Below are 70,689 nucleotides of genomic sequence, written 5' to 3'. Positions count from 1 at the left end.
CTTCATCACGAGCTTAAATGGTTTCCTTGATTTTCTGACTGAGGGGGAGAAACAGGTGGGAGGAAAGAAAACAGCGCCGAGGAGTCCAAAGTAATAAAAAAAAAGGAAAAAAAGAACCAAAACAACCAAAAAAAGGATGACACACAGAAGAAATACTGGGCTGCAAGGAGAAATAAAACATTAGGTATTAAATTGGGAGGGGGAAAGGGAGAATTCAGATGTAGTTGAAGGAAAATAAGAGCAGCACAGGCCAAAAACCACTAGGAATCAAAGACAATATATCCCTGTCTTAAACATGAATTAATATTCTGGTGAGTGAGGAGAAGTTATTTGTACTCCACAGCCCATTTCATGTTTTCCTGATATGCACCCGGAATGCTTCTGATTGTTATTGTTATTATTGCTTTAGTTCCGAGGAGTCGCTGCTTTCTGGGGGAGGACTGACACAGCAGAGCCGTCCTGTCCCTTTCTCCTCCGTGCTGTGCCTCTGCAGGATGAACGGGAATGAAACCAGAGCCTGGATTTCAGCCCCAGTGCTCTCACCCCAGCCCCAGGGCTCTCACCCCAGCCCCAGGGCTCTCATTTCAGCCTCACTGCTCTCACCCCAGCCCCAGGGCTCTCATTTCAGCCTCACTGCTCTCACCCCAGCCCCAGGGCTCTCATTTCAGCCTCACGGCTCTCACCCCAGCCCCAGGGCTCTCATTTCAGCCCCAGGGCTCTCATTTCAGCCCCAGTGCTCTCACCCCAGCCCCAGTGCTCTCACCCCAGCCCCAGGGCTCTCATTTCAGCCCCAGTGCTCTCATTTCAGCCCCAGGGCTCTCACCCCAGCCCTGGGAGGTGCGGAGTCCCCCAGGTGTGGTACGAGAGGTGCCAGGGCTCTGGTGCCTTTCCGATGCTGCTCCTGCCAGTGCCACTGTTGTCACCTAACCCGAGGTGGATGTCACAGCCCTGTCTGAGAGCAGGATGAGCTGCAGTTTGCTGCTCTGTTCTGCAGGGCAGCAGCAGCAGCAGCGAATGTCACCTGTGCAAGCCCCACGAGCAGGAGCAGCAAACGCAGGAGCAGAGCTCTGGTGCCTTCTGTTCCCACACATTCCCAGGGCAGCACATGCTGTGGGGTGGTGGAAGTGGCACAGATGGGGTGTCCAGGGCTGTAGCAAGGGAGGAGGAGAGAAAACACCTGGTGAGGGAATCATTATACGAGTGCAGAGTGGTTTGGGTTGGAAGGGACCTTAAAGATCTTCTCATTCCATCCCCTGCCATGGGCAGGGACACCTTCCACCAGCCCAGGTGGCTCAGAGCTCCATCCAGCCTGGCCTTGGACACTTCCAGGGATGGGGCAGCCACAGCTTCTCTGGGCACCCTGTGCCACGGCCCCTGCACCCTCACAGGGAAGAATTTCTTCCCAAAATCCCATCTATCCCTGCCCTCTGGCACTGGGAAGCCGTTCCCCCTTGTCCTGTTGCTCCAGGCCCTTGTAAAGTCTCTCTCCATGTTTCCTGTAGCTCCCTCAGTCCCTGCAAGGCCACAGTGAGGTCACCTCAAAGCTTCTCCTCTCCAGGCTGAACAATCCCAGCTCTCGCAGCCTTTCCTCCCAGCAGAGCTGCTCCATCCCTCGGATCATCCTGCAGCCTCCTCTGGACTCTCTCCAGCAGCTCCAGCTCCTTCCTGTGCTGGGGACAGCAGGTCCCTGCTCCCAGAGCAAGGACAAGGGGCTGTGGGAGCTGCTGAGGAGCAGAGGGGATGTGCAAGCTCCAGATGGGAGAGCAGAGCTCATTTTGGGAGCTGAGAAGCGGAGCAGGGCCCGGGGCAGCAGCACAGGGGGGTGAGTGGGGGCAGTGCCCTGTGGAAGGAGGGGTTTTGTGATCCTCCCATTCCCAGGCTGGAAGCTGGGGGATCCAGGTGGTGGAACAGTGAGGGATCCCAGCCCATCCAGCCCCTCCTCCAGGACTCCTGCAGCTCCCAGGCTGCAGAGCCATGGGCAAAGGCAGGGAAGGGCACAGGGACACGGGGCAGTGCAGGGCCAGGGACCTGCATTCCAGCATCAGCCTGGACCTCCTGAACATCAAAACTCACCTGGGAAAGCAGCAAATCCAAAGTATAAGGAGCTGATCCAAAAGTCTGAAGCAGCTCTCCCATCTCAGAACACCAGTCAGGGCACACAAACTCACACAGGGCTCTTTGCCCCGGGGAAGGAACAGAGAAGGACGAAGGAAAATGTTCCTCTCAGCCTTGCACACAGCCAAGAATTTAATTACTTGCCATCTTTTGAGCCTGTCCCATGCACTGCACCCTCAGGGGCTTGCTGATTTCTTTCCTTATTGAAACAGATCCCAATCACTTTGTTTGGATGATTTAACTCCTTGGCTGGCCCAGATGCCTCATTGCTTCTGCCAAGAGGCTGCTGCATCCTAAAATTCATGTTCATGACACAAGATTCCTGGTGATACAGATGATTTGACTCAAAGAACCAGAGAAGCTGGGAAATAAGGAGGACCCAGCAACAGAAGAGAGCAGTGCTGGATGGATTGCAGAGCTGGAGGGCGGCCTGTCCATGGATGTCTCTCCTGCTGTAAAACAGAAAGTCATGTCCAGGGCTGTTTCCCTTCCATTCCTGAGGATTTGTGCTCATCCTTGCACAGCTGAGCACTGCCAGCAGTGACAACCTGCCCCTGGCAGCACGAGGAGTGGCTCTGGAATGCCAGGGACGTGGGTAAAGGGGCACAGATAATCTTTGGTAGGAGAGCAGATCCGGGAGATATTTGGTGGTGCAGAATCTGGGGCTGTCCCCAAAGGAAGGACGTGGAATTCCAGCTCCTTTGGTGCTGCCTGTTGGAATTCAGGTGATCCCGTGTGGCTCAGAGACCCTCAGTCCTCACAGGGACATTGCTTGGCTCCAGTCATTGAGCAGTTCATGGCCAGCAGTCCCCACTGCAAACTCTGCACGACTGCACATTTGTCCTGGCTTTGGGTTAAAAAGCAGAAGCTTCAGCTCTGCCCAAAGAAAGGAACCACCTGGCGAATTTTTCTTTGGGACCCATTAGTGAGCTCTTTCCAAGTGATGTTTTGGGTGGATTAGTTCCCAGCTAATGTCCTAATTAGTGTGAAATTGTCTTTCTCTGGCCCTCCCAGCTTGGTCCTGGCTGTCCTTACATTCATCCTCTGCTCACTCAGTGCAGAGTTTTCATTACAGTTCTGGCTTGGGCTCCAGGTTTTGCTGGAATATGAGAAGGGAGACAACAAAACTGATATCCATGGGCCAGGGAACATATGTGACCCCTGCATTTGTCACAGCTGCTTGGAGAAGAGGCTGCTGTTTGCTTCGTAACAGTGGCAATCTCCTGCACACGTGGCCAAAGCATTCCACCAGCACAGGGAAGAATAATTGGATAGCCCCTTTTTTAAACTGTATGTAACCAACCATGTCAAATTTATCACTAAATGTCACATTTTATCATAATCTAATCACCAGAGAGCAAGAAAAATGAGCAGACTTGTCTCCATCAATAAACAAGTGATTATTCAGACAATAACCAGGCTTATTTTCTTTATTTCTGTAAATGTTTGAAGTCTTATGAAGACGTTCTGGAGAAAGGATTATTATTTATTTTGGCATCCAGACAGTTCAGCAATGGGAGGTTTAGAAAAGCTGAGGATGTTGATTTAGAAAGGATCCTAAAAGTCTTACTCATTTCCATTCTGCAGGAGGAATCTGGGACATCAGATTATTTATCAGATTAAAAATGCTCTGCCTGTTCCATCTCGTAGCACGCAGGTCCTGTGCAGAATGGCATCCCTGGAAAGCCAGGGACAAGGAAAGAGCCAAAACTTTCACTTTAGCTTTGAGTTTAAGATCACACAGCTGCCAACTGGCCCTTCTTCCACGAACCATTTTTGGAAGTTACGTGGCACCAAATGCTGACGCTGCCAAAGGCAACCCCTCCACTGACAAGGGGAAAAATTGATTTGATCAGCATCAGAAAGAAAAATAAAATTTAAAACTATGGCCCCAACTCTCCAGGATGTTTAAACACGAGGTAAGTCCTGGCTTGTCCCCGGGGGGGTGACAAAGTGCAGCTCTGGTGGCTGAGCAAATCTAAGGCCACGTGGCACCTTCGCTCTGGTGTTTCACACCAACACCTGTCCCCAGCCAAGGCACTGAGCTGTCTGAGCCTCTTATGGGAAAACAGAGATGTCAGGGAAGGAAAAGCATGTTCCCCATGGTCCGTGTGCCCTCAGAGCTGTTCCTCACGCCCCCAGACTCCAGGGAACCTCTGGTGGGCATCAGGCAGCTCCAGGGGCGGGAGGAAGAAGCGTTGGAGGAAGGGTTTTTGTGGCAGTAAGAGTAATCCATCAGCTGGGGTGAGTGATGGGAGAGAAGGACTCCTTTTTCTGGCTCCAGTGGAAATACCAGTGGCAGCAGTCCAGGGAAAATTGGCCAAATTTGGCTAGCAGAGTGCTGGCAGGGCACTCCTGGGTTAATCAGAGAAGCAGGGAATAGCTGGGGTTGGAAGGGACCTTAAAGATTATTTCTCTCTTCAGCCACAGAGAGTTACCAGTCTGAGAGCATTTCCCCTCCATTTCCTTGGAAACACCCAGGGGAATCCCACGAGACAGGAATTTCTCCAGTGTGTGTTCAGGGTGCCAGACTGAAATCCCTGAGCAGGAATGGCTTCAGTGCTTCCTCCTCTCTTCACAAGTTCTCGCTTTCCTGCCCTGAATTTTGAAGCCTCTCTAGACACAAGGTCCCAGCCTTTGTGATGGGGAAGAGCCCAAACGACTCCTCCCTGTCCCTGCTCTGTTTTATCCTGTTTCAAATCTAAGAAGTCCTCAGCAACAAAAAATTTTGCTCTTTTCAGTGCTGCTCTGACATAACAAGAAAACTGCTCCGTGTATCTCCTCCTTTTCTGTGACTCTGGTTTTCCCGGAAGCACTTGAGCTGGAAAATAGAGCCATTAGTCCTTAAAAAAAGGTTAAATAAGAACTGAGGGAAATTGAAATCTGGGTCTAGAACAGGGTCTAGATCCATGGCTTGGCTCTGTAGCTGCTGGAGGTCTTTGAAAATGACCTTTAACCCATTTAAAACATTCATTTTAAGGCTTCTGGTACCTGACATTTCTGTGATAGCATCGCTGCAGAATATCTTCTGAACAGCTGCTGGCAGCTCAAGGGGTCTTGGTGATCTAAAGGCTTCTTTTGTGCAACAGATCTGCAAACAGCAAATGCTCTGGATTATTTTGCACCTCCTAAAACCCAGCTGGTGGGAAGAGGGGAGGGGGAAGTGATGACAGAAGAGGGGACAGGAGAGAAGAACCTCTCTGTGCCTGTCCCAAGAAGCAGAGCCTGCACCTCACCTGGGCCAGCAGAACCAAGACCAAGAGAGTTTCTGTTCTCCTCTTTTTAATTCCTTCATGCAAAATGAGCTGAATGTGCATTTGATCTTGCCAGGGAACAATGCTTTTTTAAAAGGCAGACAGTGCTTTCTTCTTGCCTTTTTCAATTAAGTTTACAACTATTTTCTACTGCATTTACAAACTGCTTCAAAAGCTCTCTCGGAATTCATTCACCCCTGAGTCGTTTGGCTGTAGTACAAACCAAGAAACCAAGAAAAAACAGTGCAGTGAAAAAATAATTTAAAAAAACCCCAACAACTTGCAGGTTAATAAGATTTCAGACGGTAGAAAAAAGCAATAGCTCAGAGCTGCTGTGTGAGAGACTTTGGGCCCATTTATTTCTGTTCTCTCCCTTCTTTTTTTAATGCATCAGAGCTGAATTAGCCCTGGAAGAATTTAGAGCCCTTTTGGTTTGCTGAGTCTTTAATGCCCCGAGTGGTCCTGTGATCTGTTAATTACCTCATGGCATGCACAGCTCTCTAGGGTTGCTTCCCTACAAGAATTCTTTGTCAGGATCAGATTGGATCTGGTGTCCCCTTCTCTGTGTGGTTTGAAGAGTCCTCAGCTCCACGCAGGGAGTGCAAAATCCTCCGCCCCTGCCAGGATTCACTCAGCCCTTTGCAGGGTGGGGCACTGGGTGAAGGAAATGATCAAACGGGAGCTCCAGGCTCCCATCCTTAACCACCCTGAGAGCTGCAGGAGGATGGTTCCCACTTTGCATCCCTTTTTTGACATTCCCTCTCTTTGTGAGGGCAGTTCTGGTGCAGGGCTCTGCAGGGCTGAGCAGCCTGGAACAGCTGAGCTGAGGCAGGAAAACATCTCAGCCTGTTCCTGCCTGGCCCAGAGGGACTGTCTGGAGCAAAGGGAGGTTTGGGATGAGGGGTTTTTCCATAATGGACAGAGGCAGTCAGTGAAAATGTGAGGGGCTGGAGCGTGTCCAGGGTAGGGAAGGGAGCTGGGAAGGGGCTGGAGCCCCAGGAGCGGCTGAGGGAGCTGGGAAAGGGGCTCAGGCTGGAGCAAAGGAGGCTCAGGGGGGACCTTGTGGCTCTGCACAAGTCCCTGACAGGAGGGGGCAGCTGGGGGGGTCGGGCTCTGCTGGCAGGGAACAGGGACAGGAGGAGAGGGAACGGCCTCAGGCTGGGCCAGGGCAGGCTCAGGGTGGACAGCAGCAGGAATTTCCCCATGGAAAGGGAGCTCAGGCCTTGGCAGGGGCTGCCCAGGGAGGTTTGGAGTGCCCATCCCTGGAGGTGCCCAAGGAAGGGCTGGACAAGCCCAGGCTGTGTCCTGCCCATCCCTCTCCATCAGTGGGGTTAACTGGGATAGACAGAGGATGTTTGGGGCATCTCCCAGTTAAGAGAAGCACAAATCCTTTTAAATATCCTGGTTCTCATCCTGATATTTATCAGGGCTCACCCAAACTCTGCAAGGCAGAACAGGCTGGAACAAAAGGCAACCACATTAAAAAACCCTCTCTCTTTTTCCTAACCCCCTCCCCCTCCGCTGGGAGTGGGTGGAAGCGCGAAACTTTCCGGCACTTGGAAAAAAGGGAGAACGGTGATGTGAAAAGGAGAGTGTCAAAGAAACATCCTCCATCCCCAGCTCCTCCCCCGACTTTGTACCCCCTTCCACCGCCTCCTTCCCGCAGTGGAATCGCTGAGAACTTTCAGACTTAAAAAAAAAAAAAAAAAAGAAAAAAAAAAGAAAAGAAAAAGAAAAAGAAAAAGAAAAAGAAAAAGAAAAAGAAAAAGAAAAAGAAAAAGAAAAAGAAAAAGAAAAAGAAAAAGAAAAAGAAAAAGAAAAAGAAAAAGAAAAAGAAAAAGAAAAAGAAAAAGAAAAAGAAAAAGAGCTGTTCTTCGAAAAAGAAAAGGAAAAAAAAAAAAAGGTAGTAGGAGGTTTTCCTGCAGAATTTCCCACAAATGCCGGGGCTGCACATCCTGGTTTGCCTTGGTAAAGAGGAGGAAGAGGAGGCTCCATAAACTGGGAATTGTCACACCTCAGCTTGAGAGTCCCGTGGCTGCAGCAAACAGAGCAAGGTCAGAGGAATTGTGTCATTTCAGGCCTCATCAACGATCCTTTAAGTGCATTTTCCCTCTGGAGTGCCAGAGGCTTAACCTTGAACAGTAATGCAATTAATATGGGATCCAAGCGTTTGCTCTGCTACCTTGTGTCGGTATTTTCACAAAATGCAGGTGCTGAGAGCAGAGAATAAAAGACTTTAATGAACGGGAGGAATGATTGCTCTTTATTCTAAACCTCTCTAAGTTAAATCATTTCCTTTCAGTTTTCTTAGCTCCCGAGAAGGAAAATTGCTGAAAATGGACAAAACTATTAAAGAGAGTTATAGCTGGCACAAAGGGACCTTGGGGGGCAGGAATGATGGGGCTGTGTTAGGAAAACAGATCTGAGTGCAGCCCGGTTTGGGTTTACATTATGATTTGCAAAAGCTGCAGGTGACTGCGGGAAAGCAGACAGGGGAAAAAATCAATGGTGTGAATTATTAAAAACCAGAGGGCCAGTTCCTCCATTAATATGCATTCACTTGGTCCTCAGCATTGCTGGGATACACAGAGAGCTACAAGGGGCTTTAGCAAGACAGTTCTGAAGGGAGAGAGAAGAATGAGAGCAAAACAATCTCATTGTAATTTGGGATGAGCACGGAATTTGTTAGCTGGGAGTAAATCATCCTTACTCTTACAACAAGCTGAAAATTTCCTTCAGCCACTCTGCTTCATCACATACTTTGTGTGTGGCACCAAAAACAATTTGAAAAATGTTTTAGGAAACTAAAAAAAAATCCTTTGTGCGATTTGCCACTAAACCCTGCAGCAAGGTGTCTCAGCATCAGGCAGGAATCAAAGAAAAGCACTCGAAACACCTGAAATTACTTAAAAACTGTTGTTCTATAGCTGAAAATCAGCCAGGAAGAAATCCGGGGGGTTTCAGTCAATGGAGGATTTTCTCAACACATCCAAGAGGTGCCCTCAGGGAACGTCCCCGGGTGGGGACCTGGCAGGGTGGCAGGGGATGGGGAGCTCCTCAGGAAGCTGAGACTGTCCCCTTCCCACTGGTGTGGAGACACTGGGATGCTCTGTGCAAAGAGTTCAGCTCCCCCTTGGCAGCAGGGCTGATTGTGGCTGCTCAGGACCTGAGAACTGTGGCCTTCCAGGACCTGAAGGGAACCCACAGGAAAGATGGAGAGAGACTTTACAAGGGCCTGGAGCGCCAGGAGAAGGGGGAATGGCTTCAGACTGGCAGAGGGTAGGATTAGATTGGATATTAGGAGGAAGTTTTTTGGTGTGAGGGAGATGAGGCCCTGGCACAGGGTGCCCAGAGAAGCTGTGGCTGCCCCTGGATCCCTGGCAGTGTCCAAGGCCAGGCTGGATGGGGTTTGGAGCACCCTGGAGCAGTGGAAGGTGTCCCTGGAGGGTGGCACTGGATGGGCTTTAAGGTCCCTTCCAACCCAAACCATCCCGGGAGTTTCTGAAATGATGGCATTTGCAGAACGGGGCACTCCTGCCCCACAGGCACCCAAAGGAGAAGGACTGGTCCCTGTTTCCCATAAAACTCTTGATGGGCTTCACCTCCAAACACAGGGAACTCCCCAGGAGCTGCCAGGTTGGGCTCAGATCAGAAAACAGCACTGAGCACTGCTGGAGGGTGCAAGGACTGTCCCCAAAAACCCCTGGGCAGCAGCACTGCCCTGCCCTGCCCTCCCTGTGCCTCAGCCACCACCACCCTTGGGCTGCAGAGGGGTTTGGAGCTGGGATTAGTTTGGGATGAGCTGGGATTAGTTTGGGACGCGTTTGGCACCCTCTGCATGCAGGGGGATCAGACAGGAACATCCTCCTTTTCCTCCTCAGGTGCCCCCAGCCAGGCCAGGCTGTGGAGGAGCTGCTCCTGTTTATAGGACAGGCTCATTACATTGGTAATTAATTCGACAGTGCCTCCGTGTCTGCTCTTATCTGCGAGGAGCACACAGGCCGAGCAGGGAGCCATTAACACCTCTCTGTCTTAGGGCAGCAACAAAAGCTCCCCTTTGAGGTGAGGTTCCCTCACCTCCTGCCAGCCAGACTCCACAGGCAGTGTGAAATTATGGGGGTTAAATGGGACTTTTTTTTTCAATTCTGGAGCCAAGCCTTGTTCTTGTGGCTGGTGCTGGCATTCCCAGTCCAAGTGGGTGAGATCCTGGGATGAAAGATAAGTGAGGAATCCCTCTCCTTCAGCTTCTTGCTGTGAGCAGCCCTCAGAACTAAAGGGATGCACGTGGTAGCCTGGGTTAAATGGGGATGGAAATGGTTATTTCATGTCTCACAAATATTAAAAAAGTAAGTGAAAACTAAGAAAATCCAGCCTCAGGTGAGAGCATTCAGCAGGAGACCCCTGGTCTTCTCCAGGGAAAGGACAGCAAGGCTGGGCCTGGTTTTAGGAAAACCCCTGGTGGGACACCCAACCTCCCTCCAGGGCAGTTAACCCTGGGGGCAGGAGGGTTTGGATTAGGCACAGACGCTGAGTTTGTGTTTTCTCATTCCCACATGTCTGAAGTGGCCAGAAGGGACTGGGACTGAAAGGGCCCCTTTGCCTTCTATTCCTTGGGCGGTTTTAAACTCCTGGTCCAGGGAGAGGAGAAGGAACAGACTTACAAAACAAGGGGAAGGCAGAAGTGATTTCTGTCGGAGCAAATGGAACCGTGCAGCAGCAGGGGAGGAAAATAAACTGGAAAGGAAAAAAACAGGAAGAAAATAAACCAAAACAGACGGAACATTTATTCTCAATTCCAGCGTTCTTCTTTCCAGCAGAAGCTGAATTGAGTGGTCTTCAAACAGCCCAAAGAAATAGAATTCAAAATGAAATTTTCTATCCCCTGCTGGCACCCTGTGGAGGCGACTGCTGTGGCTGGAGGGGCTGTGCCAGCCACCCTCTCCTGCTCCTGCTCCCACCAGCCCTTCCAAAGGCTCTTTCAGCCCCTGGGAGCCACAATCCCTCTGGCATCACGAGCCTCGACCTTTCCCTTTAACCTCGAGGTGTGTTTCTTCATCAGGAACGACGGTGGCATCAGGCTGCTTTCCTAAAACCGGGTTTATTTCTCTCAGCCGGCAATTCCCCAGCGAAATCTGCATCCCAGGTACTCAGGGATGCCAGACCAGCAGCCTTCCCACGCCACATCCCTCCCTCCCATCCCTGTGCCCAATTACAGGCTGTGAAACGCTCTCCCTGACAGTAATTAGGTTGTCTCTTGTAGTCCCTGCTCAAGTGATTACAGCGAGATCCTCCCTCCTGTGAGCGGTGGAGTGACCCTCGGCAGATGCAGATGAAAGCACCCCCTGCGCGCTTTGAGGGTTGATTGGCACTGTCCGGTTTTAAATGGGCACCAAAGCTCAAGCCCGTGGTACTCGATGCACTCACTTGTCCCCACGGCGGGACTCTCCCGGCCCTGCTCGGAGCAGCAGAGGGAAAAAAAAAAAAAAAAAAGAAGAAAAAGGGGAAAAAACCACCAAAAATGAGCACATCCTCATTTAAATGTCTGTAATCCCAGCGGAGCCAGCAAATCTGACTCAAAGCAAAGGTCACCAGCGTTCCTGGTGCCTCGCTCACAGATGACACCTTTGGGTCCCCATTTCAGGATTTGTGAACTCGTGCCGGGTTAAGGACAGGGAGAACCTCTTCCTAAAGGCAGAATCACAGCAGAGATGGGGCTGAATCCAAAGCTGGGGTTAAATGCCCACACAGGAGACCCAAATGTGTGACTGGGTCCGTGCCTGATCCCTGTGCTGACTCCGGGCTGTGCCAGCCTCGCTGCTGGGTGGAATTCCAGAGGTATTCATTCCATGGGCTGTACCTCACACATGGGGAGCCTCACACATCTCACCTGGAATTCCCCCCACCCATCCAGGTTGCCCAGTTTAACTTCTCAGCCTCAAGGGCACAGAAAGCAGAGCCCAGACAGCTCCCAAATAAAGGTTGGGTGGGCCAGAATTTCTTGAATTATGTCTTTAATAATCGTTAGATTTCTTCCTGTCTTGGGATTTCCTGATCCTTCTCCTCCATGGGGAGCTCTGGGCACAGTGGCTGCTCCCAGATTCCACATCCAGGCAGGGCTGCCCTGCTCTGTAATCCCTGCTCAGGCTGTGCTGACCATGGCTCTGAGATGTGAAGCTGTGAACACCACCCTGGTTGTTCTCCAGTCCCATTCCTTCTTCTTCCATCCAAATAAACCTCCCCCCTACCTCCACTCTCCTGCATTTTTCTATCTCATATCAATTTTAAAGGGTTCCCCCAGGTACAGTTTCATTACCTGTGGCAGAACTGAGGCAGATTTAACCACAGATTCCCAGGACAGCCTTTCCTCCCCCATGGAGCTGTGGGGTTTGTTCATGGATCTCCCTGAGGGGCTGGTTGTGGTGGGGTTGGAGTTAGGAAATCCACGAGTCTGAGCATTACAGAGCCTTTTCTCAAAGATGTGCACACTTCAAAGGGAGGGAGAAAGGGAAGGAGGGGAAATTATTAAATCAGGCTGTTAAACACAGTGCTGCAGCTCAGCCCTGGTTGGTGATGCAGGAGGGACTGTCCTGCCCCACAGGTTTCCACACAAGTCCCAGGATGGAATTTCAGCAATTCCAGACCCTTTCTGTACTGCAGAGATTGGCAATGAGGATTTCCCAATGCTCTGCGTTGGTAGCAACCCATGGCTCATTCACTTGCCTTGGACAGAAAGGATGAAATAACCCGGGGAACAACTGGGAAGGGAACAGGGACTGGAAATGCAAAGGATGTGCTGAGTTGGGAGGTGAAAAGCTGCCATTCCCCTCAAATAATTGTGTTCTGTGCATTTTAATCAGGTGCAGTATTGGCTGTGCTGGCAGGGTGATGACCAAGGGAAATAGTCCTGGATTTTCTGGCAGGTGGATTTGGGCTGTTTGTCCCTTGAAGTGATAATAACGGGATAGATAGAGATATATGAATATATTTATACAAAATATAGGAATTTTCCTTTCTCAATCCCCTGCCCCATCCCTGGAAGTGTCCAAGGTCAGGGGCTTGGAGCACCCTGGGCTAGTGGAAGGTGTCCCTGCCCATGGCAGGGGGGTGGAATGAGATGATCTTTGGGGTCCCTCCCAACCCAAACCATGCTGGGATTCTGGGATTCTGTTATTAATATGTGCCCACACAGAAATCAACAGCTTCTCCACCGTGTACCTGCCAAAATATCACTGGAAATAAAAGGGCTGAAGAGCCAGGCATCCCTTTTCCACAGGCAGTCATGGCTGTGCTGTTCAGATTGGATGCAGCAGGGAAAAGCAATAAACCTGGAGCTGAGTAAGGCATGGAGTCGATTTTTCTCCCCTTCTTTGTTTATTTAGGTTGAGGAGCTTACAGTGGCATGTCTTAGTTGGGTTTTATTTTAAGGAAAAGCTTCATTGGTATTTTTTTAAGCATGGCCAAGGCACAGAAGGGAGCAGATCGTGGGGTGGGCTGCAGGGAAGGGTGACAGCGTGCACAGATTAATGCAATTTGTGTGAGCCAGAGACTTTAACATCTTAATTACTCATCTGAAAGGTCTCAGTGATTATGCCAATTGATCAAATCCACCAGAAAAATGCCTTCTCAAGGGATGACATGGAGCAAGGAGGGAATGCTGCATCTTTAAACATGAAGTGACTGCAGCCCCTCGGTGAACTGAGCCTGAGTCAGCTCGGCTGAGCTGGAGCCCCGCGGGACCCCTCTGCTGCTGACAGAGCCTTTTCCTCTGCAGAAATCCTAAACCCACTTCTCTCCCTCTGCTGGGCTCTGCCAGACCTTCTGCCCGAGGATGAGATGGGGGAAAATGGGTCCTCTGGAATTACTCAAGGCACCTAAAAATCTGCTCAAATGAGTTTGTGCCACCTGAAGCCAGCTCGGAGCCTTCGGCACCAGACAGCCGAGGCTGTGTTTGATTCCTTGTCCCCAAATCACTGCTCACGGGTTCCCTACGGATCCACTCCCATGGCAGGGATAAGGAACAGCCCTGGCACCCCCAGGGCCGGGTCACCATCATCAGCTGGGGGGACGTGGCTCATTTACACCCCTGTGTGGGTGAGGCAGCTGGAATTTGCTCAAGGTCAAAGGGAAAAGTGTTGGAAATGCTTCAAATATTCCTGGGAAAATACAAGTTCAGCTTTGGCTTCATATATGAATTTATGAAAATGTATCTGAAAGAGATGGTGGGTTTTTTTCTCACTGTTTAGGTACTTTCATTCCTACTGCCATCATTTCAAAATCCCCTTCACCTTTATTCTCTTTCTTCCCTCAGCATTTATTCTTGTAAATTCCCAAAGATTCTTCAGCGCTACCACAAAAATCCTATTTTTAGCTTTTTTAGCTGGAGAAACCTTATTCCTCCCCCCTGCAACAATTCCTTTTTTTTTTTTTTTTTTTTTTTTATTGATGGTAGGCAGAAGTTGTTTTTCCAGCAAGCCAAAACTCCATAATTCACCCAGTAATTCTGCTGGCTGCTGTAAAAGTAGCCCCATCTTCCCAGTGGATTGAGCTGTCTTGCACACCAGCCCAGCCACTCCGGACTGCTGCCAAATGCTATATTTACATTTCCAAACTAAAATCTGTTTCTAATACATTTTTATGGGGAGTTTTGACCCTTTATATTTATTGTTAATGAGCTTTCATCTCTATAATAGCCTTTCATCCCAAAGGATCCTGAAGAGTAATTGTAATAACCTGGCATACAAAATATACACAGAAATCAATTTACCCACCACTGAAATGTGGCCATGGCTGGAGGGGCTGGAAGGGAGGTGTCAGCAGAGCCCTGAGCTGCTGCTGCCCCCCAGGTGACAGGGACAGCTCCTGGCCTGGGCTGGCTCTGCTCCAGGTGAGCTGGAGGCACCCCCAGCCCTGCAGAGCAGAGGGTGGAGAAGGAATCTGGTGACTGCAAGGCTTGGGAGCTTGGATTTTGGGGCTCCAAGGCCATGGGGAGGCACACAGTGACCCAGCATGGACATGGCACTGATGGAGCCCCAGCTCCAGCCCCAGCAGGGACTGGGATCTGCTGGAATTGCTGCTGGCATCGCCCCGTTTGCCTCAGCAAATCCTCCCTCTGCGCTGTGCAGCCCCTGGAGCAGCCCTCTGCCATGGGGCTGTGGGCTCCAGGGCTCGCTGTGACCTCACAGCCCCAGCAGGGTGGCTCTTGGTAGCCCCTGGCAGTGTGAGGGGCTGATTCTGGCCACTTGTGCTGGAGCACGCTGTCCTTCCACAGCCTGTGAGGATGGGGGGACGTGGCAGTGAGGGATAATGCCACCATCTCTCACTGAGTGCACGGCAGCCCACACGGGCGGTTTGTCCAAAACTGCTCGCGTGGGCTCAGTATTTCCTTAGGGGCTGCTGTTTGCAGGTTCCCAGTCCTGCTGCCCCCAGGGGGGCCCACACTCCGTGTCAGAGCAGGGGAAGCCCCAGGGCTGCTGGTTCTGACCTGTGCAGAGCCCCGGGTGGAGGCAGATCCAGCACGTGGATCAGGACCAGGCGATCCCATTGGGGCAGGGCAGGGCACTGGCCGTGCCAGGATGAACTGTGGAACCTGCTGCTAAGAGGCTTTTCCATGTCCTCTCGCTCTGTTTTCCCCATCACCATCTGCCCGCTGCAGCACAAATCCTGCACTAATCCTGCCCAGCCTCCCCCAGCGACAGCGGCTCAGCTGCACTTCCCACCTTCCTGTGCTTCCCAGGGATTATTTTCCATGAGGAAGCAACCCACAACCTCTCAAATGGCTTGTCACCCACCCTCCCCAGTGAAGGAACATTTTAAATCAAAAGGATTTTAACCTCTTTTGCCCCTCAAAGGGCACCAGTGCAGGTGAGAAGGGGAACTGAGTGCCAGAGACCCCAACGCTGCTGGGCAGTCCTGCAGTGGGATCCCTGCAGTGCCCCTGCCACTGCTGGCATTTTAAAAAACAAAGGCCAAAAGGGATGGAAGGAAAGAGCCTTTCCTTCCCCCATCTCCTCCCGTAAGTCATTTTCCCTGGCCTATTTTACAGGAACTGAAAATCTATTAAAGGAATGGCTTAATCCGGTTTGACTGTAATAATTAGGGTGCTTTAAAAACCCCTGACTAATCGTATAAAATGTGATTGTGGACAGCTCAGTGCACGACCCTTACACTTATCACTGGAGGTATTATTACAAACCAGAAACAGCTGGTAAGCACGGGGGAGGATGAAGGGAGTAAAAAATCACATGCAAAGGGACGGGGACTGCTCCTTCTCTGATCTCAGGGCAGTGCCTTGAGGTGTCTTTGGAATCCAAAGCACAAAGTCACCTCCCAGACCCCGGACAGACACAGCTGTTTTTGCCACTGTGCCCTGCCAGCCCTGTGGGCACCTCTTTTCCTTGCCCTGGTTTTGCAGGCAGTCCAAGAGGATTGGAGTCAGTGCTGGAGCGAGTATCCTCAGGGCACTGCAGATGCTGGGAGAGGTTTTTCCAAAACAAGACAGTCTGGATCAGGCAAGGAGGATGCAGTGCTTCAGGGTCATTGGGTTACAGCAGAAATGCAACTCTGGTTCCACGCCTTGGCTGGTGCCAATCTCCTTTTCTCTCGCTCTCTATCTTTCTCAAGCTGCAGCAGCCAGAGTTTCTTCCTTCTCTTCCCGGGGCTGAGCACAGCTGAGTTCCCACCATGGCATCACCACACCTTTGGTGAAGGTTTTTTTCCCCCACCTGTTCTGCCCAGGGTTGCTGCCTGCTCGGGATGCCCTGGTCCCTGCCAGCTGAGCTCGTTCCTGTGCTGGCACTTCTCCTTCCACCCTTCCCACCACCCCAGCAGGGCAGACAAACAGCCCAGGCACCCATCCCTGCAGGACTGACAACTCTGCCAGGCCCAGGGGCCCACAAGGCAATTTTGGTGGGGAGTTCAAACTCTGCTATAAGGGAGAAGATCGCCCAAAGAGATTCCTGCTGCAGCAGGGTCAGGCACAGAGGAGGTTGGAGCTGATGGACTTGGCCACCACAGAAATGCTGGGAGTGGCACAGGGAAGGCTCTTGTTCCTCAGACCACCCAGGGCTGAGCCCTCACCCTCACCCAGACACAGCTTATGAAAACACCGCTCTCCAGAGCCCCTCGAGAGCTTCAGGCCGCAGAGAGCCGACAGCCCTGATGAGCCGGGGCTATCACCACCACGCTCCTTAATCAGAGCTGAAAACTCATGGTCAACCTTGAAGGAGGCTTCTAAAGACTGAAATAATAAGATGATGCACTACAATTCCAATTTTCTTCCTGTTCCTGTGATTAAAATACATGGCTGAATCTTGGAAGCTCAACAGCAGAAGCTGTAATAACAATATTCACATGGAACTTGCAGCAAGAGTTGAGTTGTTTGGTTTCTTTTGCTCTCCCCCTGAGTCTTTCTTGGGGTTGTTTTTCATTCTGCTCTATACAGATTTTGATCTTTTCCTTATTAAATAGGAATGGTTATCCCCACTGGCTCACTTATCTAGTAATAGCTAGAACCCTTTTAATTCAAGTGATTTGATTCCTGGGTTTTTCTGATTCAAATAAACATGCAGGCAGAGTATTACTGGGGAACTGGCAATAGAATTCCACGGTTAAATTATCCCGTGACTCAATCCTGCACAGCACCGGATCCTTTTTAATACATTTCACAAGTACTCAGTGCTGACCTCCGACACCAGAGTGGTTTCTCTCCTGTGGTAGCTCAATTTCACAACTCTGAATACACTTTTTAATTTTTTTTTTCCGAAGGAATGCTATCCAAAGGTTCTATAAAATGTTCTTTAGCCTTTGGGAATGAGTCAATTTAATGCCAAGCTATCATTCCATTTCAAAGAGCCGAAGGATTTGAGGCAACACAATCTGCTTTCTGAAGCATGTGAGATGCATACAGTTGTGGCTTTGTTACAAACCAAGGGGCAGAGTTTGGGTACAGAGCTCAACTTTCCCAAAGTTCATCTGCGGCCCTTGGTTTGTCAGCTGGATTTCCCTGCAGAGCTCCTTTGTTTAACCCCCCCATTCCAAGGAATCCCTGCACCGGGAAAGGGAGACATTGCTGCCAGGAAAAGTTCCTGAAATCCATTGGTTTTAAAGTGGGAAGAAAGTGAGGTCCATTGTAAAGCCAGTAAAAAATGAGCTTGGGTTTAATTACTATTTTCCTACTGGAAATGGGTGAGAACATTGGGAATAAAAGCTGGGCATTAAAAGGGGAAAAAAAGAAGCTCTGAAAGTGCCTCTTGAAATCCAGAGTCACCTTGGGGCTGCTGCAGGGGTGCAGCACCACACACATCCCTCCACCTCCCAGCCCAGGGCACGAGGCACAAGAAAATCCACAGGAGCCATGGAGACGCTCAGTCACATCGAACTTTATTTTAATCCCGTCAGAAAAGTTCAAGAATTACACCAAAAAATACTTCAGTCTCTTCTACCTACTGACAAAAAATACACCACAAAATTATAAACTGTTCAGTGGTTTTGCTGGAGTTCGGGTTGGTGGAGGGGGTGGTTTGTACATTTTGAGTGAGAAATGAATTTACAGGTGGAGAGGGAAGGGAGGAGAGGGAGTCAGACGATGGCATTTGGCACTACAGTTTTAGCTACACTATACAGTTATTTCTCATGATGCCTGCAGGACTGAGGAGTTCTGCCCTCACACACTGCCCACTGTCTCTGACATGGAGGACAAAACTGCCCAATGCGAGGGAAGAAGGGGCCAGTTCCTAATTTCCATTCCAGTCTAGCCAAAAATCTGAAAAAGCAGCTCAGTCCAAGGTGAACCTTGCCCTGCGTGTGCACTCTGCTCCTGCTGCTCGGCTCTCCCTGCTCTTGCAGCTCTGAAAAAAGAGAATCCTTGGGGTTTTTCTAAATCCCACCAGCCTGCACTAATCTCAGGTGCCATTTGTGGGGAGAAGGATGTGTTACACTGGGCAGGACTGGATTAAGCTTGGGGTCTGCTCTGGGTTTGCAAGCAGAGATTTGATTTGTACGTCTCTCTAGAGACCTGGAATGACTGGAAATGCTGAAGGAGCTGAAGCTGAAGGAGGGAAGCAGCAGCATCCCATTTCATGGGAAAATTAGGGGCTGAAAAGTTAGAGGCTCAATACTGTCAGCACTTTTGAGAGGCTCCTCAGATCATAATGGCATTTCTTTGTGTTTTTGTGACCCTCAGGAGAGAGTTTTAAAGGATGAAGCCTCATGGAAATTGCCAAAGCTCATGCAGCGAGTCTGCCAGAAGCAGAAGTAGAGCCCTGAACTCCTGACTCTGAGTCCTGTGCTCAAAAGTTTATTCAAGATTCCACTACAGCAACCTCTGTCTGCTCCCATCCTGCTCCATCTCCAAACAGGAGCCTGGATTTCAGCCTCAGAGCCTGACCAGGATCAGCAACACTCTGGTGGCTCTTTAGGAATGCCAGGAACTTTCTGGATTTCCCTGGGGCACTGTGCAGGGTTTGCATTTGCCTGTGAGCATGTTTGGGGCAGGAGGGGATGCTCATATTTCTCTGTCAGTGAATGAACACTGACACTGGATTCAATCTGACAGCAAAATATCCCCCCTTTGGCAAACCAAACAACATCACAATGTCTTTGTACTGGGTTCTCTCTACCCCCTCTTGAAAGGATTCCAGCTCTTCCTTCACTGCATGTGGAGCCTCTGACACAGCTTTCCAGCACTGACAAAAACTTGGTGAGATTCTCTTTGCTGCTTATATCCTCTCTGGCTGTTTACCTAATTTGCTTTTTTTGTTTTTTAATTTATTTTTCTAACAAATAGTTAAGCAATGATTTAAAAATATTTTTACATCGTTAAGGTACAGTCAACATCAAACATGCCTTTGTACAAGAGCTCGACTCGGTTACAAATCAACGAGAACAACGCACGAAAAGAAATACCCATGAAGCTGATCCTGCACTCGGGATGGATTTCCTCCTGCCCCGCTGGGAGCAGGGCACGCTCAGCAACGCGGTGTTGTCCCCCCGCCCTCGCCCTCCCGCTCCGCCCGTTCCCTTTAATGACCTTCTGTCTTGGCAGCCTTGTTGTCGTGGCTGGCCGAGCCCGAGGGCAGCCAGGGGGACACGGCCCGGGAGCTGGTCTGCTTGGCCATGCTGTAGTGGCTGATGACGGTGTAGAACCTGCCCCGGGAGTTGGAATCCTGTGCCGAGTAGTAGGCGTCCAGCGAGGCGGGGATGCAGCGCTTGTGCTGGGAGGGGAAAGCAAGAGAAGCAGAGTGATGCCATCGGGTTTCACAGGCTCCTGCTCGCACTCAGATCACCCCTCGGTGCCCTGGGAATGCACCAAGCCGGGCTTGGCCTTCCAAACCTGTTGCTATTGGCAACCCCGGTGGCAGACCCAGGGTCTCAGGCGGGATGGGAGCAGGGCTGAGGAGGGAGGGTGGGACTGGTTCACTGCGGCACCGACACACGCAGGGAACGGGGCAGGGCTGGGGCCAGGGGCAGGGCTGGCTGAGCAGCTCTGCTCATGGGCCGAGGCCAGAATTAATCCCCAGACAGGCAGAGGCAGAAAAAGCTGCTTTGTGCTGCTCTGTTCAGAGTGTTACCCTGAGCTGTGGGATGAGCACCTGGGCTGGGGATGGCAGGAGGCACGGCCCAATGGGTCAGCTCTTTTCACAAGATCATGTTTGGATTTGATTCTGAAATCCATGATTCTATGAAGGGACCTCAAAGCCCACCTCATTCCAAGCCCCTGCCGTGGGTAGGGACACCTTCCACTAGCCCAGGCTGCTCCAAGCCCCGTCCAACCTGGTGTTGGACAATTCCAGGCATGGGGTAGCCACAACTTCTCCAGGAAACCTGTGCCAGGGCCTCACTCCCCTCACAGGGAAGAATTTCTTCCCAATATCCCATCTAAACCTGTTCTCTGTCACTTTGAAGCCATTTCCCCTTGTCCTGTCACTCCAGGCCCTTGTAAAGTCTCTCTGCATCTTTCTTGTAGCTCCTTCAGGCACTGGGAGGCCACATTTAAGTCATCCCAAAGCCTTTTCTTTTCCAGTCTGAGCAATCCCAATTCTCCCTCTTTATATAACCTAAGAGAATAATTCACAATGATTAATACACCAACATCTCTTACTCTATTTTCCAACTTACAGATTATCCCCAGTGAGGACAAGACTCCTGTGAGCTTATGACTTTATTCAGAGTCAGAAGTCAGTGAATTATTTTGCAAACTTTTTTTTTTTAATCTCAGCAGACCAGGCAAACAGCTCAGTGAATATTCAATATAAAATCACTGGGCAGTGGGGTTTTAGCAATTGTTAAACGGTTTTGTTCTTGACAGAGGCTCAAGTGAACTACTTGGGCAAATTTGGATTTCTTTCACAAAGGACACGAGTGCCAGCACTGCAGCAGTTTGCTTTGCATTACAATTACAATGTATGCCAGTAAACCTCAGTTACTTGGGAGTGTGGGAAGCAAATGCGGGATCCCAGCTGCAATAAATCCATTCACAAATATGAGGGATTGTTGCTGAACATCTGTCTGTAGTGTTCACCAAATGCTAATCCCAACAATTACACTGTAACAGTAGCTGATGGAAGCAGATGCACGTCCACATTTCCCATAACACTTTTTCCATTTCAACACATTCCTGCCAAATGTTCTGTTTGGCCTGGTCAAAAAAAAAAAAAAAGCAGCCTGGGCTGTAACCATGCAGGCAATTAGAGCCTGTCATTAGCTCAGGCAATTCATCCTTCTCAAGTTCCTTACCTTATAAACAAATCCATCTGGGCAACTGTGGTCATAAGTGAAGGCTTTGTACACCACAAGGAACACTATGCAGGCAAGGAATGCAAGAGCCAGGCTTATGAGGATAGTGACCTAGGAAAGAGGGATAATGTTACTGTACGTATGTTAAAGTGGCATTATGAGCAACCTCATAATTAAATGACTTATAGGAACAGACATTCTAACAGACTGCAGCCTTCACTCCACCGTGCAGTACTTAACTAAGCATGGTAATTGGCTGAATGCTGGATCCAATACCCTGCATTCCCACATCATTCCCATCCCCCCCAGGACTTTCAGCAGGGCACATTCCTCTGTTTAACCCCTTGCAAATGTATGGATTTTGCTGTCGTATTTGGTGTCCTCGGAGCATTTGTGTTCCCATGCTCTCAGCTCTGGCCCAGCAGGACCCAGCAGCAGCCAGAACACACATCTGGGGTCTGCTGTGTGTGGATAAAGGGCCCTGTGAGCACGGCAGATCCCACTTTTCTGGGAGCAGAGGCAGGTGAGCAGGGGGGGGAGTGAGGCCTTTGCAGCACCTTTGTAGCATCCCTTTGTGCCTCCTGAGCAATTCCACCAGGATAAACTGGGTCTTGCCAGAGAAAGGGAATCCTTCTCTATTTCTCCAAGCTGTAAAAGGACAATATCCTGACTACTGACAAAACCCCACAGCACATCCAGGAGCAGATGCTGCTGTTGGAGGTACCAGACACAATTCCCTCTTTGGGGCTCAAATATTCCCCCTCTCCTCATTCCCCAGCAGGTCACCTTGCTGCACATTTCTGTTTCTTTGCTGTAGCTCCCTTCTCTCCAGCTTTTCCAGGTCCCTCCTAAATAGTTCATCCAACAGCAAGTTTTCTGTCCCTACTCCATGTCTGGACTGAGGCTCCGACCATTGATTTTTGCTGAGCTGTGTATTTCTGAGCAAGGATCTGTAAAACACTCCCACCCTCCCCTTTCCCAAAGCTTTCTTGGTCCCGTAATTCCACAAATGCAGCATAAATGGCTCTGGATTCCAACTGCCTAAATGAGAGCGGGCTGCACCAGGATTCTGCAGGATCTATGCATCCTGTCTACAGAAGATGTAACTTGCAGGAGAGGTGATGGCAGAAAGTGGGAAAACACTGGTAATTCCTACAGCAGAGGAGACAGGCTTGTCAGGAACAGCAGTTCATGAACAGCAAGCTGGTTATAGCTCAGAATTAATCAATATAGTCTTATTTTTACAACAGTAATATTATGTAATATTTGTAATATTTTATCAGGAAATGTATACTAATTGCTTAATATTGGTTCACATGGAAATCTGCTCTCATTCTCCCCTTCAATCATTCCAGCAGCTGCAGTTCTGGGAGGAGTGGGATTTGCAATCCTGCACAGACTCCACGGGCCACTGGAATTGCTGGCAGGGCAGGAAAAGCCTTCCCAGCAATCCCACAGGAAGGTGAAGTGCCTGGTGAGGGTGTTCCTACACAGCACGTTGGGATTATTCCTGGAAGACTCAGAGCTACAATTCTGGCGGTTAAGACAAAGGAGTGAAGGCAAATCTGTATCCCTGGTGTCAAATCTTACCCATCACATCCAAAACTCAGGGAAGACAGGGCTGTGGATACTCTAGCAGGAGAGATTCCTAATTAATTGTTAAATTCGAGTATTTTAGAATAAAATGTAAAAAGGTTTGACTGGGGCTAAGAGGCTTTGCCAAGGACAGAGAGTTCACTGAAGCCCCGACCTGCCTTTTAACATTCCTGCTTGAATTAACCTCTCCTTGGGCCCTAATCTGCTGCAAAATGGGTCAATTAAGGCAAGGGCAGCAGCAGAGGGAGCAGCATTTACTGTTGGATCTGAGAGAAAACTGTAAGGGACTCCTGGAGTGCTGGAGAGGGATCTGGCACAAAAGGAGTGCAGTTGTACGAATCGCACCAGTCGGACCAAGAAAATTTGGGATCCACCTCCTCTCAGCACCCACAGGGGTGAACAGAAATATTTCAGAGCAGCTTTATGGCAGCCCTTGGGTTCCCAACTTGGGGAAGTGTGTCCCTTTTCATGGTGATAAAGAGGAAGAAGGCTCAGCTGGATTCAAGGGAGACGCAAATGGAATTTGACACGATTTCTGTCACCAAAAGGAGTTGTATTTCACATGAAAAAAAATTTTTTTAAGTCACTTTGAAATAGTAAAAAGGAGAGACTTCCTGGATTAAATATGCTCTACTTTTTCCAGCAGGAGACCTGGGAAAAACAAATCCCTCCCCATAAAGAGCCATCACAATCTTGGTGACAGGTCAGTGTGGAGGAGCATTTTCCCCTGTAGAACACATGTCCATCAACTCTTCCTCATTTAAAAGGGGAGCCTGCTAAGCCTGGTACTTTCTGTAATTCCAGTGTAGGTACTAAAACCACGATGACAATGACAAAAGTGTCCTTTGAGGTTAATTTGAAGGCATTAGAGCAAAATGTACATCTTGTTCTACCAAAGCCAATGCTGAGGGGCAGCCTTAGCTAGGAAGTCAGAAATAAGAAGTGTTCAGCTCTCCAGTCTGGCAACTCTGCCCCAAATTAAATGTACAATGAAGAAAGAGACTCAGCCTTCAGAAGAAGAAAGAACTGAGCTGTGGAGTGAGAATGAATGGCTCTTCACGGCTGTTCTGCTAAATCCCAAGTGCATGCACAGCCTATGGAAATGACCATTAGAACTGCAATTTGAGGGGTTCCTTTCCTCTTGTCTGCCCACTGAGTCCCTAAAAAGAATAAATTCCCCTCTGCTCTGTCACTCTGCTCGGGCAAAGTGCTGACATCCAATTCATTATGGCCCAGGAGCAGGTCCCTGTGCTGAGCTCTCCCCTCCCTCCAGGGTGTAACTGAGCCCATTTTCACCCTCCTGCCTCTCCTGCACTCGCAGAATTACAGCGTGACAATATTAAACCTGCTGATAAATGGTGTAAAATTGCTCTGGATAAAATGTCATGTAAGATGTTAAAACCCAGAGGAAAAGGAAGAAAAATCCACCCCCAGATATTCTGTCATGCCAGAGCTAAGATCCACCTCTCCAACTATTCCAGAGCATACAAAACTTCATTAACATTCAAACACCAAAGAATCACAGAGCTGCAATACCTAATAAACCTCCACTTTTTTTTTTATGATTAACACGAACCTCTAAGCAATATAAACACTCACAGAGGGGAAATAAAATTTAGTGAGCAGATAAAACCTCGAAGTGCTGCAGGCATGAATCTGTCACATGTGACTGCTCGAGTGGGTGAAAGAAGGGGGGGGGTTTGCCTGCCCTCTCCTCAAAATCTCACAGGATTCCCAAAGGCTCCCTTAAGAAGAAACAGAGAAGAGAGAACATCATTACCACACCAAAACACTCCCCATCCTCCAAAAAATGTGGGAAGAGGCCCTTAACATCCGTGAAGGATGATGTCAAGCTCCCATCAACAGCAGCACACTTGGGGTGGCTCCTCCCTTTGCCCACAGATGAAGAGCACTTTTTGCATTTTCACACAGCACAGATGAATAAAAGGATCCATCCTCATCAGGCAACGGGACATCAGGTGCCAGCAGGTTTTGTGCCAGGGAGAGGATGTCTAATTGCAGTGGTGTTCCAGCTAACCTGGCTTTCATGCAGCCCACAGAAGCATCCTCCCTGCTCTCTTTGATTTCATCAGCTGCCCAGGATTTCCTTTTTCATCAAAAATTCTCTTTTTCCCTCTCTCGCTCCAGTATAAAGCCCTATTTAAAAGGCAACCAGAGAACAATGGCACATCCAAACAGCAGGGCATTTACTTTGCAGCTTTTTCCATTGCAAGGTTTTTACAGTTTTAGTCTTTATTTATATAATATATAACCATAGAATGGTTTGGGTTGGAAAGGACCTCAAAGATATCTCATTCCATGGGCAGGGACACCCTCCACTAGCCCAGACTGCCCCAAGTGTCCAACCTGGCCTTGGACACTGCCAGGGATGGGGCAGCCACAGCTTCTCTGGGCAACGTGTGCCAGGGCCTGCCCACCCTCACAGGGAAGAATTTCTTACCAACATCCAACTGCAATTTCCCCTCTTTCAGCGTGGGTGGCACTTCTTTGATATCAGGCATGAGTTTATTTCTAGACCTGGTAAATCAGTGTTTGACTCTGGACACTTTTCTCCCTGCTTATATACACTTAAAACAGGAGCAGAGCCAAGAAGATGCCAACCAGGAAAAGCCTTGCTGCCTACAGGAAAAGCATCCAGGCTCAGAGAAGAGATAAAGATCATTTACCATGGAAAAATCCCTGCAAAATTCAGCGCCATTTTCTTACTCTCTGCAGCTGTAATGTGAATTAGGGGCCTCAGAAGCCTCTGCCTGTTCCTGCACTGCAGTCCAAGCCTCTTCACAAAATCCCAGTTTAGCAGGAAAAGTTCCCACTGCTGCTCCCATGTCTGGTTCTACAAGATACCTTCAGTGTTGCTGGGCATTGGGAAATTTTGTGACCTTTAACAGGCAATTCAGCTAAAGTTGTTCTCTTGGTTTTAATCTTCTCTTTGTAGAAGAAGAAAGGCAAAGAACAAGGTAAAATTTGTTATGAACAAAATTGGCAGAAATTCTGTCAAGGTTATTTCAGAGAAGAGCTTAAGAGCTGTGCTTGGAGAGGCAGCAAAGCTTTTCCTATAGTTTATGGCAATTCCATTACACCTGGAAACCAACCAATCCCCTGACAACCCAGTTAACTTGCAGAAAAAAAATCACAAAATCATCTAAGGGCATCCAAATACATCCATGCACTCATGAATCCATTATAAAGATTTCTGCTTGACAATGAAAAATTCAGGAGGGCAATTTTTTCCCCCTTCATCCCATAACTTCTTCCAGCTGATAATGAGATGGAAGATTGACACCATCAGATCTCCACATGAACAGTACAATTAAAGTGAAAGACTCAGGAGCACTTTGCAGCTCCTGGATCCAGATATCCTGGCTGCCTCCCTGTATTCCAGGATGGAATCCAAGTGCAAACCACCCAAATCCAGGCTGTTATTGCAAGAAAACTCAGCTGTGTTGGAAGTGAGGGAGCCACAGGCTGACAGGACACTCAGATGGATGAAGCAGGGGATGAGGTACCCCCCAAATACACACCAGGAGGAGCTGCCCCACTGTTCAAACTCTGTCAAAGAACTGTTGTGGCGCCTTGCCCAGCACCCAGACACCCTGATCTACCCTGACAGTGAAAATGATCTGACTGCACTTCTTCAAAAATGACATTTCACTCCCCACCGTTAAAAATAGTTTTGTAATAAGTTGCTGATTTTGCTGATCTTCTCTCAACAGCTTCGCCTCCGAAATTTTGAAAGGCTAACTGCAAAAAAAAGTGACACAATTGGGTCTTCAGATTTGCTTAGTACTGCTCAAGAAGATGTAGGATTTGTTCTTCATTATTACAGCACAGCTTTGTTCCAGATGGTGTCCAGATTCTTAAGAAGCATTGTTTAGGAGATGCTTTCTAAGAGGGAAATGTCCTTAGTCATGTATCTACATTTTCAGGGTTATGGGAAAATATTCCTTAGTGCTGCGAGGTTTCTTAATGAAGTTTTAGGGTGGGTGGCATTTTTTGGTCCTTTATCTTAGAATGCAGAACCATAATGCATAACCAACTTGGCCCCAATTCTTGTAAGAACAGTGAACACCATCCATGCAGATGGGATCATCCTGGGGTCCAGAAACTTCTCACATCTGCTCCTGGGCTGATCCCTGGTGTGGGCAGCAGGGCAGGGGGGGATTGTGCCCCTCTGCCCCTCTCAGGTGAGACCTCACCTGCAGAGCTGCCCCAGCCCTGGGGCCCTGCACAGGAAGGAGCTGGAGCTGCTGAGAGAGTCCAGAGGAGGCTCCAGGATGATCCGAGGGATGGAGCAGCTCTGCTGGGAGGAAAGGCTGGGAGAGCTGGGATTGTTCAGCCTGGAGAGGAGAAGCTTTGGGGTGACCCCATTGTGGCCTTCCAGTGCCTAAATGAGCTAAAAGATGGAGAGAGACTTTGGGCAAGGGCCTGGAGCAACAGGACAAGGGGGAATGGATTCAAACTGAAGGAATTCTTCCCTGTGAGGGTGGGCAGGCCCTGGCACAGGGTACCCAGAGAATCTGTGGCTGCCACATCCCTGGAAGTGTCCAAGGGCAGGTTGGATGGGGCTTGGAGCAACCTGGGATAGTGGAAGGTGTCCCTGCCCATGTGAGGAGGAGGAATTGGATGATCTTTAAGATCCCTTCCAGCCCAAACCATTCTAGGATTCTCTGCTCCACTATTGCAGGGGTTCCTCTCAGCCCATGCAGCCCAGCAATCAAAGTCCAAAACACTCACAGAGTCCAGAGAGGCTCATTTATCCAAGTACCCCAAAGCCTCAGAGGAATCCACTTGAAACAGCAGTGGCTGTCTCTGAGCCAATTTCCCCTCCCAGCCATGTCCCCATGGGCTCTACCCATCTCTGCACACCCCGGCCCACTGTGAGAACCTTTCCAAGTTTGCAAATCTTAAAAAGAATCATCTCTTTTCCAGGATAGCCACCAGCAATTCCTCTGCTCTGCGCCTCCTAAAGCTGTGAGAGCAGCACGAGTGTGGAAGGAGCACACCGTGTTTCTAAGCAATTTGTCAAATAATTAAATTATGCACACAATAACTAGCTGGCTCAATTATATTAGCCAGTCTCCATCATGTAATATAATTTCTAGTGGCTGTTTAGGCCCTAATAGCCTCAGATCTTTTTAACAGTGTCTGGTGCCAGCTGCAGGCTGCGTGACATCTCCCTGTGCCAAGTCAAACCCCTTGGATGGAAAATTCATGGCTCCGTTTCCAAGCCCCCGTTCCTTATGGAAGTTCTAAATGCCATTTTAAATAAGGCTGCTTCACCAATGAGCATCAGTGAATTTCCATTTAGGTAAATAAAAAGCTCTGCTGGATTTGCTTTCTCTTTTCTGCCATTTAATGCCATAAAAAAATTCCTTCATCAAGCAGGCTGGCGTAGTGAGATGGGGTGATGTTGTTTCTAGCACCACCACAGAAATACACGGCCATTCTGGCACACCAGGCAGGTGTTTTAAGGTGTGTTCCCCCACTCCTACAAGAATATTTTCTTTCTCTTCCAACTGTCAGAAGCCTTCCCACTGGGACTAGGAGATCCTTCAGGTCCCTCCCAGCCCAGGCCATTCAATGGTTCTGTGTCTGTTACCTCCAAAACAAAAGAAGCAAAGCCCCCAAATTAAACAAGTGGAGTGACTCAAGAACGACTCAGAAAGGAGCTTCCCTTCCCAACCCCACACCCTGAGAACACCTGACAGCCCATTTCAGGAGCTGAGCAGCACTGGAAGAGGCTTCCTTGCAGATGCCTAATTTGAGGTGTTTTTTCAATTAGTGGGACTGCAACAGACAGAAACATCCTCTCCAAGCCTTCCTGACGTGCAGCCATTCCCCACTGCCCTGGCAGAGCCTTGGCTGTGACATTTCCTCTGGTCACTCCATGTGGGACATGGCACTGGGTGCCTCAGCTCATCACAGGCCCTTTTTAAATGCATTAACAGGGATACAAGATAAATCAAGCCATCAATAAACAGTCTCCTTGCCTGCCCTTTGCCTGCCAAGACTCAACCGTTGCACAGTCTCATGAATGCAAAATCTTCCCCTCTCACTCTTCCCTGATGTTGGATTTGGTGCAGGGAAGGCTTTGGGAGCCCTGACCACGAACGGACTCAGGGATTAGCTCATGGCAACACACCTGGGAATTGCAGGTTGTGTTCCCTGCTCTGCTAGTGCCTTTTCCTGACACCTGACATCCCCCCAAGCCCAGCTCCAGAGCTCACTCCCCACTCACAGACACCCCAGCGAGAGCCACCCAAAGCTGCAAGCATCTGAATTCCCCAAATCGTGGCTTTTCCGGGGAAAAAACCACCCAAAGGCCACCACCATCCCACAGCCAAGGATCAGGCTGGCTCTAGGGAAAAGCTGAGGTGCATTTCCGATGTGAAATTATCTTCTTCCAAAGGTCAGGCTTGCGTGAATCAAAACACCTCTGGTTCAGTGCACCCTTGTGCCTGAAAAAAAGTCACTTGGAAGTTTGTTCCTCCAAGAATGCCAACAAATTCACCTGTATTTCAGCATTTATGTCTCCCATCAAGAGTAGGAAATAATATTTCTGCATTCATGGTCCAGTACACCCATTTCTCCTTAAAAACTTATTATGTGGGTGCTTCATAGGAGAACAAAGTGAGGACTTGGTGAGCAGAGTGTCCCCTGGGTAACTTAAGAATTAAAAGCCTTTCCATTTTGAATTAGAAAGATGAAGCTTTATTGCTGCAAATGACTTACAAGAGCTACTCTTTTAACAGCAAACAACAGAAATGAATAATCGAGGTGATTATGCTGCCTTCAAAGGCATGAGGCCAGTTCCATTAGCTGTGGATCTGACCCAACAGGCTTTAATACATCTGCAAGTACCAACAAGAGGCAGCTCAGCTCTGTTTAACATTCAATCACAGCCTGTGCTGCTTTAGAAAGAGAGAGTGAAACATTGCATGGAAAAATATGTGTGAGTGAAGCATTGCGCTTCCTTGATTATTGTTTTTCTTTAGCATTCAGTGGTTTGGCTACAAGACTCCAAATGCACTTCACGACAGGCAATAAACTTTGCTTTGGTTTCATTCAGCTGAAAATTCTTTCCTTCTCCTCCATCCTGCTTGGTCTCTTTTGCTACAGTGGCCACACCAGCATTAAATCTTTCATTTCACCTCAAATGCTGACAGGAAAATTGCCCAACACACAGATTTCCTGTAGGGTGGCACAGGTAAGTGCACAGTGGTGTTGGAGACAGAGGTGCAGTGTAAGAAATCCTCCAGACCCAATGGGAACTACAATTACATCCTGCAATTAGCACCAGGGGCATTGCCATGTGGTCACTCATGGAAATATTTTCAAGCATTTTGCTCCAAAGCTAAGGGTCAGTTGAGGTTTCTGCCCTGTAAATCCTTTCTTCCTTCAATATACCCTGGTTTGGAGAATAAAGTTTCAGCAGGTATACCCCACAAATACTTAGACATGTGAATATTCTCTGTGACTTCCACTTTTGGAGATTTTCTGCATAACAATTCACTTTCTTCTTCTCTCCAAAAATCAATGAAATGAAAAAAAACCAAACCAAACCCGAACAAATCTCTTCAGCTGATTACTCTGTTAGTGCTCACAGATGGCAAAAATAAAATAAGAGTCGAGAGGCTTTTCCTGACTTTGCAAAAGAGTGTGTGTGTGTGTGTGTGTGTAAAACTAACATAAAACAAGAATGCACTGTAAGGAATGGTCCATTTCCTATTAAAAAAACATATTTGGGGTTTTTTTCCTTGCTTAAATAGGTGATCCCTAAGCCAGTTGTATAGAGCACTCAGTTAAATCGAAATAGATTTTTCTTGTGTGTTTTAGACATGGACATGACATCCTTGGTCCCATGCCTGTACAAAAAAAAATTAAGGAATTGGCTGGGAGTTCTTACAAAACCCCCAGACTCCTACCCAGCCTTGGGGAAGGGTAGGGAAGGGGAAACCTTGCAGGGTTTATAGCTCCATACCTGGGGATGCGATCAGACAGATCTGTTCCCTGGCAGCTGAGCCACAAATCCCCACTCAGTTCATCCTCACAGCTCCTGATTGTCACTGATGATCACAAACGGCTCCATCAATCAGCCTCGTGCAGCCTGGGAGAGCCACTGGGACAGATGTGACCTGTCCTCTTCTCTTCCCATTACAGCCAGAGCAGGAGAAGGATTTCTGAGCTCAGGCAGAAAAGATGAGGAGCAACATTTCTCACTTGCTTGCATACACACCACGAGCGAGAGCCTGAAGCCACAGAGGTGTGAGTTTGCAGCAAGGCCAGGCAGGGCTGGGCAGTGGTTTTTGGGAAAAGAGAACCGGTGACCTTCTGCATTGCATTGGAAAATATTCAGCCTCCAAAGAGAAGGCTTTGGCTCCAGACTCAATCAGTCCACCACAGCCTGGAGAACACTTAGGTGCAGTGAGAGCTGCCTGACACCCCTGCAGGAACTTGCCCACTGCACCCACAGGGAAAGGAGATTGCTTGGTGACAGCTGAGAACTCCCTAAGGGAGGGAATATTCCCCCAAATCACTCCCTGGGGACTGAAATCAACCCCTTCATACTGACACCTCTCCAAGCCCCTCTCTGAGTGCAAGGTTCAAAAGAAAATCACGGTACCAGCCCCAATGCTGGTGCCAGTGCCTGCTCCCCTGTGCCTGCCACACTTCTGCTTTTCCTCTGCTTTGTCCCTTGCTCTCCTGGATCCCGAAAACAATGTCTCAGCCCCAGCAGCAATTCCCAACAGTGAGAGAAATCCCTGTGTACAGCCCGTGTTCCTGCCCCGAGCACCACTCCCATTAGTCAGGGTAATGGGATCCTTCAGCAGCCACCCCACAGCTCCCGGTAACCGATGGGATGGAGCAGTTGCCATGGTAACGCTGGGACTGTTAGGATTAAAAACAGTAAGGAAACCGGTGCTGCTCACACTCAGAGAAGTCCTTTCTCCAAGAGTTACTCCTGCCCCACGGGAACTGAACAATTAAAGGAGACTTTGAATTTATTTACCTGTGAATGGGCACATTGAAAAGCCCCAGCCGCTTTTTTGGGGTTTCTTTGCAGGTTAGAGGAAGAACTGTCAGCATAAAGCAAGAGCCTACAGGTGAAAGCAGAACATCCCACAGGGGAGTTTGCAGGATCCACGGAATGGGCAGGGAGTTTGGGAAGCAGAAGCAGGAATGGCACATTTGGGGCTCTGTGTGTGCAGCAAAGTGTGAATTCCCTGGGGATTTGATGGCTCACCTTCCAGTGGGGGAAGCAGGGGAGCATCTTCCATTTAGCAAAGCTGCCACCAACAGGAAATGAATCCTTGGCCCTGGCCCAGCAAAATCTTTCTTAATTATGAGCCAAGTGTTTCAGATATTGGCTTGGGTTTGATCATGAACAATTCTTGCATCGAGCTCTGTTTTGCAGGGTGTGGCTGGACACAAAGCAACTTTGTTCTAAATCTTTCACATTAGGTCAGAGGAAAATAATTTTTCCAGTATGAGCATTTCAACAACAGAAGCATTTGAATGGGTTCCACTATATTTTGAGGACCTGATGGAAAGCGTGGGCAATAATTACATCCACTGGTCCCTGGATCTGTGTTTCAGGGGAGTTTCAGGGCAGAGGGAGGAGAGGGGTGATCTAATGATAAGAAATAATTGTCATTGCACACTCAACAGGGAGAGATGACACAGCCTGTGACTCTGAAAATGCCTCTTGCCAAACTGTAGCAGAAGAATGAAGTTCCCAGTCTTCTTCAGTGAAGCAGCGATCAATACTTGCAGATGATTTCTCCAGGTAGATAAATTGCTTGCAAAAAACATCTTAAATATCTCGACTTCTCCCCCATACACCCACTCCCAACTTGTTCTGTTAAAGACAAGTACAGAGTTTAATTATTCCAACGCTGAAAACACCAGCTTTTTAAAGAAAAGTCAGATAACTATGGGAGATAACTATCACCCAGCTAATAGTCAATAAATCATTGTCTCCCTGAAAATAATGAACAGTTCTGTGGCAGTGGTGAGAAAGGGCTCAGACTGGTGTAACAAAGAGACCAGTTTGTGTAAAACCAGTAAGGGACCAGCAGTTACAGGTGTTCACCCAATGCTCTGTAAACCTACACAGAAAGGTCACTCCAGCACCTCTTCTGATGCTATTTAATAAATTAATGCTTCTGGATGATTTCTGCGCTATCTGGACCGGTTGGAAGAGAAAAGGAGTCACTGGAAACCCTGTTCTCTGGAAGTAACAAGACTTCATTTGATGGGGAATCTGCTTAAAAAGCAAAAAGGACTCAACCTCTTTTCAGTACTGATAGAAATAAGGGCAGGATGATTACTCACATATGAGAGATTGTTTTTAAAAGCTGGAAGATGGGGTATCACTGGTGAGAAGGAGCAGGAAGCCCCAGATGCAAAGGGTGAGAGCCGTCACCCCACAGAGGAATCAGAGACACATTTACAGACCCTCTCTAATGCACCTCAGTGTAGTCACAGGATGGCAAAGGCCAGGAACAGGAGCTCCCTTCAAAGCACTGCAAATGAAAGGCAAACAGCAGCCACCCCTCCCCTCCAGCCTGGGAAACCTCAGCTCACAGAGTTACTGCAAAACAAGATCTCTGCAGATCAAAAACTTCCTAGAGGAACACACTCCAAAGGTATAAGCAGTCTGGAGAAGGCAAGGTCTATAAATCATGGCCTGTCAGCTTAGAAAAATTTCTCTTTGCTTCTCTGTGGAGGAGTAAAACGAGAAGAGAAATTTCTTTTCTGTATGGATGGCTCAACCATAAGGCTATTTGAACATCATTTTCTTGTAAGCCATCGACACAGAACAATTTAAACAGTTGTTATAAAGGATGTATGGGCTGACTCATCCAGCTGAAGAATCAGCCTAATTGGTCAAACTTCCAGGACACCGTGTGCTGAGCTGGAGAGAATCATAATCTCATCTATTAGGGGATGTGACAAGTTGCAGGAGCTATCTCAGATTCCTGGAAGAGCTGGTGTGAAAGAAGAACCGTTGCCTAGGGACAGTCTCTTCTTTATGATAATTAAAGAGCTCAGATCTGGGCTATTCTGGATGGATGAAAAATATGCAAGCATAAGCTTAAATTCTGGCTTGGGCTTGTTCATGTGAGAAAGTTGTCTAATAATTCATTAGTTTGTTCAATAAAAGATACCCAAAAGGCAGGGAAAAGGGCATCTGTGGACTTGGCTGCAGGTTCACATGGTCTCAAAATTTCCTCCAGACATCCTGCTCTTCTGCATCACAGGATCACAGAATCTCCTCAGTTGAAGGGATGATCCAAGTCCAGCTCCTGGTCCCTGCCCAGACCCCCCAACAACCCCACCCTGGGCATCCCTGGCAGCGCTGTCCAAACGCTCCTGGAGCTCTGGCAGCCTCGGGGCCGTGCCCATTCCCTGGGGAGCCTGGGCAGTGCCCAGCACCCTCTGGGGGAAGAACCTTTCCTGATATCCAACCTTTCCCTACTATCTACTTTGTACCCAACAGGAGGGGGCAGCCAGGGGGGCTCAGCCTCTTCTCCCAGGGAACAGGGACAGGATGGAAGGAAATGGCCTCAAGCTGTGCCAGGGGAGGCTCAGGTTGGACAGCAGCAGGAATTTCTCCATGGAAAGGGTGCTCAGGCCTTGGCAGGGGCTGCCCAGGGAGGTTTGGAGTGCCCATCCCTGGAGGTGCCCAAGGAAGGGCTGGAGGTGGCACTCAGTGCTCTGGGCTGGGGACGAGGTGAAGATGGGGCACAGGTTGGACTCGATGGGCTGGGAGGACTTTTCCACCCTCAAAAGTGCAAAAGAAAACATGATGAACACAATTATATCACATTTTTAAAGCTTTTAAAAATGTAGCCAAGCTGAGATCATGAAAGTTAAGTATTTACTGTGATTTGCTCTTACAAAAAACAAATGTAAAATGATTTCATCAGTACCAGATAATAGGCCAGCATATAACCAGAGGGCAGGGTTTTTAATAACTTCACTAAAAATATGCACTGGGACAAAAATGTGGTGCAATAAAAAAGTACAAAAGGTAATAAATATTACCTATTAGCTCATTTTTGTCAGGAAATAATACTACAAAATTAATGGGATACATGGAAGCCTTATGAAAAGCAAGCAGGGAGAGGCTTAGAGTCCTATCCAGTATTTGACCAGAGGCTGCCTGATGAATAAGTTGACATTGAAGTGCAGAGAATGAAAATCATCTGGAATGCAGGGAAAGGAAATAGCTCAAAAATGAAACTGTGATGTTGCCAGGCTCTATAGGAAGAGGCCCAGCTCCCACCTCTGCCAGGGCTCCCAGCTGGAGCTGGTGAGAGCGATGGGAAAACTGCACCAAAAACAGGACTGGGAGAGGAAAAAATGCATGAAAGGAAAGGTTTGAATGCGACAGCAACTTGGGTGCTTGAAGAATGGGAAAACCAAGATACTCTGTAGAAGGAGTAAATGAAATAGGATTTATCCATGAGCTATACATGAACTCAGTGTGTAAGGATGAGATGTTCTTGACTGCTTTTTTAAAATAACAAAGCCAGATCTTTCAGTGGTTTTACACTGCCTTTCACATCCTTTGGGGCTGCAGGATCCAGTGTTAAATACCCAGGGAGGCACCACCATTTACAACATCAGCAAGGCCATTTCCTGCGGGTTAAAGCCAACACATGAGTCCAGGAGACTGGATTTATTGCTGGTTCTCAGGCACATCGTGTCTGGTTCTGATTTGTGTGTTGCTCTCACTGGAACATGTCTGCTGTGGCTTCCAAGACTGGGATTTAACTGTGGTTAATCCACTGTTCCCTTTAGTAGTGGGACAATGGAGAGTTACCACTGGTGGTAAACAGATACTACACACAATAAGCTCAGTGAAAAATTCAGTAAACATCAATGGCAGGCAAGTAATTTTAGATCAAACTGATGTCCACTGAAAAAAACCCCCAAGAACCATACACATTTATTTATACAACTCTTTAAGAGTAAAGTATGCTTTGGAAGGAGCAGGACTGTAACCAAGCACTGCCCACTTTTTCTGTTTTCTACTCACATCATTGATATTTCCTCTGACTTTGAAAATGAGCAGTCAGATCTCACATTTCTATCACTGCCATAGGTGGTGTAGAAAAAGCACCAGGTCTTCCCAGTGAAAAGGGAGGGAAAACTGGCAGCTACACACTTGGGAGTCTAATTTTAGGAGGAACTGAGCCATTCTAATGTGCTGCAGTCAACAGGAACCGAGGGCACTCAATAAATCATGAGCTTCTTTCCATGTTTGAGTAGAGCCTGTTGAAAATTTCCCAAGAAAACCTTTTCCATCACAAAATTCCAATTCCTGTGAAGCAAAACTGCTTACAGGACAGGATATGCTTGGATACTTCTCTAAAACCTCTTTTTCTATGCATTTTGAAGTGGATTTTAATCTGTAGTAATATAATAATGTATTTTTAATATTAAAAGGGTTGTCTGGCTATGAGACAAAAGGAGTTTTAAATGGCTAAACAAAATGTTTCAATCCATCTTCCCTGGGATTTTTAAAATTCTTTTTAAACACCAATGTTTGAGAAGAAAAAGGATTCAAACTTGGTTTATTTTCAATTTGGGTTAGAACATATTTTCATCATTTTCCTGGGAAAGAAAAGCATTTCCTACTTTAGCTGTAAGCCAAAGAAGGTATTTTCATGCCTGTCCTAAAAAAAATCTTTACACTCATGCAGATAAACCTCTCTTTGACCCTGGTGAGGAGTGGAGTGGTAAATTTGTTATGTCTTTCCTGTCACTTTGATTCAGTTACTTTAAAATGAATGGCATTTGCATCAGAAGGCAGCAAAATAACCATTTCTTACCTTTAGTCTTTCTGTTACCCCATCAGTGAAACTGACTGTGAATTCAGCAATTTTGGGCACTCTGAGTTTTCCTTTGTTCTTCTGGTCAGGCTGATACTCTGTTCTTGTTTTCACAATTACCTGGAAAATAACAACACTTTTAAGAGTTCTGCCCACAGCACAGATTTTGGGGTTGTTACCAAAGCTTTTCTATATAAACCATCCCCTGGACATACACAAGCACCGTAAACATAAAAGTGTTCATAAAAATGAACACAAAGCCATCATCCCATCCCCTCAGGAATAAGAGAGGCAGATAAATGGGCAGATACACAGAACTAGGACAGTGAGCCTTAGAATAGCTGACAGCAAAGTGTTTGACACCCACTTTTGTTTAGGACTAGGTGTTTAATTTTTGTATCATGCTCAACAGGCAGAAGAACAGCCCATCCTAAAGAAGAGTGTCACTAATTAAAAGCTCTGTCCAAACAAGTTCTGCTGAAGCCAATTTAAATTGAGGCCATTTGGTGTCTCATTCATTCAGGCTCCAAATTATCAATATTTATCTTGTATTATCACCTTGGCTTTCCCTCTAAGATCTGTGTCTGACTAATCCTACTAATCTTATAAAATGAGGTGGTTTACACCAGTGCAGAAGACCCTTCCACTTTTTGGGTCCACATTCTGAGCTGCAGCCTGGTGGAAATGAAAAACTCCAGGAGTGGAGGCTGCTGCAGATGAGAGTGACAAGAGTGATCCTAAAGCTCTTAGTTAGAAACAAAACCGTGGTGAAGGATTGGAACAGATTAAGTGATGCACAAGGTTGAGTTCCCAGCTAATCACGGACTTATTTCCAAATGAAGACAGCAAAGTCTGCTTTGGACCAAAGAGAGCCCCAGGTATTTAATCCTCCTGCATTTAATGCATGTGATGATCAGAGGGAGAGAAAAGCAGTGAGGAGTCATAAGCCAATTTTCTGGATTCAAATGCAAATCATTAAATACTGATGAATATTTACATCCTTCAGTGAATCCCTCTCAATAGCGTTTATTACAGGAGCATTTGCAATATTAATACTTGGGGAGAAGAAGGGACAAAAAGCCACTCGAGTACATTTCTGTGAGCATTTGGGAGCTCAGGATTTCCTGATGACACAACGCAGAGGATGGGAAATGACCCACGGGGACAAGCTTGATTGGGCAGGTTTGGGGTGAATCCTGACCCTGCTCTGAACCCACTGTTGAACCAAACCCCATTTTGCCCACTCCGTCCAGCACACTGTGGGCAAAATAAAGCAAAGCTCCCTCTGCAGCCAAGACAAAGTGGCCCAGGTCAGCTGTGAGTTTCAAACAAGCAAAAACCTAATTTTCTCCCTCAAAAGGAGGCAAGTGCACCCAGCCTCGTGCAGCTGGCCAGCCTTCAGTCTTCTCCCTGGCCTTTTGTAAACCCAGTACAGTAAATTATAGAGGATCAGCCAGCAGCACCTGCCAGCCAGTGTTTAGAAATTGCTCTCTTTCTGTTTTCAGACAATATCCAATTCTCCCAAATTCATGCTTCCTGCTTGATATACATCTTAGCTGCAGACAATTTTTTTTAATTTACATGAGGGCTTTTCCACAAACTCCAACGCTTGGTCTTAACGAAAGACCATGAAGCCAGAATATAAGAAAAAAATCAAATTAAAACCCTTCCTTGTTTCTAGCTATAATTTAATTTTCTTCATCATCAACACCAATTTTGTTACAGTCATTTTTTAACTGTTACATTTCACCAATAAGCAGGAAAGTTTGAATCATGCTGCCCACAGGGATACAGAGTGAGCCTGAAAATGAACCCTTTCCTTCACCAGGCATCAGGTTCAGGTCCAGTAGCAATTCTATCACATCTGGGAATAAATAAGCAGGCTCAGGCCCCAGTCAGATCAGAAGGTACTTGAAACACAATCTGCTGATCGTGCCAGCAGTGTAGTGAGTGTGCACAGAGCCAGAGTCACCCTGGGCAGTGTTTTGCAGAGAAATTTGCAGAGGTATCAAAAAGCTTTGGTAGAAGAGGGAAGAAGTACCTTTGCTAAAGGCCTTTTAGTATGGCAAAAGTTAAAACCCTGCTCTCCAGAAGTGTCTTTGTCAGACACCTGGTGGAATTACTCAGCAGAAGAAAGACAGGGCAGGCAGTGAAGTCTCCTTTTGAAAGGAGAGCACAGAAATCAAATGACAAAGGTCAAACAGAAAACTGAAAACCTGTGGTGGGGGAGCACCATGGCAGCAACGATCAAAATGCAATTTTGCTGAGGGCATGGGGTGTAGTTGAGAAGAACAGAGCTCCCTCTTGCTCAGTCCCCCACAGGCTAAATAAATCCGTCTGAGCATGGATCCCACTCTTGCAGAGTTAAAAGTGCAAATTTAGGAAAATAATCAATCTTCTAAAGAAACCTTACTGCAGTTTTAGCTTTTGTCTTCTTTTGTTTTTCTTTTTCTGTTTTCATTTTCCAGCTTTCTGATTTGAGTTGGGTGGGAAAGATTTGCCTTCCCCCACTCCCTGCCATCACTCCTTTTTCACCTTCTTTTTCCATTTTGTCAGTGAGAAAAAAAAATCCTGGCAGTGAAGTCTTCCAGAAATTCTACCCAAATTGCTGTTGAACGTCAAGTAATAAAAGCCTCCTGACTTCGAAGTCGGGGCAATGATCAGCGCTCATTTATCAGCACCTGCCCTCGAGCAGCTCCATCCAAGCGCAGATCCCACTGTTTCCATGCAAACAAGGAACATCCATCTCACACCACGACAGCTTTCCTGGGACAGCTGCTGCCGTTTATTACAACCCACAGCAACAGAATGATCCCCATCCCCTCTCCTTGTCTGTTCTGCAGCAGTGCTGGCTTGGGAATTGTCGTCTTGAATGAAATCAGGGACAGGGAAGGGAAAACTGGGGTCCTGGGGAAGCTGCAATTCAAAGCAAACTGAAATGAAGGAAATGCCATCTCCTCGTTCCCTCCTCTGGGATGCTGGCACGTTGGAAAAGGGGGAACTTCCAGATGGATTTAGCTCAGGGAATCTCCCTGCAGGTTATCTTGCTCCTGTGATCCGTTCTTAAAGTTTTCACACCATTTCCCAGAGATACGACACCTTAAAAGTTGCAGGAACTGAGCTGTTCATTGCATATGCAGTAAAGGGAACACCAATAAATTACCTGGGACTTTCTTCATTTTACTTCCAAAATAAAGCTGGTCTTTGAAAGTTGCTTCCGAGATGCGGTTTGCAGAGTGATTGTGAGAATATCAGAGGAGAGAAAAGGGCTTCTGTGGACCAGCAAAAAGACACATCTAATTATGGGAACCCACACCGCAGTCCTTGCCGCTTCCTCCTTAACCAGGTTTGTTTAGAATTTGAGCCAATTAACCACCAATTCAGCAAAGCACTTAAACATGCAAGTAGTCCTATTAACATCAGCAGGATGAGCCGGATATTTCAAGTTAAGTGTGCATTTAAGTGCTTTGGCCCATCGGAGCTGGCTTCAGGCTCCTTCCCACAGCCAGCTCCACCTCCGGTGCTTGGGGATCCTGGGGAATTCTCCAGCAAGTGTTCAGGGCACTCTGCACACAGCATGACCCCAGGATCCCATATTACTCATGGAGGAGTAGGGGAAAAGACAAAAAAAGAATCTCAGTAATGTGCTGAGTCCCACTTGGTGGCTGAGTCAGGAGTTCAGATCCCGGTTGGTTCCCTTCTTACAATGCACGGCGTTTTCTCAGACTTTCATTAAGGAGAGAGAATTGGAGCTCCAGCAGATTCTCCATAAAAGTATTTGGGGTTAGGGACTAGCAAAGGATGACTGGGGTGGGAAGGCAGTCAGACAACCTATGGAAAATGTCAGCTATCTGCAGAATTGTGCCCCTCAGCCATCCCAGGTCAGTAGACGTAGTAACTTTTCATGTCTGGAAAGGTTTTGACATTCTGTTCTCTTCCTTGGAGCTTCTGGTTCCTCACTCCAGTCCTTCAAATGCTTCTGAAGAGCTCAGAGAAGGCTGCAGGGAACGGCCTATGGAAATTGTGAAACCCCACCACAACAGGACCACAAGCCACATCCATCATCCTGCTCCACACAAGATGTTTCCAACGATGCTGTTTGTGAATACATTTATTGAGTCCTAAAACTAAATGCTCTTATTATTCCAGGCTTAATGCTAGTGCCACGACTGGGATCAATAAGAAATCTTTCCTCAGCTTTAATGAATGCAGGACCATGCACCCTCTCTGTAGTGATGCTTTGGAAAATTGTAGGTGTGCTGAGGTGAGAAACAACAGATGAGAGTCTGCCTACACCAGCAGGAAATCCATCATCGACAACCTTGAGAAGGTAAACAGTAGGAGAGTGCTGGGAAATCCAGGGATTTGGGCTGCTGAAAGGGAAAAGAAAGCAAGCTTCTAACCAAGTGGGCTATATTAAAAGCATTTGCTGTGAGGAGGAAGGAGCAGAGTAGATGTGAAATGTGACAAATTGAAAAATATCCCATTAAGCATGGAACCTTGAAAAGGATTTTCCAGCAAAGGGATGAAGTAAGTGTTTCAGAAAATGAACTGATACGAATTCTGAGCCTTGTCTCCAACTGGCTAAATGTAACATCATTTATTGCCACTTTATATTTGCGTTTGAGCTCTATGGTTTTCCCTGAAGAAATGAGTAATAATATTTAACATAACTGGCATTGTGAAAACTTTAAATTATTCATTTGGAAAAGGACATGCAGCCCTGCTGTAATTCCCACTCCACTGCCACAGTGCATGTAATATATTGTGGTTCAGGTGCTGCAAAGCGCAAACCATAAAAATTTAAAATACTACTTCCTGGGATTATTAATAATGAAGAGTCTCTCAGTCGGAGTGGCTGTCAGATTGACAGAAGAGATAAACAAAATGTGTTGCTGCTACCAAGGAGAAAGGTTCCTTCCAAGTTCAAAGCTGGACTTTGTAGTCCCACAGAATGGTTGTAACACCCCCACCAGTTTCCAGGAGGATTAGTCATGCTCACTTTTAAATGAAAATGAGACTCAGCTTCCTTCCTTTCCACATCTTTCTCCATTCCTTGCAGAGACAGAAGGGAAAATATCAACTTCTCACTGGCACCAGTGTCATGGTTTCCTTTGCTTTTGTTACCCAGCAAAGCATCGGCAGCTGAGCAGGACCTCAGGGTGCAGCAGGGACCAGGTGACAGCACCTAAAGCTGGGACTAAACCTGCTGAGACTGGGGCAGGTTCTCCTCTCGTGTGCTCCAAGCCAAGCAATGGCCAGAATCCACCACCTGCCTGCATACACAATTCTCCAGCCTAATCCTCACCCAGAGCCAGCTCCAAAGAGCAAATGAGATGTGCACATTGCCAACAGCAGCTGAAGTTAAAATACTTAGCACTAAAAGAATATAGGAAGAGATAGGAAAATCATGTTTCAGGGCTTAAAACAGTCTCTCGCCTTGCAGGCTTAGGATGAAACATTGACAGGCACGAGCAGCTCCATGCAGCATCTCCTGTACCTCCCCCTGACTGCTGTCCTGGCTACTGCCAGAAACTGGATAATGCGGACATATCTCAGACTACCTGGCAATGCCCATGCTGCAAATTCCCGGATTTTGAGAGAATTAGGTCTTTAAAGCTTCCCCAAATGATTATGGCTATGTCCCACCCTACAGGCATGGCAGCTGTGCTTCCAAATCTACAGGATGGACCCATCTCAGCAAGCAGACTTCCCAAAGGTTAGTACTAAAATTGGCATCTGCGATGTAGGTAACGGCATTCTAGTCATTATTTGAATACATAAAATGCCTGAAATATCAAGCAGCAAAAATAAAATTTAAAAAATGAAAATTTTAAGAAAAAGATGCCCTGGGATCAAATCCATAGTCCCTGGACAAAGCCAGGGTCAGTACTCTGCTGTTTTTTTACCCCATATCTGCTCATCTAATGGGTGTTGTGCTGGAAATGAGTTTCACAGAGGGTGGTAGGAAAAAGTGGTCTCCTGAATCAGTGCCAGGAAGATATTCCAGGCATAAGGAACATCGCAAAAGGACAAAGACAGCAAATGTAATCAGCCCTGGCATCACCAGTGAAAGGCAGCACAGAATGCAAAGGCTGCACTGGGAGCTGAAAGCAGCTGAGAAGGGCAAGGCACAGCCCCAAGAACAAAAGTAGCCTGGAATTTATTAAGCCAAGTCTTCCTACAAGTCCCTAGGTGCCCATAACCCACAGGAGGTGGGGTGAGAAAAACTGATTTCAGTAGGTTCCTCCAGGAGAGGGCTTAGCAAAGCAGACAAAAGAATCAATCACTCAGCTGTAGGGAGGGCAAATTGGCCAGGGTGAATTAGCAGAGCTCCACTGATTTCCCTTCAGCCAAGATTCCTGCCTGGTTCTCCTTTCTAGACCAGTAAGGAACTGGTATGAGGGGTTCACTTGACCCTCTTGCTGAAATCACTTCCCCCCTCAGCACTGGGCTTCCACGGTAGAAAAAAGAACAGGCTCAGCCAAGCCTCCATACCCTAACACACTTCCCTGTGTCCATTCCTGCTGCTTCTGCAGGATGCAGCTCCGAGGAATTGCAGTGCAGACATAGCTGGGCTTAAGAGAGGTAATGGAGCTCACAAAACCAGGCAGCTTTAAAGCCCCTAATTCAGGCACTGATGGCAGAGCAGTTAAGGAGGGAGATTTCTGCCCAGGCTACACAAATCCTGGGATGTTGAGAGTGAAGCTCTGCAGCAGCACTACATTCTCTGGATGATGGGAGGCTGCTGGAAGCTGCTCCAGGTCCCTGTGGGCACCCTGGGAACAGCCCTAGTGGAGGGGCTGGTGTTCGAGAGGAAGGCCAGCACAGAGTGACATCCCAACAGGAGCAGGAACTGCCAAGGACACAAGCCGGGCTGTCCAAAACATGCAAACAGCATCAAGGAGGTTTCCCCAAACGCTGCTCTGCCCGAGTGTGATGCTGCAAGGATTGATTACAGCCTAATGAGCAGGGGTGGTGTTCAGGTCTAATACGGATCCAGAGGACAAAGCGATTGCCCAGTGTAGGAGGGGGATGAGAAGAAGGCTCACACTGGTGTTGGTGGGGACAAGGGAGAGTATCCCAAGTGGAGCAAGGGAAGGATGGGGAAAGGCAAGACAGCCTGCCTGTTCCTTTTTATTTGTTATTCGCTTCATTTTATCCATCTTTTCTTTCCCTTTCCATCCTTCTCCTCCCTCTTCCTCTTCCTCCCTCCTCCTGCCTCATCACTATCCCTGCCCCGTCCCTCCTTTTGCCATTTGCTCCATCCCACCAGCCTCACCAGCGGATGAGCAGGAGCTGCCTGTCCCCAGCTGCATCTGGAGCTCCCACAGCTTCCCAGGCTGGGAATGCCAAGCTGCCTCTGGCCCCAGCACGTGCAGCAGCTCCCCAAAAGCAGCTCCACGCTGCCCTGACAGCTCGTGCCTTCAGGCTGTACAGAGGGCAGGCTGACACTGGTATCCAGGACAGAGCTCCAAGCAGTCCCCGAGGTACAGGAGCACTCATCCAGCTACTCTTTAATTATTCCTGCTCAACTGGCCAGGACCAAACGTTATTTTCTGTTAAACCAACAGGGACAGGCTGTGCACACCAGGGACCCCCCTGATTTCCAGGAACTCTGTATAAATGCATGGCCTCAGCCACTCAGAGAGAGATGTGGCCAGGGGCACAGGGTGGGAAAAGCATTTGGAAAGAGCTGTTAGATCTAATTTTTTTGCTTTCTTGGGTTGGTGGCAGGAATTTGCCACTAGAGAAATTAATTCTCGAGCCTCCTGATGCATTCAAAATAAAGAACAATGGACCACATGATAAGCCTTCTGCAGCCTTCACCACAAAAGAGATGCCGGATGTTTTTTTCAGCCTGACAAGAGCTTTCATGCACTTTTGTGTTATGTAAAATTAGGATTTTACTGCCAGAACAGAGGTATTTCCTGCTGGATTATACTGAAGCGAGCCAAGAGACCAAGGGGTCCCCAGTTGTTGGTCTCATTTAAAATTTCAGTGAACAGAATGGTCCATGAAAAGCTGCACCTCTTTCAGCATTATCACTGCAGAGACACAATCACAGCTGAAGCTGTTTGTCTATGCCTTGGAAAACAAGGCAACAGAGCTCCTCTTTCCCCCTTTGGTTCTAAAAGATAAAAGACTTCTGCTGGGTGTTTTTTTTTTCTTTTTGAATCAGAAGAAATGAAATTCAGAGACATAAAAAGCCAGGTCAAGGGCTTGTCATTGTTGATGGGGCTATTATTGCTGTTACATGGATGGAATTCACCAAAAAGACCATGTAAAAATGATTTAAGAGCACCTGTCTCTGCCTTCTGCTCCAGCAAGGGAATAGGGGACAAGGGAAATGCTTGAAAGTTGTCAATAAATATAAATGCACAGCAGGCTTAGCACCTTAGGGGGACAATTCCTGCCTCGGGTACATTTGTCCCCCTGCAGACACACAAGTGCTGACAGAAGGACGAGAATGCTGATGCTGCAGGAGGAGCAGCATGAGAAGGGGACATCCTCCTTTGGTGGGAGAAGGAAAAAGACATTCCAGTGGTCTGCAATTTTAGAAAAGAAAGTTGCCAAATGGAAGCCTCCTGAAATCCTGCCTGCATTTTCCCAGCAGCAGCAAGGTGGAAGTCAGAGGGAGCTGCTAAGCTCTCGGTGCTTTGGAAAACAAGGCTGTTAGGAAAGCACCCCCAAAAGGACAGACAGTAAATTTGAGCACATCTTTAAGTGTTTTCCTTTCTCACCCCTCACTCCCCATATGATTTCTTCAAGGAACTATCTGAAAAGAGCTGGACTTCAGAGATTACTTCACATCAGCAAAAGCCTCATTTCTATATTGTTTCTGTATCCTTTCTCCAAAAGAGGAGCCAGACACAGAAAACACTTGGGAAGAGAGGACAGAAGCTCTGGTGAAACACCTACATAGGTTAATGCTGAGACTCACTTTGAATGATTCTCAAGTGATTCAGCTACAGAAATGTCCTTAAAATGAAGAAAAAAACCAGGTATTTAAGGTCCTTAAACCACAATTTTCAGTCTGTAGATTCCACAGGCTTTGTGGGCTGCTTTTAAGGATCCAACAAACAACAGGTTTGATGTTCTTCAACTTGCATGCAGGTATCTTAAGACTCAACTAAAAAAAAAAAACCCTATAAATGAACAGAACTTGCAAATACACACCAGGTGACGGCATTATTGTAGTGGCAGCAGGTGGGCTGCCCTACACAAACCTTGTACACTCTTGGATCACTACCCAAAACTGTTACTACTCCTTCTTTACCAGACAGAGCAAGGACACAGCCCTGAGCTGCACCCAAACCTACCTGCCCTGGTTTTGATGCACCCTGGATTGCCTTGACCCCAAGGTTAGACCCAGGTCAAAAGTTCACAGTTTCCTAAATGCAGATCCTCTCTGACAGCGAAGAGAAGCCCAGAAAGGGGAATACTTAGCAGGGTTGGGGTTTTTTTAGGTTTCACTTACAGGAGGCTGCCAGGACAATGCGTCCGTGGAGTGCCGAGGGTGCGATGCAGGAGCTGGCCCGCAGCATTGCCTCCCAGTGGCTGCTGGCAGCGGGATCGGGGGGCAGGGCAGGAAACCCCCGAGGCTGGAGAGCCCCGCGGGGCTGACCCCCAGACCCGACACCGCGGCTCGCCGGGCTCTGCTCGCTCCTGCAGCATCCCATGCACGAGGCACAGGAAGCACCCTGCCTTGTGATCTCATTCTCCCCGGCTAAAAATCAACTGCTCGCACGTTTTAGGAATAAATAGGGGGGGAAAGTCAGTTTTAGGCGTTTTCGTAACCAAATCTCCTGAGAGCAAGGCAAGTCCAAACAAGAATACACCCTGAAACACTTGAAATCCATGTCCACTCCTCCTCAGGGGCACAGCCTGCCTGAATTCAGCAGCAGCTTTGCTTTCTCAAGTACAAAGCTGTAATTTGCCCCTCTCACTTAACCTCTGCCCAAGCTTTTCACCCGAAGCTCAGCTCCTTATTAGCAGCTCTTTAAACAGCCCCTCTACCCCGGGGTGAACTCACCCCAACAGAACCCCTTCTACAGAAAGCAAAGGAAACGGGTCATGAATTATTTTGCTTTTATCATAAATAACCTCTCCTCCTGGTGAAGGGATTTCCAGCCCGTTAACTCCGGGCCTGCTGCATGGAGGAGATGAACTGCAGAAATCAATTGCTCTGACTAATGAGTTCTGAATCACACTCAGCACGCCCGGAGATACATCCCACACTTCCAGCAAAGAAAAATATGGATGTCAGGAGATGCACTGGCAGTAATATATGCTAATGAAAGTAATGCAACCTAACAACACGTGAATTATTGATGTGGGCATGTTTAAACAGAAAAATCAGCAACGAATCACACCACACCGATCCACGCCAGTGTTTGTTCACCAACAGGCAGTTGGAACTGTGGTGGTCCTGAGAACGCTCATTAGCCCTCGATTAGCTTGAAAAGATCTTTGTTGGGTAATCCATGTCTCACCTGATCCACAAGTCATTTAAATTCCACATTGTCATGTGACACTGGGTGATCTCAAGGAGCCCCTTGTACTGCATCAGAGCGACTTTTACACACCTACAGTTTCCCGAGGTTTTCAGACATTTATGACAAATCATATTGCTTTGCCAAAATTATTTTGCTTAATCTTATTTATCAGTCACAGATAAGGGCTGGCTTAGCCTCTGATCCACAACAATTCACAGAAGTCTAACTCTCCTGAATGCAGCAAAGTTGCTCCTGATTGCCATGAGGCACATGGAGAACAGAACCAGCTCCTTTGTCTGGCACAGCTCTGGTTCCCAGGATGTCAAGGCAGTTGACTCAGCTCTATCCTAAAATAAACACAGTTTGTCTACCTAGACAGGTTTATCACATCCATCACCATGTTCTCCTAATGTATTTAGGGAAAATTCATTTTGTACCACGGTGAAAGCAGGATATATGTTCAATAATCATCAGTGTTAATTTTTGCTGTTATTCCATTATCTTCCGAGATCTAATCATTCTGTCTGTACTTTGGGGTGGGCTGGCTCCACCTCTGTGGTATCTGGGAACTACATTGCAGACAGGCTTTGTTTTGGTGAGGGCTGTTGGGGAATACGGATTTTTACAGTCTCATCATGTCCTCACCAGGTTATATTGATATGCATCATCCCCACAGGGATGTAGACAAAAGATTTCCTAGTTCACACTGCAGCCAAAAAATCCCAACACACCCCGCAGCCAATCGCACATTCCTGGGCGTTTTAGTGCTGCATTCAGGTGTGAGAGAGTTGAGAGGGCAGGGGAGAACAATGTCCCCTGCCCGGGGCCAAACGCGACCCTGGGCTGTCCCCCAAGGAACTCAGCCACTCTCCCCAGAGAAATCAGCATCCTCGGTGCCCAAATCAGCTTTGCAAAGCCACGGAGAAGAAAACGGAGCTTAACGAAGATAATTAAAACAGCTGCTTATTTCGGCAGAGTTATCACATTACCTCCTCTCAAAGCAGGCCATTAATCTTACTGATAATAACACATTGCACACTGCTCCTCAGTTTCCCCGGTGCTTGCAAGAGAAACACACCAAGCTTTTTTTCCAGTTGTATTTATGAATATTTGGAGCTCTTTTTTTGAGGAGGGAAGGCACTGGGGGACTGCTGCGTGCTTATTTGCCATGTTAGAACAGGTAAACGCGCTTTGAAAGATAACCCCTTTTTATTTATTGAATAAATGTGCCACAATTCCCATCACCAGAGCCCAGTGACAACCAAGGGGCACGTACGTGTGCGCAACCATGCAGGAGCACATTCTGATTTTGTTTTACCTTTTCCGGAGCCGGGAACTGCAGGTGATTTACTTCCAAAGGTGTGATCAAAGGAACTGTCTGAAAACCATCTTCATTGGATGGTTGTTTGTTGTTCTTGTCGTTCAAATTACTCCCCAGCTTCACCATCCTTGCACCCGGCTTTCCACACCTAAAACCGGGGGAGATGAGCAATGTCACGGGGGCAGCGGGAAAGGAACGATTCCTACCTTGCCCTGCTCGGTTTGGGTCCAGGTGTCGGTCCCCTAGATTTTAGGGAATGTCACTTGGCTTCACCAAAGCATTTGCCTCATGCAGACACCCCACAAACAGCCTTCAAACCCCACAAACAGCCTTTAAACCCCTCGCTGTCAGCCCTAACACGACGGATCCCAAAGTGCCGGGACAGCCACCAACACTGGTGGGAATGCCACCAGCAACACGGGGAATGTCACCAGTACCACCGGGAGAGACAGCGGCACCACCGGGAATGTCACCAGCAGCACCGGGAATGCCACCAGCACCGCCACCACCGCGGACACGGATTGGGACACGGGGACACTGGGACACGGCGCGTCTCCCAGTCACCCCAGGAGGGGTTTTGATACCCCTCTCTCACTTTTGCACCCCCCCCCCCCCTTGAGGGTTCACACCCCCTCCCCTGCACATCCCGGAGCACACGGACGTCCCCCAGCTCCCCGGGAGCGGCGGCGCTGGGGGTCGGGGCGCGGGTTCGGCGGGCGCGGCTCCGTTACTTACTGCAGAGCAGGCGGCGAGAAGCGGCGGCGGGGCCGGTGTGGGTGCGCGGAGCCCGCGGTGTCCGCGGGGGGAGCGGGTACTGAAGGGACAGCGCTGCGCTCGCTGCGGCTCCGCCGGCGACTGAGGCGGGCGGGGCGGCGGCTCCTTCCCCGCCCGCCCCGCGCTCAGCGCCGCCGCGGCCCCGCGCGCCCCCTGGCGGCCGCGCCTCGCGCCGCGGGCACAGCGCCCCCTGCAGGCCGCGGCGGGCGCTGAGGGAGGGGCCGCGTCCCCATGGCCGGGGACACACGCGCGACCCGCGACAACTCCGCGGCACTGCCCGGGCGCGGACGGCAGCGGGGTGGGGATAATCCAGCGCGGCTGTGTGGAGACACGAGCCCTGTTGTCACTCTCTGGGCCCTGGTGGCGTTGATCGCTGTGTCACTCGCTGTGGTGTCACGCAATGAGGTGGGATCGTGGAATGGTTTGGCTTGGGAAGGACCTTAAAGGTCGCCTGGTTCCCCCTCTGCCATGGGCAGGGACAACTTCTGCTATCCCAGGTTGCTCCAAGCCCTGTCCGACCTGGCCTTGGACACTTCCAGGGGTCCAGGGGCAGCCACAGCTGCTCTGGGCACCCTGTGCCAGGGCCTGCCCACCCTCACAGGGAAGAATTCCTTCTGTATATCCCAACCCAAATTTCCCCCTTTTCAGTGTGAACCCATTCCCCCTGGTCCTGTCACTCCAGTTCCTGATGCAGAGTCCCTCTCCCTTGCAGCTCCTTCAGACACCAGAAGGTGCTGTGATGTCTCCACACAACCTTCTCCAGGCGGGACGTGCCTAATTTTCTCATCCCGTTCCCAGGATAGGGAAGGTTCCCCAATCCCTTTATCACCTTCCTGGCCCTCAGTCACTCTCCCGGGTACCCACTCAAATACCCGACAGGAGGCTGGGCCCAGCCAGTCACTTCTCCCAGCTAACAAGAACAGGAGAAGAGGAAATGGCCTCAAGTTGCACCAAGGCAGGTTTAGATCGCCTGTTAGGAAGAATTTCTTCACTAAGAGGATGGTCAGGCAGAGGCTGCTCGGGGCAGCAGTGGAATCACCATCCCTGGAAGTGTTCAAAAACCGTGTAAATGGGGCATTTACAATTTAACACCAGACCTGGCGGTGCTGAGTTAATGATTGGACTCCATGACCTTGGAGGTCTTTTCCAACTTTAGGGATTCTGTGATTCTCAAATGCTGGGATGGCAAGACAACACCAAACCCTGGCTCTGCTCGGCTTTATACTGGGCTCTGCTCCTATTCCCAGCAGCCAGACTGGTGTCACATCAGCACCACGCACAGTCACACCACCATCATCACCTCAACCACCGCCATCACCTCAACCACCACCATCACCTCAACCATGAGCATCACCTCAACCACCACCATCACCTCAGCCACCACCATCACCTCAACCATCAGCACCACCACAACTATGAGCATCACCTCAACTATCACCATCACCTCAACCATCAGCATCACCACAACCATCAGCACCACCACAACCATCAGCATCACCACAACCATCAGCATCACCACAACCATCAGCACCACCACAGCCACGGCACCACCACAGCCACCATCCCCTGCAGCAGGAGGCTGAGCACTTCTCTTGGAGACACAGGATACTTTGGGATGACTTCAGCCTGATTTGTTTATAAATTTAGAATTTGCCTCCAGAGCTTGCAACTTGGCACTTTTCACGAGACCTAAATATACTCCTTGAAGGCGTGAACTGTTTCCATAATAAAGCCTTTTAGAATTGACTTGTGAAAACTCATTTAAAGCTGTATTTTGGCAGAGTGAGGGGAAGTGCTGACTGCAGTGGTAGAGCTTGTTCACAGTACAGAGGGAAGAGCAGAGAGGAAGGGAGTAGAGAAGGGCAGCTAAAACTACCTGCTACTAATATCCTGTTAAAGATCCTGTTTGCAACAGTTTCACCAGTTCTTCATGCTTGGGTTGGAATTTTCTCTATCATATTTCTGGATAAGGCCAAACTTCTACAGTAAATTTCACCCTAGAGGGTTTTTCTGGGTTTAAAAATAAAGTTGTGTCATAGATACAACTTAACATTGAACAACTTTTGCTTGGAGTGTTACGAATGTTTGGCAGGTAGTTTTTTGATATTCTCAGAATATCGGGGGAAAAAAAATCAATCACATCAGAAGGTTTTGAGATTTCATGTTGAGGAAATTCAGGAAAGATTTCTTAAGCAGGAATCCCCTTAGATCCGATCCAGCTCAAGACTGAACAAGATTTCCAGTGAAACTACAACTTCAGGTTGCTGCAGACCAGACCAGGAAGAGATGCCTACAAAGAAACTGGCAGGCTGTACCCCACAGGTAAGGGAAAGTGTAGGATTTAGGCTCCATAGGTCTGAGGAAGCAGGTAAAAAACCCATTCACTAAAGATTATTGATTAAATGACTTATATAATGTCTAAATATTGCAGTAATACCAGAAATCAGCCATCCATGCCCACCTGGGATAGGATCTGTGTAGATACACAGCAAGTTATACACTCTGCAAAGTCCTTTTCTCATGTCCCTGTGCTGGTTTGGCTCAGGATGATCATTAGGACCTTCAAAATGTGGAGGCTGTAAGAAAATCCAAGAGCACACACTTTGCAAGTGATGCCAGAAGCCCAGTCTCATCCCAAATCCTGAGCCAAAGCCCTCTGGCCCTGAAGGCTTCTGTCAGAGCATTTGGTGCCGCTCCTGTCCAGCGTCAGCAATGCTGGAAGGAGCCCATCCAGTCCCTAAGGCAGGGACAGCAAGAGCAGGATGCTCAGGGCTGTTTCCAGTTGGGTTTTGAATAACTCTTGTGGGTGGAGACACAAATGCTCTGGGAAAGCTGTTCCAGTGTTTAGTCACCCTTACAGTAAAATAGATTTCTCATGTCTAAATGAAATTTCCTGTGTTTCAGTTTGGGCCCTTTGTCCCTTTTCCTGTCGCTGGGCACAGCTGAGAGGAGGCTTCTCCAGCCTGAACAATCCCAGCTCCATCTGCCTCTCCCAGAGGGGCAGATACTCTAAACAAGACAGTGCAATTACAGCAACTCTTTCCCCAAATTCCAGTATATTACATTACATGATCTGAAGTGATTTGACCATCCACAGAGATTAGCAGATCTATACTTACCTCCCATTGAACATATGAATTTGAACTACTATAGCTCTTCTGTCAGCAAAATGGCTATTTTCAAAGGAAGGACTAGGAAATGTTATTACATAGAGCAAAGAAAACATTGCATTGCAACTCCATGAAAATGGCATTGTGGTTTTCCACCTTTAGCTGGTAATTACCAACTTGAGGGCTCTGTTGAAAAGCAAAGTGATGTCTTTCATAGCTTACAAATGCATCCTGTGATCTAAAAACTAAATAATTTTCATCCACATCAAGCAATGAATATCCTGCTTAGCCAAAATTACATTAATGACACCTAAGCTGATGCTCTGACTTAAGAGAGGTCTTAAGCAACACTTCACAAAGACAGTGATGTGAAATCTCCAGAGTCACCTGTGCAAACCCATGGAGACTGGGGTTCCATCATGAAAAAATAAGGTTGCAAATAAGGTTACCTGCTTGTTCCTCGTCTCTACTCAGTTGAACTCACAGAGTTTAATATATTAACTTTTGTTGGTTATGCCTGAATACTCTTCATGGTAACAAACCTAAGGGGCAGTGAGGGGAATCCCCTTCCTTTTTGTACATTTTACCACTGTAAAACACCTTTCCTGGAGCTCCAAATCTACTGATAACTAATCAGAGCTAAACTCTGCTGGAGAGATTCCATGTGGCCCAGAGAGCCCAGCTCAGCATGGCCAGCACTCCAGCACTGGCGCTTGGAGCCACTTTTCCCCTCAAGCCTTCTAGTTCTGAGTGCCAGCAGCAAGAACCTGCAAAAAATGAGCAGATGCTGCTTTTACCTTTTGACTTTTCAGGGTGGAAGCACATTTTAAGCAATATTTTCCAGTGGCACCATCTGAGAATTTTGGCAGTGTGGTGGAGGGAGATGAGCAGAGAGATAGCCAAAGCCTCCCTCGGAATTACATCCAGTAACTTCCATTTCCTCCAGGAGACTGGACCAGCCCTGTGACTACTTAGGGTCAGTGTGGCCCATTTCAGTTTGAAAATACCTCTTTGCAAAATCCCTCTCTCACAAACAAACAAACAAATAAACAAAGAGACTACCAGGAGTAAATTTATGTAGCACGATGCTTCATGGCAAAAATAGATGTCTGAAGTTGCCAGCAAGATCCCAAAAGTGAACATTTTGTAGGGACAACATTAAAGCAAGCCCAAGTGAGTATGAGAAATCAGAGTAACACACAGATTTTCTTACAGAGCCAATACAGAGCCTGACATTTCCGCCCACACAGCACAGCTCAGTGACAGGCAATAAGACACAGCAGCAATATGAGCAACATGAGACTCCAGAGGAATAAACAATATATTTCTTCTGTCAACAAAAATATATGCCTCTCTTTATTCCTTTCATAAGTCTCCCACGATATATTAATGCATTGGGTTTGTGTGGCAGGGGGGCTGCAGGGGTGGCTTCTGTGAGCAGCTGCTGGAAGCTTCCCCCATGTCCCACACAGTGGCTCCAAGGGGGTAACACTTCTGGAAAACAGATTTAAGCATGGGGGGGAAAGCTGCACAGCTGCAGGCAGGAGAGAGAAGTGAGAATGTGTGAGAGGAACAGCTCTGCAGACACCCAGGATGGGGGAGAAGGAGGGGAAGGAGATGATCCAGGTGCTGGAGCTGAGATTCCCCTGAAGCCCAAGGTGAAGTCCAGGTGAAGCTGAACCCAGGAGGAAGGGTGGGTAACAGGGCTTGGGTAGAAAGGTTTCAGTGTATTGCAAATTCTGCATCTTGTAAACAAAACATCAGTCACTGCACGGTTCCGCCTCTCCCCGCTTCAAGCCTGAACACATAAATCAATTTCTCTTCAATGTTAATGAATATTATTCTACTCACTTGCTCCTTGATCTATGAAACACTCATTGTCTTCCTTCATAAAATATGTTTCCTGCACACCAAGCATTTTTCCCTATAATGGTCCTGCTCATTAATATAAGGAACAATATTTTATCTGTTTCCATATATTGAAAATCTGGGACCAGGCTTTCAATGAAAGCTTTGGAAAATGTGTGAACAGGAAGTAGGGGTTACTAAGAAGAGAAACTACAAAACTTATAAGCATTGATTGAGGACGAAGTTTCAGGAAGTCACGATAGTCATGACAGGGCAATCCTAGGAGTAACATCATCCACCTCAGACGGTTCTACCAAAAGATCCTGTTTGTTTCTCAAACATTCACCGGAGTTCATTTTAAAATTAGTCCAATACAGCAGTAAAAACCAGTACAGTTTCCTTGGGAGATCACAGACAACTTAGCACCATACTCAAAATATTTTACCCTTTCTGTAGCTGAAGGAATTTAAAATACCAGGAGGTGTAAAAAGTGACCATGTCCATTTTAAGCTGGGTCTAACTACTCATAGTCACTGCTGTGAGGATCTCATCCATTCCACAGAGTTCCATCAGCACCACTGTTTTCTTGTCACACACATTAGGAACCAGAAAACAATCATACAGCAGAACAGGGAAAAAAGCTAAAAGCCACGTTAGTTTATTATTCATTTCAAAATACAGGAGATTACAAAGATTCTGGAAGAGAGGGAACATTTGTCAGTGCCACCCTGAGCCTTCCAGCACAGCTCTTTCAATCTGCCTCTGTTCCCCCTCAAACAGGACTGCCAGGGCTGCAATAAATCTCACACATTCCCAGCACGGAGGGATCTTGTCATGACCTCTGGGAGATGACACAAATCAGATTTCTTCACAGCCCAGCCCAGCAACATCCACAGCTCAGCTGAGCCCCTCGGGTGAGACACAAACGTGGGGTCCAAATTTAGAGAAAGAAGAAGAGATCCTCTCTTAATCTGCTTCACATATTCAGCACAAGAGACACGATAAAAGAGGTGCCACAGTCACTGGGAGGTCAAAGCACTCAGCATTTTCCAGGAGGTATTCACCCTCCCTGGATCAAGCCATATTCTTTTTTATCTCGGGGGCCTCCAAACTTTTCTCCCAACAAAATGAAACTGCAGCTACACACATTAATTTTCCTTAGGCTGAAGCTTTCAAATGTGAATTTTTCTGCCTCAGACGAGAGGGTCCTGATGCTGTCACTAACGAGTGAGAAACTTCCTGTGAATATTTATTAAAAATCCACTCTGGCTGTAATATACTTCAATAAAACTTGCTCTTTTCCTCCTAAAGTAAAACTGCACTTAAGCCATGGATTCTCCTGCTGCTTCAGTTTGCTGGAAAGCCCATGATGTGAAACCCATCCATGGCTGGTTTGGTTTTTATGCAAATTCCAACCATCACAGTTATACAAGTGCTTATGCAATGAAAATAAACATAATACACAAACCTGCCCATGTATGTCACTGAGAATTATTTACAAGAGCTATAAATCAAAGTTCTGTTCTGCTTTATATTTAAGGGCCTACTGCACAGGCAAAATGTCATATATGCCCAAAATTTGCTTTCAGTCACTTCCCTCTCCCAAAGAAAAAGAAAACTACAATTCAACTGCCTGCTGAAGGCTATTCCTTAGTCAGAGTCCATGCAAAATTGTATTAGAAGCTTTGAAGTTAAAACATGCACATTGACTACCAGGGAGGGCCCTAAAGACAAAGACATTTACTGGATGTAAATGTTCAGTGAAGATAAAGGTCACCTTCTACATTCCCAAAATCAAACCATGTTGGAAACTCCACCGCCTGCTCTCAAGTTTTGCTTCAGAGCTGAAATCTTTTCATGGAAGGAATCAGCAGTGAAATATTATTAACCTTGGTGATTGATTATGTTGTAATGGCCAAGTTACGATAACCTCAGAGGCCATGGGACTGCAGAGCCTCAGTTGGTGGGACACAGGAATCTAATTCATCCCAGCTCCAGAGCAGATGAGGCATGAGCAGAAGAGCTGCTGGGCAAGCCAAGCCTCCAGCCTGCAGGAAATGAGGTCTTATCTGAATTGGTGGCTTTGGGCCAAATCAAGCAGGAAACAAACCCTTTTGAAAATGCCCACAAACTGGAAATTCCCAGAAAGGTCACTTCAGAAACATCAAAACACTTCCAAAACACAACTCCCAAGTTCTCAAGGCTGCAGCTGATCGGTGACATCGTCTCTGGCAGCAGCAGCAGCAGCATCTGCACACAGCAGCTCCACACAGTAGCTGTGGGAGCTCCTGAAGCTCCCTGGCTCCTGTGCAGCCTGGATGCTGAGGACACCTGGGGAAGGCTGCCCAGAGCCACAGCTCCACAGCAGGGAGTGCAGGAGCTCCGGCAGTCCAGCTTCAGCCAAGCCTCTCAGTGCTTCCAGACATGGAAATCACTGTGGAGTTCAGGCTCCCAGCACTTCCCTCCTTCCAGCTTTACAGCCACTGGAAGTCGTAGCCCAAGGCCACCAGCTGGAGTTTTGAGCTCCCAAGCCCTGTACAGAGAACTCCAAGGCAGAGTTGCCTGGGTCGAGCTGCTCCAGGAACCAGGCAAGAACTCCCCGAATGGGATAACTTCAACCAAAACATGCCAGGATGTTCTATTTCCAGCTAAACTTTGACCCATCAATCTCCAGCTAGCATGGAATAGTGATACAAACCCCAAAGGCTTTTACTCTCCACTGCTTACCTTCAGCCAAAGTCATTTGCATTTATGACACACAGGGAAAAGAGCTTATCCAGACCAGCTTTTGGATCATGAGACAAGTGTCTGACACCATTATTAACAGATAACAGAAGTTCAGCAGCAATGCCTTTGGCTACTCTGCATGCCCTGGCTGCTCCCTCCCACCTCTGTACCACAAGGAACCTCCTCAGATCTCTTGGCAGCTGTTCACAGAGTTGAGACAAAGAAATGTCAAACTTCTAGAATAAGCTGGAGTTTGTGTTCTGTGTAGAAAGGTAAATTATGCGCTGAGAACAAGGCAAAGCAAAGACAAAGTGTGACCTCTGTATTTGCACATCTGCTTCAGTTCACACTCCAAGGGAGATTTGTTATTAAAAACTTCAGGTAACTGATCTGCATTTTGAAGAATGTGAAGGAACAGCAGTGCTGCCCAGGAGCCACAGCAGGACAGTGTGACACTTGCTCTTGGTTCTGCAGTGATGATTGAGGACTTCAGAGCAGAATCAGTTCTTTTCTGAGTCTCTCCTCTGTGATCCAGCGCCCTGAGGGTCCCTTATTTACTTCTCACTCCTTTTAACAAGGAGGGTTTCAATAAATATTTTCATGTTTATCCAACCCTTTTTCTCCTTGTTGAGCACGTTACTTACTTGGAACATGCAAGATATTTCAATGCAGCACTACAACTACTTTTCTTTTGCAGTTGGTACTTAAATGATCACATGAATTAAAAAAAGAATGCACGGAGGTCTGGGTGGATGAGGATGGTGGTCTGGTTTGCAGAGCTTGAGCTGGGTTCTTCTCCAGGCCCTTTTTTCAGCAGTTTAACTGCTCTGATAACCCTTGTTCCCAACTGTACCTTTGAAATCTGGTCACTACAGCAGAAAGCTGAAATTTATCACCCAAAAAGTCAAAAATTGAATGTGAATTCGCATTTTTCCCCACTGCAACAGCTGTTCTGACCCAAAGTGATTTGAAATGTAAGAGCCTTTTCAAAGTACTGCCAAATGAAAGTTCTTGGTCAGTAGATTCCAACCAATTAATTATCTCATCATCACCACACAGACCCTTTAGACTGAAGGATGCACATAGGGATGATTTAGTGCCACACTTATCTTTTATAATTTCTTTTAAAACAGTCATACAGACAGAGGTCTGTATTTATCCAAAGAATCTTAATGTCTTGGCTAAAATTCATTCAGAGCTTTAGGTTAATGCACCTCATCTATCCTGTTAAAGCAGCAATTATGCATCTGGAAGAAAAGTGTTTCCAGGGCCCCTGAAGTCTGTGCCAGTAAAGTACCAACTGCAGCTGCAGTTTACAAGAAAAGAAACATTAGAGTAACAACTCTACAATTTACAAACCAGGATTATAAACTAAATAACTCCCCATGCAAACATTTCATTGATAGAACTGTGGGGACAGGGAGATAGTCTCGTTTAGTCAAAAAACCCCCAAACCCCCCAAAATCCCACGTGTGACTCTAAACGTGTTCGGAAAATACCAAAGAACTATGACATTTTTGCTCTGCCAGAAAAATGATCATGTCTTGATTGAATACTTTGCCTTCTCATTTCCTTTTCCAAGCTGAAATGTCAACTATTTTAAGTAAAATCCGAATATTACTCAACCACAAACCAGAAGAGAACCTTGACGCCGCAGCTGTCCCTGAAAAGGCACTTTCCAGTTCCCCACTTGCAGTTCTACTATGAAGAAAACAGAGATGAAACCTTTCCAAATGCTTTGCTGCTTAATGACACAATCACCAGCATGTTATTAAAGCTCAACACTCTGACACTGCAGTCATTATATCTGCAAACACCAAGGCATTATGCCAGGAGAAAACAATCTTTTTATTGAAAGCAAGGACGCCTCACTGTGACAGGTGAATGTTTTACTCCAAGATGAACATAACTATTTTTATGCAGTTTTCATGTTCCATTTACACAATTTGCTGGCTTAAAAGGCTTTAACAGTCAATCAAGAGTTCAAGTATTAAGCTGCATAACAGAAGAAAATTATATTGTGTTATTGAAGTCAGGTAGATAAACAACGCCTCGTGATTGTGATGGTACCATTATGAGCCTCAGGATGAACGGGGAGAGAGAAAACATTCACCTGGTTTCATATTCAAAATACTTGCTGAGATTCATGTAGAAATGGATGAAAGAACAGAGGGGGTTATTGTGTAATACTTTAATATCATAAAGTCAAATTTATTCAAATCAGGAAGAAAGGAAAGTGAGGGTTTATTTCTTGTTGAGGAGCTCTGCCTTTCTGAATTTGTGTTTATTATCCTGACAAGCTACAAAAATAAAAGATATAAATACAGAGACAACACTAAATGTGTATCTCTTCTTTTGCAAGCAAACTGTCACAATATTATGCTTATTAAAAAGCTTTCTGAAACTAATAGCTCAGTAAAACACCAGCCTTAATGGCTTGAGATAAATATCTTGCAACAGAGCTGTTTAAGCCACTGTAAAAACAAACCTCTTAAACAGCAGAAGCACAAACACCAAGCAAACAACAGAGAACCTGTGTTCCCTGAAGTCACTTTGCAATCTTGCACTGACTCCAGGAAGAACTAGATCAAAATAAAAGCTTTCACTACTTTTTTATTTCCATTGGGGCTGAATATTCCTTTCTTTTCCTGCTACACCCAGCCAAAGATGAACTCGTCCTAGAGAAAAAAAGTGATAAAAGTGAGTTGGTACGTTCCCATTAATATAAAATAAAAATCTGTATCAAGTGGGACAAATAAAGACTGTTCAGATTCTTCAGATTGTACTCTCGACCATCGTGGAAGGATTTAGATCAAGAAGAAGGCAAAATCCACCTCCCTTTGCCTTGGCAAAGGGCAGAGCCCTCCCTGTGAGGATGGAGCTGTTCTGGTCCCCAAACATCACTGAAATCTTGAAAATATTTGAGCTCAATGTCAGTAATACTTTAGAATATAACTGGCACTTATTATAATAACATTAAACAAGATCAGTGCGTGTTTTTAATATTATTAATTTGCTTATTTTAGCTTTTTCTTTGGCCTTTAATGGACTGCCTACATACCCTGTCCAGGTATGCCCCATTCTGTGACCTCTGGATCCTGTCAGAGCCTGCAGGAGAACATCAGGTGGAGGAAAATCATCATTTGCAGTCACATGGAATCTAATCTTAATTGCAACATTCCAAGGAGTAAATAGGTAGCATTAAAATTCAAGTAGACTTTTGTTCTCTCAAAAAGACTATTTATAGAGGCAATAAAATGCAGCATTAATTTTCTGGCTTTAGTAATCTAGGGAAAAAAAGAAGATAAAAATGAACCCAGTTTATTCAGACTTGTTGATCCATATCTAAATATGTGCTAGAATTATTCCATTTGCTTCTTGATTAATGAAAAACTCAGATCAATAGGAGACTTGTGCTAGATTTGATGTTGTGCAAAGTCTGCTAATTAGAAAGAAGGTATTAGAATTGATGGTTTTCACTGAAATAGGGCTTAATAGGAGATTCTCAATTAAAGCTCCTGAGAAATGGGGTAAAATTACAATTAAGGCTAGAGTAAGAGGCGAGGGGGAGGGATTGGTTGGTTGGTGAGGTTTTTTAAGTCACTGGAAGTTATATATAAAGAAAATGCTCTTTCTCTAAAAAGAAATGAGTGGCTGAAAAGGGGACAGGCCCTGTCCATAGATCCAAGGTTAAACAGCACATTGTGTGCCCATAACAGGAAAGCAGCCATTATGGTAAGATGGCAAATCCACCCAGGAAATCATATATAAGCAGAATTTTGGGGGGAGGTTTCTTAAAATAACTTGAAATCTAATAATCTATTAAAGATTTCTCCTCCTTTTTTCTTGACACTTGTTCTCCTTTCTCTTGAAATCAAGCAAATATAAATCCAGAAAGATTTTTTTTTTTTTAAATTCACTGTCCTACACATCCATGGATATATGTGTGTCTTAAACATAGATATATATCCAACATATACATTAATAGCTGTGCACAAACACTTCTGCAATGATCTCAGCTGTGGGAGAAAGCACATGGAACAGTTTCCATGGGAGGAGAGATTTATTAGATTGGAACTTCTTAGCACAGAAATGTCACAGAGGCCAATGGAACCTCGACTGATATAAAGAATATGAACAGCACATAATGGATAATTAATGTCATGTCATAATTCCAGAATTAATCAGGAATTGGGTTTGAAGCCAACGGAAGAAGTGTTTTTCCACACAATGCAGAGTATTTGCACAATAATTGCGGAATAAGTTGTTGAAGCACACTGTGGAATTTCTTCTCCTATTCAATAACATCCACTGGGGTAGAGATTTCTGTTCTGAACCAGAATTGCACTTCTTTTGTTCTCATGAAGAAAAATTTTGTGGGAGTGTTTTCTTGTTACATATGTGGAAATCTAATCCAACATTTTACAGAATAAGACACTAGCAGGAGTGGTCCTACACATTGGGATACACCCTAACATGCCCCCATGTGGAAAACATCCAGCAGCAGCAAAGCAAGCAAAGAAAAAGTGCTGTGGGTGAACATGGCATTTTTTACTTGCCTGGTAGCTTTTCATGGATTAGTATATTCTTTTTCCTAGTAATTCATCCAACTGTGAGGCCAGAAATTCCAATTCCACTTGTAAGCATACACTGTATTATCTTAAATTGTGCAGCAGCTACAATGCCTCTAATTGAAATTGGCTGAATGCAGAGCACCAGTTTTAATTCCCAAGTCATTTTCCAGTAATGAAAGAGCTGCATTCAGGGCACAGAGTGAGAACATGTTTGATGGTTTTGTTAAATTGTGTTACAGCAACCTTTGGGGAGCATCTAATTTATTTATTGTCTGTATGAAATCAACCACTATTTTCCTACGTGAAAAAATAAATTATTATTCATACAAATACCGCCTCAGACCCATCTGTGAATAAGTTTAATTACGTATTTCACATGTTCAGAAAATCTTGCAGATGATTTATGTGCATGTCTTTAATGTCAGGCTGCAGCAAACACTTCCACTGTCCTTCCTGAAAACTAATACATACAAGAGTCTCCATGAAACAAAAGGGTATTTTCCAAAAAAGCTGGAAGTGCCTAAAATATGGAATGAATTCCATTTGTGATTTGTAACACCTACTACCCAAAACAAACAGCTGAATGGACCTTAAACCTTGGGATCTTCACTTGTATTGATAATGTGTTTTCTCTAGTAAAATAAAATCAGTTCATTTCCTACCTGCTTCATTAAACTGGCTGCAGCTCAACAGGCGACTTCTGAACCTTTCATTTTCCTCAAGCATTTTTGAAATCACTCTCCAGACCTTGTGCCAAACTTTGGACTGAAAGATGAAATGTGAAGCATATAAAGAGTTTGCATTAAAACATCCATAGGGCAGAACTTTAAATTCCCCACAATGACTATGAAGTCCAGATGGGTTTTTTTGTTGAGGACTGGGAGGGAAGAGAAGAAGGGATATATATATATATATATGTATGGGATGTATGGAAGAATCACCTCTATTTAAAAGTCAGAAACAAAACTTCCTCCATGATTTTTCTCATGAGGTCTCCCCTCCTTTCTTGCCTGGAACTCTTGTGCTTATCCAGGACTTGAGAAGTGCCCTTCTAGATAAGCAGAGCTTATGAAAACGTGTGTAGAGCCATTAAGCTCTCTTCAAAGTCATCCAAAATGGGGGGAAAAAATAAGATTGCTTATTTTTCCAGGAACAAAAACTTACCCATGTGGTCCCTCAGCAGCAGCATAACTCAGGCCCCAAACTCAGATTCCAGAATAGCAACAGTGTTGCCCTTTTCCATATCAAATCCATATTAATCTGTTTTATAGATGTTGAAAACCTTTACTTTAGAGGCATAAAGCTCTGTCTGTAGTGGGCATGTTTCAGACTTGTACATTGAAAAGATTAAATTGGAATTGTGGACAAAAGCATTCAGTCAAAGGTGGCCTAACAAACAGAAATGGCTATTGACATGCTGATGTTTGGACTTTTGCTGGACCTTATCTGAGAAACTTGCTTAAATCTAAACACAATTCCTTTCTTGAGGACATTTATTGCTAAAACATAATATATATTCCTCATTGTTTTTGAAGACTATTCAATGCACCAGGAGAGCCGTATTCCGGGATGTTATTAGCTGTTCCTCTGCAGTTGGTAGCATTTTGCTGTTTTTAAATCAAATATCTATGACATAACTCTGTTCTAGTCTAGCTGATTACTTGTACTTCACACATTACAGAATCTCATAATGAGTAACTGCTTAATAAATGTCCCTCTTAAAATTTCAAGCCTTTGTCGAACTACTGAACAGGAACAGAAACATGTTTGTGAAGCAGAAAGTAATTCTGCATTGCTACAAGGATGGTGTTAATAGCTCAGATTCCTGCCTTCGCTTATTTGCAACCCATGGGATTTCTTTGTTTAAAACATGAGAGGAAGAGGAGCTGCAGAGCTTTCTCCTGCTGGGTTTCACCCAGCAAGGTGTGCTGCACCCTGGCCCCAATCCAGCAAAGCATTTCAGTACAGGCTTTAAGTCAACAGCATACTCTCATTTTTCAAGGTAAGCACACACTTAAGTGCTTTATTGAATAAGAGCCAGAATTTTAAAGCCTCCAGAGAGGGAAGATAATACCTTTTTTTCTTTTCTGTAAGTAAGGTTTTCAGTAACAGGCTACCAATTCCATCTTTTAATCTGCTTCATGCTCTCACACACAGAGAACAAGCAGCCTTCTCAAATGCCAAGGCAGCTAATTGAGCTCCCACACTTCATACCTTTTTCTTCTTTCGTTTAATGACTTTATCAACGTTTCTTGAAGGGATGGGAAAGTCAAAGGTGTCAGTCTTAGCCTCTTGTGGGCCACCTAGAAAGAGTTTAAAAAGCTTTTTTTGAGTATTTACAATACATTCCTAAGGAAGCTGTAGATCACTGGCGCAGGTTGCCCAGAGAAGCTGTGGGGGCCCTGTCCCTGGAAGTGTCCAAGACAGGTTGGATGGAGTTCTGAGCAGCCAGGTCTAGTGGAAGATGTCCCTAGGAAGGAAGTGGAACTGGATGATCTCTAAGGTCCCTCCCAACCCAAACCATTCTATGATTCCAGAGGGATCTTTATTTCTGGTCCCAGCAGATTATAGGATGTCAATCCTTACATCCTGCAGATTGTCCCCTTCTTTACTCCATTATAACCCTGGGGCAAGTGGATGTCTCTCAAATGCCACAAAACAGATTTCAAAATTGCACAGCACCCCCACATTAAGATAACAGGCTTCTGGGAGCTTTTAATTTCCTCTTTTTCCCAGAACTGGACACAGCACTCGAGGCGTGACCTCACCAGTGCCCAGAACAGGGGAAGAATCACCCCCCTCCCCGCCCCCGGTTCCTGCTGGCCCTGCTATTCCTGGTACATACAATTAAGACAATACTTGAGCCACCTCCAGCCCCTAGAGGGCCCGACACAAGGGGGTTCTCCCGGGGTCTCACGTACCGGGGGTGCGGCTGCCGGGTCTCCCCTCGCCGCCGCTCCCCGCCCGCCTCCCGCCGCCGCCCGGCTCACGGCTGGGCCCGGCCCGCGGCTCCGGAACGGCCCTCGGGGCCCCAGCCCGACCCGGGGGGCTCTGCCCGGGGCTCTGCCGGCAGCCCCGGCCCAGGCGGATCACGGAGCCGCAGCGGTGCGAGCCGAAGGTGTTCACGTACACGAGCGGCACGGGCGGGAGGGCGCGGCGGCCGCGCTCCAGCTGCGGCGGGGCCGCGGGCATAAGGGGAACCGGGGCTGCGGGCTGTGAGGGGAGCCAGGGAGAGAGACTTAGTGAGGGCAGCCGAGGGTCGGTGAGGGGAACGGGGGTGAGGGGAACCGCGGGTTGAGAGGAGCCGGAGCTGAGGGGTCAGCGAGGAGAGCCGGGGCTGAGGGACGGTGAGGGGAACCGGGGGTGAGGCTTAGTGAGGAGAGCCCAGGGTTGTGAGGGCAGCCGGGGCTGAGGCGGCAGCCAGGGGAGCCGGAGGTCGGTGAGGGGGGCCGGGGCTGAGGGACTGATGTCCCCCTGCCTCTGGGCCAGCGCTAAGGTTTAGCACACAGTGCTGCTGCCCGAAGCCATGTTTCATGGAAATTATTGATCTATTTGTAACACTGATAAGCGGACACCGGGCTGAAGGTTGTTTGATGTCTTGTTTGTCTCTACAGAGGAACCGGCAACACCTCTTTGGTGCAGGTGCTGCTGCAGTGCCTGCACTGATACAAGGAATTCCTCTCCAAACAGTGCACCTGCTCCAGCCACTTGCTGAACAGTAATGAAACATCAAATACCTTTCTGTCCTTCAGGCAGCAGCAGCAGTGTGACCCCGACAGGATGCCCAGTGTGGTCAGTCCAGCCCATGCAGGTGCTCGACATGTCCCACTGCAGCCATGGGTTTGTTGGATATGGACACTGACAACTGGAGTTCTCACTGAAGAGCTCAAGTCATGGAATTATAGAATGGTTTGGGTTGGAAGAGACCTTAAACACCATCCAGTCCCACCCTGTGCCAGGGGCAGGGACACCTTCCACTATCCCAGGTTGCTCCAAGCCCCGTCCAGCCTGGCCTTGGACACTGCCAGGGATCCAGGGGCAGCCACAGCTTCTCTGGGCACCCTGTGACAGGGCTTCCCCACACTCACAGGGAATAATTGACATCAAGTCCCACTGATGTTTTCTTTGTCACTAGAATACTGCTCTGGATTATTTCCCAGAGTTCAGCACACTTTTCAAAGGATTGCAAACTAGAAAGAATAAATTCTCTGAAAATACCATTTTTTTTTCTCCTAATTGTTTCAGCAGCACTGGCAGCATGAATGGTGCTGCCCTTAGGAATGGATCCAAAGAGATCACGAAGCAAACCGTGGTCATTCCCCAGGCTTTGAAGAGGCTGAGGGTCCCTGTGTGTGTCCAGGAGAAGGGAATGGAGCTGGGGAAGGAGATGCAGCGGCTGAGGGAGCTCAGGGGGCTCAGCCTGGAGCAAAGGAGGCTCAGGGGGGACCTTGTGGCTCTGCACAACTCCCTGACAGGAGGGAGCAGCCGGGTGGGCGTCCAGGACAAGAGGAAATGGACTCAGGCTGGGTCAGGGGAGGCTCAGGCTGGACATCAGCAGGAATTTCCCCATGGAAAGGGAGCTCAGGCCTTGGCAGGGGCTGCCCAGGGAGGTTTGGAGTGCCCATCCCTGGAGGTGCCCAAGGAAGGGCTGGAGGCGGCACTCAGTGCTCTGGGCTGGGGACAAGGTGGGGACGGGGCCCAGGTGGGACTCGGCGATCCTGGAGCTCTTTCCCCCCTCAGCCGTTCCCGCTCCCGGGTCGCGGCCGCTGCAGTGCGGGCGGGCCCCGCCAGGTGGCGGCCGCTCCCGCGGAACCGGCGCTGCCCCGGTGCCGCCGCTCCGGGCCGGGAGCGATGCCGGCCTGCCAAGCATCCCTGGATTCCCAGCTATTGTACACACTGTCGGGAAAAGGCATGCCGCGTATGTAGCTGCAAACGAGGAAAAACAACTCGCAGAGGCACAGCCTGACAGCTCGCCAGAGTAATTTGTTGTTTCCCACTTATAAAAGGGCATCGCCTGCAGGCTCCAAGGGGTACGGACTAAAAAGGAGGTTGTAGATTTAGCACAACCACTGAGTTAGGAGCCTTGAGATCAACTGTGACCTCAATTATCAACTCTGACCTCCTATATCAGGGAAAGGTTCTTCCCCCAGAGGGTGCTGGGGCACTGCCCAGGCTCCCCAGGGATGCCCCAAATCTGCCAGAGCTCCAGGAGCATTTGGACAATGCTCTCAGGGATGCACAGGGTGGGATTTTGGGGCTGTGCAGGGTGAGGAGTTGGACTGGAAGACCCTTGTGGGTCCCTTCCGCTCAGGATTTTCTCTAATTCCACAATTCTCAACTCCACTCCTTCACAAACCCAAACTCCCTCCTTTGTCAAAACCTGTACTAACCAACCGGCCCAGAGAGGCAGCAGCCAGTGAGTCCATTTTGGGATATTAAACCCAAAAACTTCATTAAAAACTGGTCCTGGCCTACAAACTTCCCCCATTCCATCCATCACAAAGCCCTGGTAAAGAAATCCCTCTTTTAGCTGCAATGCAGCCCACACCACAACCCCCCAGTGAATGCTCACACACAAACCTAAAGAGCCCCGTGTTCATTCCATGACTGTCTCTGCATTGTGCAGGAACACTCGCTGCTGTATCTGCCAGGGCAGGAGCTGCCTGTGCCAGCTGGCAGCTGCTTCCTTCCTGCGGCCTCCTCAGGGCACCACGGCTGCCAAGGCAGTGGTTTCTCAGCACCTGTACTCATGGAAATGCTTCTACCCTGCTAATGCAAACACACAGACCTCTCATGGGGCACATTTTGTCCACTTTTCCCAACAACACATTGCCAACACTTTGATCTCAAATGCAAATTCAGTTCAGATCCTTTTTAGGATCTGTTGCTACTCAGAAAAATCAATGCCACCTAGAATCTCTCTGCAGATCTGTCAAGTTCAGCTATTTTAGCTGCATACTGCTCTTCACCCACCTTTCCACATGTGTGAGCTGACTACCAGCTGGCCACTATCTCTGTATTAATCACTCTGAGCAAACATCTCAGCTTTTCACCACAGCTGCAACTGTCTGGTTAAAAATAGCCCAGATTCCAGCATTCAGCCTGCACCTCACTGTGCGTTTGCTTTGTGTTCCACCGGCAGCTCCTCCGGCTCACAACTTGCGTCGGTTCCTGAATTCCATTGTTCCAGTTTTGCTTTGGCCAAGGATGTGCCATCATCTGTGAGCCCTGACAGTCCTTTTAAAATGAGGCAATTTTTGGTGCCTACAGCTGATGCCAAGGAGAGGGAAGGAAGGAGCCATTGGGACATTGCTGCACGCATGGTCAGTGATCCCTGAAAAAACTCTCCCTTCTGCTGCTGGTGGAGATTTGAGTTTCTCTGAGCATTCTTTGCAGTGGAAAGTACCCATATGATTCCACAGAGTTCATGGAATCACAGAATGGGTTGGGTGGGACATTAAAAATCATCTCATTCTGGCCCTGCCACAGGCAGGGACACCTTCCACTATCCCAGGTTGCTCCAAGCCCCGTCCAGCCTGGCCTTGGACACTTCCAGGGATCCAGGGGCAGCCACAGCTTCTCTGGGCACCCTGTGCCAGGGCCTGCCCACCCTCACAGGGAGGAATTTTTTCCACACATCTCACCTAAACTTACCCTAAAATTCAACATAACTCAGGCAAGGCCATTGCTCATTAACTGTAACATTATCTTGATCAACTGCAAAGAGTGAATAATCTGAAATAGGACTCTGACACTGAACAGGGAAAAGTGTGCTCATTCTGACAACAGCTACACTCAAACCTTGTTAATTATACCCTCAGCAGCAGCACAAACAATTATTCTATCACCTTCATTTTCACAGAATATTTAATAAGAGTCACTGGAATGAGGGATTTCATTAGAATGTGGTTACTGTACAAAAGACACTGGGGACCATTTATTAGTGTAACCAGGAATCATTATAAAAACAAAAGTCACGACTTCTGCTAAGTCAAAGCAATGAATTTGCCTTCAGCTTCTTCTTACTTGTAAAATTTCATAATTTAGCCTGCCTCTCAGTTAATTGTGTGAGCAGTAATGGGGCAGAAGAGAGAGAAAATGGAACAGCACCCGCATTTCACAGCAGTGAACCTGCACAGCTCCCACTCCTTTACAAACCACACACATGGGAATCGCTTCCTCCACACCACTCATGAGGAGAAGCCAGTTCTCCCATCTCTTCATGCTGTGCATAAAAATATTTAGCAGACTATGAACTGTGTTACATAAAAGCCTGAGCCTCCCCTGGAGAGATTTCCATATCACCGAGAAGATCCGCAGGCTTTACAACAAAACCGTCAAGGAGATCAAACCCCCTGGCTTAGCAGAACTTTGTGTTACATCATTTCAACAGATTGCCAGTTGGAAATAAAACTATGGGGAAAACTCAAGAAGACAAAATGAGCCCTGCAATTGCACCAGAATTACCCAGCCTGATTTCCAGGAAAGGCTGGTAGTCAAGTGGATAAAGCAGAAGGCAGCTCAGGACTTCACTTGCTCTGATTTCATTTTTCCAAATGAAAAATGAAATAAATGTGCAAGTTATTGGTTATTTGTTTCCAAATCAGCGACAGGAAAACTTTACCAAGTTTTAGGCTGCAGAGACTATAATATTAAAGATTAAAAGTCTGCTGTTCTGGGGAATATACACAGTTAGATCCTGAGTGAACACACAGCGGAGGAAATTCAGCCCTACCTGCCACAACCCTCCAGATGCTGAAAGAATCCTGGCTCATGCAGGACACAAAAAGCAAAACTCACTAAATCATCCCCAGATTCAGCATTAATGCAGATAACCCAAGTCCAGGCACAGAAAGCTCACGACTTCTTACCTCTCCTCTAACAGGATCCCAGGCCAAAGTGTGACCACCAACACATCTGGCTGCAGGAGTGCCCATCCCTGGAGGTGCCCAGGGAAGGCCTGGACATGGCACTCAGTGCTCTGCTCTGGTAACAAGGTGGGGATCGGGCACAGGCTGGACTTAATGATCTTGGAGGTCTTTCCAACCCAAAAGATTCTGGGGTTCTCAGCAGCAAGGCCACCCTATAATAGTACTGGGAACTTTGAGACCTGCTCCAGATACCGAGCATTTCCTCCCTCCCTCCCCCCAGAGACATCAGGATGCTGCCAGGAGAGGAGCAGAGCAGGGCTCTGTCTCCATGGATTGCTCTCTCTGCAGAGAAAATGGGAGCAGTCACTGCTTTGTTCTGCCCTCACATTCCTCCACAGGCACCCCCTGTAAAAGCAACGCTTGAGCAAATTCCCTTTCCACTGACTGAAGGGCTGGGCTGACTTTGCCAGTGTACAGAGCAACATCTGTCCGTGCACAGCTGGCCCGCTGCAGCAGAGCTGGGGGCTACTGCCTGCTGCTTAGAGGAGAATGCCTCAGAAACCTAAGGAAACCCAGTTAAACTCAGAAACACCGGGCATGAACGTGCTCCCAACCCAACCCAGCGCTGGGCATCAGCTTAAAGCCACGAGCACTGCTTTGCAAAGTGACACTTGGCCAAACTGACAACTTAATGCACAGCAAGGCCTCAACAATCCCTGAGCAAACAGATCCTGGTCTATGAGTCAGCAGCGATGTCAGATGGTGATTTACACCAAGCAAACATTTTTTTCAAGCCTTGGGTTGGAGAAGGCTGGCAGAGACTTTTTTTTTTAATGCATTGCTCTCCTTCCACTGATTTCAGATGTGGCTGAGTTACCGAGGCACACAGTGCGTGTCCACTGCATCTACCCCAGCACTCTGCCATTTAAACCCAATGTTCTTCACTCCCATGAAAAGCAAAGCAACTCAGGCTGTTGTAGTTTTGGGATGAAAAAATACCCCATGACTGAGAGCAATAAAACTACACCCATTTTAAACATTAAGAATAATACAAACCCAAAATGTGTCCTCACAGTCATCCTTGACCTGTGCTGCGCTCAGAGGATTTAATCTCAGTTTTCATGACTCACCAAAATTAAATTTCAGGAAGAAAAATGCAATCAAACACTGACTTAATACATCTCTATATTTTATGTATACCAAGAGCACTGAGAATTCTGGACCAGCAAATTTTGTGGAGGAACCTTAACAAACACGGTCTCCCACGCTCCATAAACAAAGTGACTGAGGCAGCTTCCCTTAGGGAGAGATGCATTCAAATAAATCAGCATTTAGTATCAAATTGTCTCTCTGACAAGCCCTACAAGAAGTCAGGAAATTATAGTTCCTGTGCCATGAAAACA

At 47.3% G+C, this 70,689-nt stretch overlaps 2 protein-coding genes across 2 annotated transcripts; both read right to left on the bottom strand.

The window, feature by feature from the left end:
• Positions 1-17,726: 17,726 nt before the first annotated feature.
• On the bottom strand, positions 17,727-49,258 carry NSG2 (neuronal vesicle trafficking associated 2). Its single transcript, XM_039559626.1, has 5 exons — positions 49,118-49,258; positions 48,380-48,530; positions 36,563-36,682; positions 21,102-21,212; positions 17,727-19,579 (listed from the first exon to the last, which is right to left on the bottom strand). Exons 2-5 carry the CDS (start codon positions 48,506-48,508, stop codon positions 19,388-19,390), a joined length of 552 nt encoding a protein of 183 aa, XP_039415560.1. The 5' UTR covers positions 48,509-48,530; positions 49,118-49,258; the 3' UTR covers positions 17,727-19,387.
• Positions 49,259-54,750: 5,492 nt separating this feature from the next.
• C13H5orf47 (chromosome 13 C5orf47 homolog) lies at positions 54,751-64,929 on the bottom strand. Its single transcript, XM_039559332.1, has 5 exons — positions 64,337-64,929; positions 63,630-63,718; positions 62,078-62,180; positions 59,903-59,949; positions 54,751-59,519 (listed from the first exon to the last, which is right to left on the bottom strand). Exons 1-5 carry the CDS (start codon positions 64,605-64,607, stop codon positions 59,493-59,495), a joined length of 537 nt encoding a protein of 178 aa, XP_039415266.1. The 5' UTR covers positions 64,608-64,929; the 3' UTR covers positions 54,751-59,492.
• Between the last annotated feature and the right edge of the window lie 5,760 nt (positions 64,930-70,689).

This window comes from Corvus cornix, chromosome 13 (assembly GCF_000738735.6).
Source record: "Corvus cornix cornix isolate S_Up_H32 chromosome 13, ASM73873v5, whole genome shotgun sequence".
NCBI lineage: Eukaryota > Metazoa > Chordata > Aves > Passeriformes > Corvidae > Corvus > Corvus cornix.
Note: the sequence above shows the minus strand (reverse complement) of the source record. Positions and strands in the feature narration are given on the sequence as shown.

What these genes read in the sequence shown, in the direction of transcription:
- NSG2 (XM_039559626.1), bottom strand. Translation starts at nt 48,508, where the DNA reads ATGGTGAAGCTGGGGAGTAATTTGAACGACAAGAACAACAAACAACCA. An exon ending in AGTTCCCGGCTCCGGAAAAG is followed by an intron (nt 36,683 to 48,379) that starts GTAAAACAAAAT and finishes GTTATTTTCCAG; the next exon opens with GTAATTGTGAAAACAAGAAC. An exon ending in CAGATGGATTTGTTTATAAG is followed by an intron (nt 19,580 to 21,101) that starts GTAAGGAACTTG and finishes TTCCCCTCCCAG; the next exon opens with CACAAGCGCTGCATCCCCGC.
- C13H5orf47 (XM_039559332.1), bottom strand. Translation starts at nt 64,607, where the DNA reads ATGCCCGCGGCCCCGCCGCAGCTGGAGCGCGGCCGCCGCGCCCTCCCG. An exon ending in TTAAACGAAAGAAGAAAAAG is followed by an intron (nt 62,181 to 63,629) that starts GTATGAAGTGTG and finishes TTCATCTTTCAG; the next exon opens with TCCAAAGTTTGGCACAAGGT. An exon ending in CAGCCAGTTTAATGAAGCAG is followed by an intron (nt 59,950 to 62,077) that starts GTAGGAAATGAA and finishes GTTCTCCTGCAG; the next exon opens with GCTCTGACAGGATCCAGAGG.